Source organism: Bufo bufo, chromosome 2 (genome assembly GCF_905171765.1).
Source record: "Bufo bufo chromosome 2, aBufBuf1.1, whole genome shotgun sequence".
NCBI lineage: Eukaryota > Metazoa > Chordata > Amphibia > Anura > Bufonidae > Bufo > Bufo bufo.
Window position 1 is genome coordinate 628,296,852 of NC_053390.1, and position 72,089 is coordinate 628,368,940.

A 72,089-nucleotide genomic window follows, 5' to 3' on the forward strand; every position below is an offset into this window, starting at 1 on the left:
TATGAGTGGTGGGCACTGGCAGTGGGCACACTACAGTCAGTGGAAGTCAGCCTGACACACACTGGCAGGCAACTAACCTTAGATTAAAGTGTAAAAATTAAGTGCCTATTTTTTAAGCAAAGTCCTGTGCCACTCGGTATGACAGGGGTGGGCACTGGCAGTGGGCACACTACAGTCAGTTGAAGTCGGCCTGACACACACTAGCAGCAGGCAAGCAGCTGAAATTACATTAAAGTGTAAAAATTAAATGCCTTTTTTAAGCAAAGTCCTGTGCCAGCCGGTATGAGTGGTGGGCACTGGCAGTGGGCACACTACAGTCAGTGGAAGTCAGCCTGACACACACTGGCAGGCAACTAACCTTAGATTAAAGTGTAAAAATTAAGTGCCTATTTTTTAAGCAAAGTCCTGTGCCACTCGGTATGACAGGGGTGGGCACTGGCAGTGGGCACACTACAGTCAGTTGAAGTCGGCCTGACACACACTAGCAGCAGGCAAGCAGCTGAAATTACACTAAAGTGTAAAAATTAAATGCCTTTTTTATGCAAAGTCCTGTGCCAGCCGGTATGAGTGGTGGGCACTGGCAGTGGGCACACTACAGTCAGTGGAAGTCAGCCTGACACACACTGGCAGGCAACTAACCTTAGATTAAAGTGTAAAAATTAAGTGCCTATTTTTTAAGCAAAGTCCTGTGCCACTCGGTATGACAGGGGTGGGCACTGGCAGTGGGCACACTACAGTCAGTTGAAGTCGGCCTGACACACACTAGCAGCAGGCAAGCAGCTGAAATTACATTAAAGTGTAAAAATTAAATGCCTTTTTTAAGCAAAGTCCTGTGCCAGCCGGTATGAGTGGTGGGCACTGGCAGTGGGCACACTACAGTCAGTGGAAGTCAGCCTGACACACACTGGCAGGCAACTAACCTTAGATTAAAGTGTAAAAATTAAGTGCCTATTTTTTAAGCAAAGTCCTGTGCCACTCGGTATGACAGGGGTGGGCACTGGCAGTGGGCACACTACAGTCAGTTGAAGTCGGCCTGACACACACTAGCAGCAGGCAAGCAGCTGAAATTACATTAAAGTGTAAAAATTAAATGCCTTTTTTAAGCAAAGTCCTGTGCCAGCCGGTATGAGTGGTGGGCACTGGCAGTGGGCACACTACAGTCAGTGGAAGTCAGCCTGACACACACTGGCAGGCAACTAACCTTAGATTAAAGTGTAAAAATTAAGTGCCTATTTTTTAAGCAAAGTCCTGTGCCACTCGGGATGACAGGGGTGGGCACTGGCAGTGGGCACACTACAGTCAGTTGAAGTCGGCCTGACACACACTGGCAGGCAACTAACCTTAGATTAAAGTGTAAAAATGAAGTGCCTTTTTTTTAAGCAAAGTCCTGTGCCACACGGGATGACAGGGGTGGGCACTGGCAGTGGGCACACTACAGTCAGTTGAAGTCGGCCTGACACACACTAGCAGCAGGCAAGCAGCTGAAATTACACTAAAGTGTAAAAATTAAATGCCTTTTTTATGCAAAGTCCTGTGCCAGCCGGTATGAGTGGTGGGCACTGGCAGTGGGCACACTACAGTCAGTGGAAGTCAGCCTGACACACACTGGCAGGCAACTAACCTTAGATTAAAGTGTAAAAATTAAGTGCCTTTTTTTAAGCAAAGTCCTGTGCCACACGGAATGACAGGGGTGAGCACTGGCAGTGGGCACACTACAGTCTGTGGGCCTGCAGCTCCTCACACACAGGCAGGCCAGGCAACTGCAATATGTATATAAAGGAAAAAAAAAAAGCAGACTAATGTTGCAGCCCTAAAAAGGGCTTTTTGGGGTGCTGTCAGGACGCTGTCCTTACAGCAGAGATCAGATGAGTCTTTCAGGACTGGAGTGGACACTGAATTCACTAGCCTAGCTATCGATTTCCCAATTAAATCAGCAGCAGTTACAGTCTCCCTCCTCTCACTAAGACTGCAGCTTCAGAATGAATCTAAAATGGATGCTGTGCAGGAGGTGGGAGGGTCTGGGAGGGAGGGTATGCTGCTGATTGGCTGGAATGTGTCTGCTGACTGTGAGGTACAGGGTCAAAGTTTGCTCAATGATGATGTATAGGGGGCGGACCGAACATCGCATGTGTTCGCCCGGCAGAGGCGAACGCGAACAAGCTATGTTCGCCGGGAACTGTTCGCCGTCGGATAGTTCGGGCCATCTCTACCCAGAAATGTAACAATACTAAAAATGATACATTATTCACTTTAAAATGTGTCATTCCAAATGGCAAAATTTTGCTGAAGTTTTTTTGACATTTGGATTCCTAAATTATTAATACAGTTCAAACCATTGATAATATAATAGAGTAAAACTACTAACAATAATATTAATAATTATAGCAATGAGAAACGGCAAATAAAGAATGGGATTTTTATTTTTTATTGTCACAACAGTTAAACAGAATTCCTAATACAGCAAAACCATTTCCATTGATAATACAGTAATTTAAGCAACCTGCCATTTACTGTATGGATTTTCTCTTAAATGTATTTAAGCAGATTTGACAGTTATCAAAGGAATTAACAGCTGGAACTGTTCAATACCTCTTACTGAATAAAGCAAAATTTATTTCCACATTTATAGTTAAAAAGATGAGTACATCAAGCAGCATGTTCTAGCTCCATAAACAGAAATAGCATTCTTATTTCATCCAGTAATAATGCTATTACACATTTGAAGTTTGAAAAAGATATAATAAATAAATGACTGATAAACCAATACTCTACTGGATGCCATTTGAATGTATTAAAGCAGAATTTCCCAAGCTTTGGTGTGCCAGTCACCTTTGGCTTTATGGTGCCATTGTGGCTCAGCAACTGTTGGCAGCTGCATGTAAGATGGTTGACACTGATTCAAATTGTTGAAAATGCCTATACAGTACATTCCCAGTGCCAGATATGTACTTTGCAGGCTACTGAAATATATGTGTAAAGCAATGCATTTTGATACTTATGTATAGTGCAGCTTTAAGAAACTTGGCACAAGGTACTGACAGACTCCTGGTCACAAGAGAATGGCCTCACACCAGCCCTATGGTGATAGGTATGTTTATTTTATAGAGAAATACATATGGTAACTAGTTAGTGCTCAGATGGAGATTGAGTAAGAGATATTTCACTGTAGACTCCAGACTTTACTCTGAAACTACTGTGGGCCACTGTATTGGTTGGCATGGCCCAGATGCCTGCAAATGGTATTCAATTCCAATTTTAGAAGCCAGGTGATCTAATACCCATTGTTTGCTAAATGGATGATCAGGGAATACATCATAGGAGAGTGACCCATGTAATAGCTGACTGCCTGTCAGCCTGTGAACCATCAGCTGCTGTAACAATAGATAACCAGAAATGTGGAAGTAAAGCCTTGGCCTCTGCAACAGATGACAAAAACCTCTGAATTAAGTCTTGCTAAGGAATGAGTTAATAGAAGCTGTTTTCCTGTCAAATATACTGTATAGGATTTGTAACCATCAAGTATAGTGCCTCTGCTAGGAAGTATAACTGCCAACCAAAGTGGCTCTGCCAAGATGTTTAACGAATACAAGTTGTGCCGTCTATAGGAGACTAATAGTCATGTCTACTGCATCAAAACTGAGTCCTGTAACTGCCATGCTTATTTACCATATTTTGAGTAAATACACCAAATAAAATATATAGGGTCAATAAAAAATAATCACAAAAAAAAATTCTCTCCATAATTTAACCTGCAATACGACCAATAACACCATGTACAAGCAATCAAGAATCACAAAAACTGTCAGTCAGCACAGTAGGCAATGAAACATGCACACAGTGAGCTCTGACTGAACTCATCCTGCTTTCCCTGCCTACTTGCAGTGCAAGCCCTGAGCTGCATATCCGCAACTGGTCGATATTCCCTGTAATGCCAAGTGCCAGACAGACACAGAGACACAACTACAAAGAGAAGGGTCAGAGGATGGAGGGTAGTCAAAATAGCCAAGCCAAAGTCAGAACCAGACGGGTAACATCGTACAGTATCACTAGACAGAGGGAGGTCAGACGCAAGCCGAGGTCAAAATAATAAACAATCCAATACGCACAGACATAACCAGGAGCACAGCAAGGGAGTAAACCTATAACTGGCAAGGGTGTATTGCCAGCAGGGGAATTAAATACAGAGATGGGTCCCTGGATCAGTATCCTACAGATAGGCAGGCTTAAGGCTACTTTCACACCTGCGTTCAGGTGTCCGCTCGTGAGCTCCGTTTGAAGGAGCTCACGAGCGGTCCTGAACGCAGCCGTCCGGCCCTGATGCATTCTCAATGGAGGCGGATCCACTGAGAATGCATCCGCCTGCCAGCGCTCAGCCTCCGCTCCGCTCAGTGAGCGGACACCTGAACGCTGCTTGCAGCGTTCGGGTGTCCGCCTGGCCGTGCGGAGGCGAGCGGATCCGTCCAGACTTACAATGTAAGTCAATGGGGATGATTCCGCTTGAAGATGACACCATATGGCTCAATCTTTAAGCGGATCCGTTCCCCATTGACTTTCAATGTAAAGTCTGAACGGATCCGCTCAGGCTACTTTCACACTTAGAAAATTTTCTAAGTTATAATGCAGACGGATCCGTTCTGAACGGATGCGAACGTCTGCATTATAGGAGCGGATCCGTCTGATGAAACATCAGACGGATCAGCTCCGAACGCTAGTGTGAAAGTAGCCTTAGCTGTCACTCAGCCTGCATCCAGAACACACATCTTATTCTTATAAACACTTAAAAAAATAAACAGAAACTTTTCCAGCATGCGTGCGCTGCAGGAAAGAGGTTAGCAAGCGTCACCAAGGGGCTTAGTTAGACTTGAGCTTCAGAATGTGGCGCTGGAGCCCGGACTGGTAAGTTGGTGACAAAATCAGTGTACAATGGTATGGATGGATAGAAGTCATGAGTGGGGGAAAAAAAGTTAATTAGACATTAGCTGACAGCCCCAATCAGACCCCCAATGGTAATAAGACCCCAAAAGGACCTCAGATCCCCAATCAGACCTCAGCTCAGACCCCAAAACAAAATTGTTGGTACTTTTTCATTAAAGAAAGAAAAACCCACAATATTCACTGAAATAACCTGGGCAAAAATAATGGTACCCTTAACTTTTGCTTTTTGAGACAATCACTGCAATCAAGCGATTTCTGTAATCTCAGTGAGACTTCTGCTCCTGTCCGCAAGTATTTTGGTCCACTCCTTGTGAGCAAACTGCTCTCAGGTTTGAAGGGTGTCTTCTCCGGGCTGCATATTTCAGCAACTTCAACAGATGTTCAATAGGATTTGGATCAGGACTCATGGAAGGCCTCTTCAGAATATTCCAATGCTTTGCTGTTAGCCATTCTTGGATCTTTTCAGCTATGTGTTTTGGCCCATTATCCTGTTGGGTAAACCATAACCTGCCACTGAGACCAAGCTTTCTGACACTGGGGAGCACATTTTGCTCCAGAATACCCTGATAGTCTAGAGATTTCATTATACCCTGCAAAGATTTAAGACATGTGCCAGATGCAGCAAAGCCGGCCCAAAACAAAACTGAGCCTCCTCCATGTTTCACAGTAGGTACATATTAATTTCATTTAGACAGGGAAAACTTAGACCAGGCAGCCTTAAAACGTGCCACATGTATCACAGTAGCTTAGGTTTAACAAACTATAAATAATTTTCACTGCTAGTCCAGGTTTACAATATCTATTGGTTGGCCTAGTTCAATTTTTTTCTTGTCAGAGGGTACCCTCTTTTGGTATAAAAATAAATAAATCAACAAACCTAGGTTGTACAAAACCATGCCACTTTTTTGACATATTTGAGGCATCCATACATGAATAAACTTGGTCCACTGATTTAGTAAATTAATAAGGGAAAGTGTAAAGGAAGTAAAACAGTGTTAGGGCTCATTACCAAAAAACATTTTTTCCGTGTCTGTTTCGGACCACAAAACAGGCAAGAGCCCTTAATTTGATTCACTGAAATGATTTTCCTGCACTTGTTGAGTTTGTTTTCCCTCCTACTGTATGAAGCACAATGCTTGAGTGGTTTTATTTTTTCTTATTGCAAATTAAACAGAACTAGATATTTGGATAAATGTTGAAATTTAGGAAATTAGTCTTTTTCCAACCTTAAAATGCAAGGAGCTATACTGCAGGGCCAGTATGTAGATTTATTACTCTTCTGGACATTGACAGTGTAAAATACATGCAATATAGTACTCATCTTACACGGTTCAGAATGTTGAGTCAATATATACAGTAAAGTAAATTATGCAATAAAAAAAAACAAGGTACAGCAAAATAATGTGAATAATACATGAAATTTGACTACCTTATGAAGACTTTCTTGCTTGTCTTAGACTCTTCTCCAACAACAGCCCTGCCAATCCTGTCCTAAAAATGGCCTCTGGTAGAGGAACATGTGACGCTATCCTGTACAACAGCTTTTTATATTGCAATGCACTGCACCTGCACTAGTTTCCTGGTGCATAAACACAGATGAAGATATTGTACCAAGCAGTGGCATGCCAATGGGTGTTTGGCACCCTGGGCGGGTCCTTTCTCTGGAACCCCCCCTAATACTTTAAAAAAATTGTAACCCCTCACAGTAGTATTGCCCTCATTGTACAACCGTCATAGTAGTTTTGTACAGATGTGTGCCCCCTCACAGTAGTTGTGCGCACATTGTGCCCCCTCACAGTAGTTATTCCCTCTCTGTGCCCCTTTCACAGTTGTAATGTCCTCTTTGTGCCCCCTTCACAGTAATAATCTCCATTATACCCCCTTCACAGTAATAATCCCCATTGTGCCCCCTTCATAGTAATAACCCCATTGTGTCCCCTTCATAGTAATAATCCCCATTGTGCCCCCTTTATAGTAATATGCCACTGTGTCCCCTTCACAATAATAATCCCCATTGTTCCCCCTTAATAGTAATAATGTCCACTGTGCTAGTAATGCCCTCTGTGCCCTCTCCATAGTAGAAATCCCCATTGTGCCCCCTTCACAGTAATAATGCCCACTGTGCCCCTTCATAGTAATAATGCCCATTGTGCCCCCTTCACAGTAATAATATCCATTGTTCCCCCTTGAAAGTAGTAATGCCCACTGTGCTAGTAATGACCTCTGCGCCCCCTCCATAGTAGAAATCCCCATTGTGCCCCCTTTACAGTAATAATGCCCACTGTGCCCCCTTCACAATAATAATGCCCTCTGTGCCCCCTTCATTGTAGTAATGCCCTCTGGCTCTGTGCCACCTCCATAGTAGAAATGCCCATTGTGCCCCCTTCACATTAGTAATGCCCTCTGTGACCCCTCCATAGTAGTAAGGCCCTCTGTGCCCCCTCCATAGTAATAAAGTCCACTGTGCCCCCTCCATAGTAATAAAGCCCTTTGTGCCCCGTCCATAGTAATACAGTCCTCTGTCTGTGCTCCTTCCATAATAATAAAGTCCTCTGTGCCCCCTCCATAGTAATAAAGCCCTCTGTGCCCCCTCTGTATTAAAAAAACAAACAAAAAAAACACTGTAAATACTCACCTTGTCCCGTTCCTGAAGCTCACATACCTCTCTTCCCTGCAGGCACAGATTGTTCTGCAGCACTGTGTGGGTGGAGCTTATGCAGATTTTTTGGCTGCAGGCTCCACCCACACATGTCGGCAGTGCGATCTGTGCCTGCAGGCTGAATGGTGTTGCGGGGAGAAGTTTTCCTGCTTCACTATTCTGTGTGCTGCTGGCCTGAAGGAGGGGAGAAGCGATGGGAGCTGAACGGTGAGTGACAGAACTGCAGCTCCCAGCTCTCCAGCAATGAGCGATTCCATCTGTATTGATGGAAGTGCTCATTGCTTCTGGCACACCCCTGAGAGCAGGCACCCGGGGTGGACCACCCCCCACGCCCCCCCCCCCTTAATACATCACTGGTACCAAGCTTTCATCTCTGTTTTTGTACTATGAAACTATTGCAAGCACATTGTGTTAAAATGGAAGACACTAATAGATACATACATGCTCCTCTGTTAGTAGCCATTTTTAGGACAGGAGAAGTGGGGTTGTCCTTGGAGAAGACTTAAATGACAAGTGAATGGTAGTGCTAGCGAACATCACTAAATACTATATGCTAGCAAACTAGCAAGTTACATACATCTCCTTTACTAGCTCATTTGGTCACATTAATCTAATATATAAACTGACCAATCCTTTTAATCTGTACCACCTGTTATACTCATTAACTGGATGATGAACTTGTCCCTGTGCCTGCAGTCTGTTACTATACATGATCAGGTTGGTAACTCCTGCACACAGAAAGCCTGATCCTGTACTCTTAAATGAAAGTCTACTGTGATTCATTTATTGACATTCTGTCCATTTCACTGTCATTGGTGAGTTTATTTGTTGTCTGCATTTGTTGTATGATATGTGCATCTTTCCATGTGACCATCGGACTGTTACATAATTCTGCTCTACTCAAGACCTAGGGGTGTCTGAGTACCATGTGTCATGAATTAGTGCTTGGGAAAAGCAACTTCTTTAGGTGATAGTTAGTGTTGAGTGAATCGAAGTATCCAAAGTGGATTTCGATCCGAATTTCAGGGAAAATTCGATTCGCCACAAAGCCAAATTTCCTTTTGCTTCATGGTTACGAATCAAAATTTTCCCTGAAATGGCGGTGAAAATTAAAAAAAATCATACTCCCCTCATTCATTTGAGCGCAAAGAAGCTACAGTGGCCATCTTTCTTGAAGATCTAACGTAAAATCTCACGTTCAATGACATATGACATCCCTGCACAAGATTTCTCACTGGATCTTCAAGCAAGATGGCTGCTGCGGCCTCTTCAAACACAAATGGATAAGGTAAGCACAATTTTTATTATTTTTATTTTTTTATTTTTATGATTAACCTCTGAAAGGCCTTAATATTCTCATATTCCATGATCAGCGATGAGCTCAGAACCTGAGGGGTTAAATGCCATAGGGCGGGGCAATCAACGTTCCCCATCATTGCTCACGCTACTTACAAAGAAATGCACTGCATTTTAGTCAAATTTGACGCAGCTGAATTTTTAAGAAATTTGCTCATCTCAATCTATAGTTGTTACAAAAAAAACGCCATTTATACACAAAGAGGGACATTTATCAAATCAAATGTTTTGTGGCTTGAAAAAAGTCACAATTCATGGTGATTGCGCCATTTTCTGCGACTTTTGGTCAATTTTTGCAACATTTGATGTTCCTTGCCACTTTTCAAAGTGGTCTACAGTTGTGGCCAAAAGTTTTGAGAATTACATAAATATTGGAAATTGGAAAAGTTGCTGCTTAAGTTTTTATAATAGCAATTTGCATATACTCCAGAATATTATGAAGAGTAATCAGATGAATTGCATAGTCCTTCTTTGCCATGAAAATTAACTTAATCCCAAAAAAAACTTTCCACTGCATTTCATTGCTGTCATTAAAGGACCTGCTGAGATCATTTCAGTAATCGTCTTGTTAACTCAGGTGAGAATGTTGACGAGCACAAGGCTGGAAATCATTATGTCAGGCTGATTGGGTTAAAATGGCAGACTTGATATGTTAAAAGGAGGGTGATGCTTGAAATCATTGTTCTTCCATTGTTAACCATGGTGACCTGCAAAGAAACGCGTGCAGCCATCATTGCGTTGCATAAAAATGGCTTCACAGGCAAGGATATTGTGGCTACTAAGATTGCACCTCAATCAACAATTTATAGGATCATCAAGAACTTCAAGGAAAGAGGTTCAATTCTTGTTAAGAAGGCTTCAGGGCGTCCAAGAAAGTCCAGCAAGCGCCAGGATCGTCTCCTAAAGAGGATTCAGCTGCGGGATCGGAGTGCCACCAGTGCAGAGCTTGCTCAGGAATGGCAGCAGGCAGGTGTGAGCGCATCTGCACGCACAGTGAGGCAAAGCCTTTTGGAAGATGGCCTGGTGTCAAGAAGGCCAGCAAAGAAGCCACTTCTCTCCCAAAAAAACATCAGGGACAGATTGATCTTCTGCAGAAAGTATGGTGAATGGACTGCTGAGGACTGGGGCAAAGTCATATTCTCCAATGAAGCCTCTTTCCAATTGTTTGGGGCATCTGGAAAAAGGCTTGTCCGGAGAAGAAAAGGTGAGCACTACCATCAGTCCTGTGTCATGCCAACAGTAAAGCATCCTGAGACCATTCATGTGTGGGGTTGCTTCTCATCCAAGGGAGTGGGCTCACTCACAATTTTGCCCAAAAACACAGCCATGAATAAAGAATGGTACCAAAACACCCTCCAACAGCAACTTCTTTGAACAATCCAACAACAGTTTCGTGAAAAACAATGCATTTTCCAGCACGATGGAGCAAAAGTGATAACTAAGTGGCTCGGGGACCAAAACGTTGACATTTTGGGTCCATGGCCTGGAAACTTCCCAGATCTTAATCCCATTGAGAACTTGTGGTCAATCCTCAAGAGGCGGGTGGACAAACAAAAACCCACTAATTCTGACAAACTCCAAGAAGTGATTATCAAAGAATGGGTTGCTATCAGTCAGGAATTGGCCCAGAAGTTGATTGAGAGCATGCCCAGTCGAATTGCAGAGGTCCTGAAAAAGAAGGGCCAACACTGCAAATACTGACTCTTTGCATAAATGTCATGTAATTGTCGATAAAAGCCTTTGAAACGTATGAAGTGCGTGTAATTATATTTTACTACATCACAGAAACAACTGAAACAAAGATCTAGAAGCAGTTTAGCAGCAAACTTTGTGAAAACTAATATTTGTGTCATTCTCAAAACTTTTGGCCACGACTGTATGTTTAAGCGCTAAAAATGAGATTAGACCTGGATCATGGCACATTTACTAGTTGTGACTTTTTCAAAAGTAGCAAAAATGTCAAAACCTACACTCAGCAACCCCCTAGTATACTTTTACACCTAAAGGTGTAAACCACATTGCAGTTATGCCAAATATATTATTCTGGAGCACCATTTCATACAGTTGGCGCATGCACGGCAAGCAAAGACAGGCTTAAAACTGAAACAAAAAAAACATCAAATGAAAAATGTCCACCAAAATGTATAAATGACTTTCAGTATTGTGAGGCAGTGACAGGCCTAATGGCTGCCAGGGGAGAGATATGGCAGGAGTTTCCATTTATTCGCTGTCAATCAGCCGGTCAGAGGCCGCACCAGGTGGAACAATCAGTCTGGGATAAGAGCCCAGTCCAGACTGTTAGGAGGAGGAAGAGTCTGTGTGCAACAGAGGCTCTGTACAAGTGGGCTCAGCTAACACAAAGTTCAGGCTAACACGGGGCTAGGTGTTAGCCTGAACTTTGGGGGACTCCACGAGGTCTTGTAATCGACGGTCGCTAGGCCAGAGTCAGGAGGACTTCTGGGCCACAATCCCCCAAAAGGTACTGGACTTTGTTACAGCCTGGAAGTGCTGGATTGTTAGGCTGGGAAAATCCACATGTTCTTCCCGTGTGTGAACAGGGCTTTCAGTGAGGTAGGGAGTCCTCATGTTTAGTTAGAGCCCAGTCGGGCAGGTGTTTTATTTGTATTGTTTGTTTTGGTTTTTGCTGAGGTGCCAAATAAAAGCAATGTTTGGCCCCTAACCCTGTGGTCGATGAAGATCATTGTGAGAATGACCCCCGAATAAGAGGCGATCCCTTACATATGATGGAGGATGCGGGCAATAACAACAGCAGGTTGCTGGGGGCAACGACCTGACGGAAAAGAGCAGGTGCTGCTGAATGTTGCCAAGGAATTGCTGTGTTGCTGTGCAGTGATTTAAAGGGCCGGAACCTGCTTGTTCGCTGGAGCAGGTGCTGCTGGAAAACTGCTGGTTAATCTGGACTTTTTTTTCTGAGGTGCAAGCTGTGCAGGGATTTAAAGGGCACAGTAAAAGAAACTGACCTGTCAAAATGGCTGCCAAATGGTGGAGCGCTGTCCTGTGAGATGAGGATCGGGGGGGATCCCGCTGGGGGTTATACTAGACTCCCGCCAACAAGTGTCTCAGGTCCTGCCCGAAATTCTGGACTTTGTGACAAGAGGGCCAGAGACAACAACTAAGGCTACTTTCACACTTGCGTTCGGTGCAGATCCGTCTGGTATCTGCACAGACGAATCCGCACCTATAATGCAAACGCTTGCATCCGTTCAGAACGGATCCGTCCGCATAACAGCTTTTTCAGATCTGAGTTTTCACATCGTGAAAACTCAGATCCGACAGTATATTCGAACACAGAGGCATTCCCATGGTGATGGAGACGCTTCAAGTTAGAATATACTAAGAACTGTGTACATAACTGCCCTCTGCTGCCTGGCAGCACCCGATCTCTTACAGGGGGCTGTAATCCGCACAATTAACCCCTCAGGTGCCGCACCTGAGGGGTTAATTGTGCATATCATAGCCCCCCTCTAAGAGATCAGGTGCTGCCAGGCAGCAGGGGGCCAGACCCCCCTCCCTCCCCAGTTTTAAATTCATTGGTGGCCAGTGCGGCCCCCCCTCCCTCCCCAGTATTAAATTCATTGGTGGCCAGTGCGGCCCCCCCTCCCTCCCCAGTATTAAATTCATTGGTGGCCAGTGCGGCCTCCCCTCTAGCCCCCCCTAATTAAAATCACTGCGACCCCCTCATTGGTGGCAGCAGAGAGTTCCGATCGGAGTCCTAGTTTAATCGCTGGGGCTCCAATCGGTTACCATGGCAGCCAAGACGCTATTGCAGTCCTGGCTGCCATGGTTACTTAGCAATTTTAGAAGCATTATACTTACCTGCGCTGTCTGTGGCCGGCCGGTCGCTCCTCTTACTGGTAAGTGAAAGGTCTGTGCGGCGCATTGCTTATAGCACAGACCTGTCACTTACCAGTAGGAGGAGCGCCAGGCCAGCCACAGACAGCGCAGGTAAGTATAATGCTTCTAAAATTGCTAAGTAACCATGTCAGCCAGGACTGCAGTAGTGTCCTGGCTGCCATGGTAACCGATCGGAGCCCCAGCGATTAAACTGGGACTCCGATCGGAACTCTCCGCTGCCACCAATGATGAGGGGGGGTGATTTAAATTAGGGGGGGGGAGAGGGGAGGCCGCACTGGCCACCAATGAATTTAATACTGGGGAGGGAGGGGGGCCGCACTGGCGACCAATGAATTTAAAACTGGGGAGAGAGGGGGGTCTGGCCCCCTGCTGCCTGGCAGCACCTGATCTCTTAGAGGGGGGCTATGATACGCACAATTAACCCCTCAGGTGCGGCACCTGAGGGGTTAATTGTGCAGATCACAGCCCCCTGTAAGAGATCGGGTGCTGCCAGGCAGCAGAGGGCAGTTATGTACACAGTTCTTAGTATATTCTAACTTGAAGCGTCTCCATCACCATGGGAATGCCTCTGTGTTCGAATATACTGTCGGATCTGAGTTTTCACGATGTGAAAACTCAGATCTAAAAAAGCTGTTATGCGGACGCATCCGTTCTGAACGGATGCAAGCATTTGCATTATAGGTGCGGATTCGTCTGTGCAGATACCAGACGGATCTCTTACACCTGATCTCTTACAGGGGGCTATGATACGCACAATTAACCCCTCAGGTGCGGCACCTGAGGGGTTAATTGTGCGGATCACAGCCCCCTGTAAGAGATAGGGTGCTGCCAGGCAGCAGGGGGCAGTTATGTACACAGTTCTCAGTATATTCTAACTTGAAGCGTCCCCATCACTATGGGAACGCCTCTGTGTTTGAATATACTGTCGGATCTGAGTTTTCACGATCTAACTCAAATCTGGTGGTATATTCTAACATAGAGGCGTTCCCATGGTGATGGGGACGCTTCAAGTTAAAATATACCATCGGATTGGAGAAAACTCCGATCCGATGGTATATTAATAGGGACTCCTGACTTTACATTGAAAGTCAATGGGGGACGGATCCATTTGCAATTGCACCATATTGTGTCAACGTCAAGTCAGGACGGATCCGTTTGGCTCTGCACGGCCAGGCGGACACCAAAACGCTGCAAGCTGCGTTTTGGTGTCCGCCTCCAGAGCGGAATGGAGGCGGAACAGAGCCAAACTGATGCATTCTGAACGGATCCTTATCCATTCAGAATGCATTGGGGATGAACGGATCAGTTCGGGGCTGCTTGTGAGAGCCCTCAAACGGATCTCACAAGCGGAACCCCAAACGCAAGTGTGAAAGTAGCCTTAGGTGTCACTTACCTTTATAACAGACTATGGCCCTGTGCAATGGGAGCTCTTAAAATGGAAGTGGAGTTTGTGCTTGGCAAAGACTTTTGCTTATTTTGGCAGCTGTGGAGCGGAGAAAATGCTACAAATTGTGTACCTGGAGAATCCGATGAACAGCAGATATGTGCCGTTGCCAAGGGCAACCGTCGGGAAGACAAAGAGATGGTGAGCAGTGCAGTTCTCAGGAGTGCATATCTTCCCTGCGACTGTGTCCGGTGTCCTAGAGAGGAAGTGCGGAGGTGCAGTAAAGCTGTTGCTAGGAGCAACCACAACCTTGATGAGTCCGTGGGAGAGAATGTCACTGCTTTACCGGAATGGTTGATTACAAGGGGTAAGATCGTTCCAGCAATTACTTGTATAGCTGATAAAGTGACAGTGAGCTCAGCTCTAGAGGGTGGGCATGTTAATGACCCGTGCCCTGGTACCTCAGAAGCCGTGAACTAGGGTGTGAGCCGGCGGCAGTTGCTACCTGCCGAGCCGGGAGGTGTTGAGACACCGGGAATAGAGACTGCTAAACAAATGTGTGACATTATGGTAAAGGGAAGTCCAGTGCAAGTGTTGGTGGACACCGAAAGCCAGGTGAGCCTGGTACATGCTAGCTTGGTAGCTGGGGACTATGCGAAGAAGCTGCACAATGGTTTAAGTGATATGACCATTGAAAACAATGGTGCCAAGGTTGCGAATAGGCATAATGGTAATGTGGATACTAGTGAAAAATATCATGATAGTGGTGATGATGATGATGATCCTTTTCCTTTGCAGGCTGTGATTGGGGAAGGAGCTCCCCCTCTTGGTAAAAATGTATGCGGTATAAAAATGCTGATTGATGTTGAGAGCTCACAGCTGAGTAAACCCACTGTAGTGAATGTGCAGGAAACTGTGGCAATGCTGAGGGGTGTACCACACGTACCAGAGGTGAATGTGCAGTCTTCACAGGTTTCTATGATTAATAAAATGTCCCAGGTGGGGATTGACTCATGGGTGCCCCTAGAGGTCAGGGTTAATAATGACACGAGCAGTATAAGTGGCGTTTGTGCCATGACAGTTAGCAACTCTGAGAGTGAGGCTACCATGTCAAGACCCAGCAAAACTAAAGTGGTTACTAGTAGCGACCAGATGACAGTTATATCTGATGAGACGAGAGTTCAGTCGGGTGACAGCCTAGTGTCTGAAGCTCATATCCAGACAGTTGTAGATGACCTGACAGGACAGTACAGCTACAAACTTGAAGATGTTTTCGCTCACTCTGCACAGTCCCTAGATACACTAGAGATGGGGCTAGCGGTTCTCGCAGAGCAACTTCAGGAATCTCCAGAGGAGTCACAAAGAGATGAATGAACTGAAGTAACTAGAGTCACTAATAGAAGCGGAAATTCTCCAACTTCAAGAGGAACTTGCAGCTTCTGAGCGATCCAGACTTCATGCAGAGCAGGAAAGAGATGTGCTGGCTGATGAGGTTCTAAACAGACCCTCAGAAAAATCTGCTCTCTTGGAGGAGAAAAGACATTTGGAAGCCAGGATGGCTCAACTTGATCAAGAGTTGCATGATCGGATGGTAGACCTGGACCACCAGAAACACATTGTGTATAAATTGGAGAAGAAACAGAAGATGTTGGACAAGCTCCTGGCTGAAGAGAAAACCACCTCGGCCAGATATGCCGAAAAACGTGACCAAGCGGAGACTGATGCTCGAGAGAAGGCGACCAAGGCCCTCTCCTTGGCCAGAGCTCTTGAAGAAGTACTTGAGGAGCGAGATGAATTTGAGAGGCTGAACAGGCAACTCAGAGCAGAGATGGAGGATCTCATGAGCTCAAAAGATGATGTCGGGAAGAACGTCTATGAGTTGGAGAAGTCTAAGCATGCTCTCGAGCAGCAGGTGGAAAATGAGAAACCTGAAGAGGAGAATCCTCTGAAGAATGTCAAGAGGTCTAAGCCAGAGCCTGTTAGGAGGCGGTCTGGAGATGGTGGCGCTGTAGTACCGCCCGAGGCAGAGAAGATGGAAGGTCTTTCTGCTGAACCCGTTGATGGGGCTGTTGTGGATGCAGAGGCCAAGAGTCTCATGACAGTGTGTAACCAGGACCAGGTCGCAAATGACGTCCCCTCCGCCTACAAGGCCTTCCAAGTAGCCAACAGCCTGCTGGGGAAGAAATATGATGAGATGGACGACCAGTATGCAGATCCTGTCTACTACTGTGGGCTGGCTCTCCCGACTTCCTCCCAAAAGGAGAACAGTGTCCTGGGTGAGCCTCTGGAGAAAGAGGAGAAGGACTTAAAAGGGCAAGTATATGATGCCGGGTCCAAGGAAACAAAGGCTGAAGAAGTTAAGGCCGAGGTGTTGGGGGACGTGAAGTCCTCAGGTGCTGCAGAGACCGAAGGAGTGGCTACTGATGTGGAAAAAGCCACTAAAGAAGCAGAGGTCTCTGAAACTGCTGCCAAAGTGGGGGAAACCACAGCTGGGAAGATGGAAGATGTGCACCGGAGGCACTTTAAAAAAGCATGCGGGGACAAGCCTGCTCTGCTGAAGGAGAAAGGGTCGAGACACAACTATTAACTGGAACCATTCAGTCAAGAGTTGCAGCAGTCCAAGAAAGGACATGAGGAGTATGTACAGAAGTCCGAGAATCAAAAAAGAGAGCTTGCCGATCATATAAAAACATCTTCTGAGAGAAGTTCCAGAGGCCGAAGGCCAAATATGGAGAGAAAAAAGAAAAGAGAGGCCACGGGTGCGAAGGCATAACATCCTCGCTCGTGAAAGAGAGTACCTGCTCATGAGATGGGGAAGAAAGTCCCATAGATATGATCTACTCCATAATAAACTCGTGTTCATGACAAACCAAGCGCTGTTGTCCTGGGTCAACAAGTGGGCTCAGCCGTGCTGGCTGAGGGGCCACGGGGCTAGGTGTTAGCCTGAACTTTGGGGGACTCCGCGAGGTCTTGTAATCGACGGTCGCTAGGCCAGAGTCAGGAGGACTTCTGGGCCACAATCCCCCAAAAGGTACTGGACTTTATTACAGCCTGGAAGTGCTGGATTGTTAGGCTGGGAAAAGCTGCATGTTCTTCCCGTGTGTGAACGGGGCTTGCAGTGAGGTAGTGAGTCCTCATGTTTAGTTATAGCCCAGCCGGGAAGGTGTTTTATTTGTATTGTTTGTTTTGGTTTTTGCTGAGGTGCCAAATAAAAGCAATGTTTGGCCCCTAACCCTGTGGTCGATGAAGATCATTGTGAGAATGACCCCTGAATAAGAGGCGATTCCTTACAGTATAAAAGTATAAAAGTTATGGTTATCAGGATCCATGATTCAAAGCAATTTTATAAAGGTTTTTAAAAAAACATTTAAGTACAAAAACTATATAAATTTGATATTTCCATAAGCATACTGGCCTACAGAATAATGTTAAAGAGGTTCTCCAGGCTTTTAAAATTGATGACCTATCCTAAGGATAGGCCATCAATATCAAATCAGCTGTATGCAGGGAATGCGCGAGCAGTATCCTGTCTTTTCCTGCTCATTGCTGCTTTGCCATAGCAGCAGTGAGCAGGAAGAGAGATGGCAGATGGCACGTTCACACTGCGTGTGCCTTCCCTGCATACAGCTGGTCAGCAGTGGTGCTGGGTGTCGGACCCCTGCTGATCTGATATTGATGACCTATCCTGAGGATAGGTCATCAATATTAAAGCCCAAGAACCCCTTTAATATGTCAACTCCATACCATGAGCTTCATAAAATATATATGATCTCTATCACTCTCTCTAATATATATATATTTATATATTGGCAGTGGAGCTGCCAGAGGGCCATATGAAGGCCATTGAAATGGTGTATCTCACCCAGAGGAGCCTGGGTGAGAACAGGAAAGTCTGGGAAAATAGGTTTTCCCACTGTCTGCAGCAGCTACGCTGGTAATTAAGATAATTAGCAGCCAGCTGAGGAGCTCCTCAATCAGGGCTCCCTGTCTGGGGAAGGAGCAGGCTGTGCCAAGGCCTGTGGGAGCCAGAACCCTCTGACTCTGTGTGGGGTAAGCACGGTGCTGTGTTTTGGGGAGCTGGGTGGTAGACCCTGATCCTGATAGAGAGGGAGAACTACTGTATAGTCAGTGGCCAGACGGCCGAGGAATTGTGTTTCTGATTTATGTTTGGTCTGCTGTTAAAGTGACAATAAAGCTGGTCGTGGCCAGTTTGCACCCAAATCTGCAGTGTTGGAGTGGCTTTTTGAGATGTGCCGACCATCTAAGCGGAGAAGACGGTGATCCTGGAGAGCTAGGTGACCCAGAGATGTCACAATATATATATATATATATATATAGATGAAGAAAGACACCGCGGCACATCCGTTTAGTGAAAAAAGTGAGACCCTTTATTCACCCATGCGACGTTTCGGTCCGCTTGCTGGGACCATTTTCAAGCAATACAATACTGTGAGAATTCTGGGTATTTATGCAGTCATAATCAGTGCACATTCATAATTGACAATCAGCACAACTTTACAAAAAACAGAGTATCAATACATATCATAAATATAGAAATGTGTTCAGCCCGGAGGGAAGCAAGAATCAAAACCATGATCGATATATGCAAGACTTCCAGGTACGTATAAATATTAATATTACAGTGAAATACATAAGTGGCAATCAATAGTGAATCAATGTCACCTGTACATATGTGAGGATAACAGGACCGAGCATGGAATCAGGCGTGCTCAATGGAGGGAGGAAACAGTGTAGCGAGTTGCTCCACATGGAAACGGCGTCCCGGAACTGCTGGTGCGCATGTCCGTGACGTCACTGGAACGTCTCACGTGACTTCTCAGAGAGACGTCACATGACAAGCGGCAGGACGTAACACTATCATACAGAAAAGTAAAAGGACAAGCGTCCTAACAGTAAATTCAACAAGTAATACAGCGATTCAAGGATAAAACACCCAGGGTATGATGTCAGGTGACGTGCTATCATGCGATGCACCGTCACTGGATATCTACGGGCAAAAAGGGGGAGGGGACAGCAGCAGCCATCACCCTCCCACAATGCTCGTCACAATTTAACCCCTTAACAGGTGAAAAAAATCCTCCACAGTAGCAGATGCGCTTGTTGCAGTAATAAATGTGTGTGATAATAGGCAGTAATCGGGGAATAAGCCGCACCAATCCAGACAGTGAGCATCTCGCCTCCCGTTGAGCTAAGCCCATCCAGCAAAGGGTCCTGAAAGTGAAATAATAAAAGAAATATATTATCCAAATATATTCATTAAAAACAGAACAATTTTTTTCAACACGTACACCGACAGGAACAGAACCGGGGGAAGTCATATGAAGAGCCATGGCCTATATTCTACATTCATGCCCATCGGTCGAATGGTTTGTAGCTTAAAAATCCATTCAGACTCGCGTTTTTTAAGCATTTTGATGCGGTCACCCCCAGTTTGCGGTAACGGAACATGATCAAGGATCATAAACTTGAGATCACCCTCTACATGGTCCTTGTCCGCGAAGTGGTGTGAGACAGGCAGGTCCTTACGCTTTTTGCGTATGGAGAACCTGTGTTGATTGAACCGTGACTTAAAGTCACAGGTGGTTTCACCAACGTATAAAAGTTTACAGGGGCACCATAAAACATAAATCACAAAACACGAGTCACAGGTCAAATAAAATTTCAGTGGGTAATCGATCCCAGTTTGAGGGTGGATAAATTCACGTCCCTTCACCATGTATTTACAGTTCACACAGTGAAGGCACGGATAACTGCCACAATTTTTGGGGGCCAAAAGTAATTGACGGGTGCTTTTTTGTGAGCCTATATCGTTTTTGACTAATTTGTCTTTTATGTTACGAGCTCTCTTGTAGGAAATGAGCGGCCTACTGCAGAATTCAGAGATATTTTTGTGTTCCGTTTTGAGAACTGGCCAGTGTTTATTGAGAATCTTATTGACAAATGGACTCGCTTCACAAAAAGTAGACACAAAGGGTATTCTCTGGAATTGCTTCCGTTGAGTACCCTGAAATAATTCGCTTCTTTCTTTTTGTTTAATGCGTTCTAGTTGTTGCTGCAATACAGCGGCTGGATACTGTTTTTGTCTAAAGCTTTGTGTCATAGTTTCCAATGTAGTATTAAGCAATGTAGTATCACTGACTATACGTTTAGCTCTGATGAACTGGCTATAAGGTAATGACCGCACCATCGTCCGGGGATGAGCACTGTCAAACCTCAGGACGGTGTTGCGGTCAGTAGGCTTAGTATAAACCTCAGTGCTGAGTGCACTGCCAGTGCATCGTACATTGACATCTAGAAAGTGTAATGTGTGGGTAGAGAATTCCAAGGTAAATTGTATGTCAGGAATCAGGCTATTTAAATAGTCGTGAAACAGGTGTAGCTCAGGGGCGGTACCCGTCCAGATAACAAAAATATCATCTATGTATCTCCACCACCTCAGCACATGGCTGAAGTGGTGGGACACATAGATGTGCTGTTCCTCCAAATGGGAGACGACCATGTTGGCGTAAGTGGGGGCCACGTTCGTCCCCATGGCCGTCCCTCTGATTTGCATATAATAATCATCTCCGAAGAGAAAATAATTATTATATAAAATCATACGTAATAAAGCCAAGAAAAAAGTTTGCGCCTCAATGGTGTAATTATAGTTAGCTAGAGCGGATTCCACAACAGACATCCCTATATTATGTTGTATAGAAGTATACAGACTGACGATGTCGAAGGAGGCCAAAATGGCGTCCTCCGGCATCGTCACGTCTGATAACTTAGACAAAAAAATCAGTGGTGTCACTTAAATATGATCTGGAGTTGATCACATGTGTCTGCAAAATCTTGTCTAAAATAATGGAAGCATTGCTGAGTAAGGAGCCACGGCCAGAAACAATAGGTCGGCCGGGCGGGCATTGCAGGTTTTTGTGGATTTTAGGCAATAAATAAAATAAAGGGGTGACTGGATGTTCTATCTGAAGGAACTCGCTCAATTGCTCGTCAATGAGGCCGGTTTGTGTATAGGTGTTAACTAATGACTTAAATTCACGTTGTATATCAAATCTGGGATCCCTTTGGAGTTTAACATAAACTGCAGAGTCAGAATCGCTGTATTACTTGTTGAATTTACTGTTAGGACGCTTGTCCTTTTACTTTTCTGTATGATAGTGTTACGTCCTGCCGCTTGTCATGTGACGTCTCTCTGAGAAGTCACGTGAGACGTTCCAGTGACGTCACGGACATGCGCACCAGCAGTTCCGGGACGCCGTTTCCATGTGGAGCAACTCGCTACACTGTTTCCTCCCTCCATTGAGCACGCCTGATTCCATGCTCGGTCCTGTTATCCTCACATATGTACAGGTGACATTGATTCACTATTGATTGCCACTTATGTATTTCACTGTAATATTAATATTTATACGTACCTGGAAGTCTTGCATATATCGATCATGGTTTTGATTCTTGCTTCCCTCCGGGCTGAACACATTTCTATATTTATGATATGTATTGATACTCTGTTTTTTGTAAAGTTGTGCTGATTGTCAATTATGAATGTGCACTGATTATGACTGCATAAATACCCAGAATTCTCACAGTATTGTATTGCTTGAAAATGGTCCCAGCAAGCGGACCGAAACGTCGCATGGGTGAATAAAGGGTCTCACTTTTTTCACTAAACGGATGTGCCGCGGTGTCTTTCTTCATCTACATTGTACACCTTGGTAAGGTGTTTCCACTGCTGGCACCCTAACATCTAATACTGAGGAGTGCTGCCTTGAACTTCCATTTCTATATATATATATATATATATATATATATAAAAGAAAGGTCAGCAGCACTCCAATGATGTGCCAGGTGCAAATCCCAAAATACTCCTGGACAGGGAGCAATGTAAATATAGGAAGATGAAGAAAATGAGCAGCACTCCGGTCTTGTGGTAGAAAATAGGTGATATTTTATTCACACCCAAACGCAATGCAGCATTTCAGCCCTCTCAATGGAGCCTTTGTCAAGCTTGACAAAGGCTCCATTGAGAGGGCTGAAATGCTGCATTGCGTTTGGGTGTGAATAAAATATCACCTATTTTCTACCACAAGACCGGAGTGCTGCTCATTTTCTTCATCTTCCTATATATATATATAGGTATTCTGTCTGTAATTTACATGATACACTGCAATATTTAAGTCCCCTACTTAAAAACAACAAGTTAAAAGAAAGTTGTTTGTTTTCTTTCTTATTTTTATTTGCTTAAAAGCGCCTTTATTTTTTGTGAAAGAAAATAAAAAAAAACTTAAATATATACCCAATTGATATCCTCAAGGCCCTAATGACCTTTACAATAAAAAAAATAAAATAAAGTAAAAAATCACAGTATTTATCCCATATAGTGAGCATTAGTGTTGAGAAAATTTAATTTAACGAAGTGGAATTAAAATTTCTGGAAAAATTTGATTCGCTATGAATCGGAATTTCCAGGCGCTTCACGGTAACAAATCAATTTTGCCTGAAATGGTGATAAAAAAAAAATACATACTCACCTCCTCTATTTAATCATGGAGAGGCCATCTCGACTGAAGAAAATGCACTAATTCTTGCGCACACTGACATGTGACCACAGCACATCACCACGTCATCACGCTGGGTGGGTGCAGTGACTTCATCAGTGATGACGTCACTGCGCCCACCCAACGTGATGACGTTGGGATGTCACATGTCAGCATGCGTGAGAATTGGCACAATCAAGTGGATGAGGTGAGCATATATACTGTCTTTTTTTAACCCCCTGATAGGCTGAATGTAACTCTTAGATGCCGCGATCAGTGTTGAACACGGCATCCGAAGGGTTAAATGACAGGTGTGACGTGATCACAATTCTTGTTGAAGTTCGGCTAAGCAGCTTAATCAAATTTTTCCAACCTATGCTCACCTCTAGTGCGCATCACAAGAAATGTTTTAACAAATGCCAAAATTTTAATTTTTTTGTTCATTTCACCTACATAAAAACAATAAAGAGTGATCAAAAAGTCATATGTACCCAATAAAGGCACAAATTTTCTGGACCCCTAAAAACACCAGAATCCTATACAATATAAAATGGTGACATTAGAAAACACAACTTGCCCAGGAAAGTCTGTTGCCTCATATGGCAATGTGAACAGAAAACAAAAAGTTATGGCTCTGGGAAGGCAGGGAGTGAAAAGAAAACCCTGCAAATTGAAGTGTCTTTAAAGGGGTTAAAAACAAAAAGGGTCTACAGGAAGTGGCTTTTGATACATGTAAAATCAATCAATATTTTATTGAAAAGAGAATTATCTTTCATTTGGTAAAATCGGTACTGTAGTTTTCCCAGAAATATAAAAGAAAGGAACTCAACACTGTCATCAATTACTGATTAGGATGAAACAGAATTAGCAGAAGGGATAAACAGAAATTCTAAGCAGCTGATGCCAGATTTTGACAATCTGATAATTAGGGTGGTTATCATCAGCATAAACTAGTGCCAGGTCTTTCAAATTTAATTTTCTTTAAAAAAAAGAGGATTAGGAGCCAGATGCTGTTTCACTATCCAAATCCCACTGTACAATTCAGCACATAAGGAGTTTGAAGCAAGCTCAACTATATAATAAACATATGTGGCCTACTTGGCATTAGTGAAAATGTATATAAATAAGCATTGAAAGCATTTATTAGAGAATATGGTATCTAGCAAAGAAAACTAATGTCAGCACACCGAATCTCTACAGGTATGTAATATAGGGTTTAAGGATGCAGTAGTGCTTTGTGTTTAAGTCCAAAACAATGTAAATAATCATGACATAGTGCCTACTAGTGATAGACGAACATCGGCCAGGACGATTCGGGAACGCAAGGTGGTCATTTATTATATATAAATACGTCTATGTTAGGTATATTTCTGACACAGATTGTGGGTCCTTGAATACCACCACCATACATTGGCTGGATAACACCACTGTACAGTGACCAGGTAACACCGCCATACCGTGACCGGATAAAAGGGTATAAGAGGGCACAGTACAGGGAATGACTAGGGGCACTGCACAGGGTATGGTAAGAGGGCACAATACAGGCCATAAGGGGGCACAGTATGGGGTGAGGGACATAGTACGGGGTGGGGGCACAGTCACATAAAAATGTGAGGTAGTCCACTCTGTCGTGAGCTAGGCGACTGCGCTTATCGGTCACGATCCCCCTTGCTGCGCTGAACGTCCTTTCAGACAGGACATTCGATGAGGGGCAAGTCAAGCGTTCCATGGCAAATTGTGCCAGCTCTGGCCACAGGTCAGGCCTGCACACCCTGTAGTCAAGGGGTTCCTCGCTTCTCAGAGCATCCACATGGGCCGTTAACCCGATGTAGTCGGACTCCTGTCAGTCTAGGCGTTCCCTGATGCTGGATCCGGAGGGCGGCTGTCGATGGGTTGGCTGCAAGAATGATCTCATATCCGAAGTGACCAACACATCTTCAAACCGCCCTCTTTTTGCAGGCACGGTAGGATTGGTACCAGCACCTGTTTCGCTGTGGGTTCAAATTCCTCTGCCAGTGCCTGCAACAGCAGAATGCAGCATCTTTCGCAGCAAGGCCTGGAAATGCTGCATTCTGACAGCCCTCTGTGATACTAGTAACATGTCCACCATTTTGTGTTTGTAACGGGGGTCTAAGCACGTTGCCACCCAGTACAGGTCCTTGACCTTTATACTTTTTATACGAGGGTCCCTCTTCAAACACTGGAGCATGAAGGCCCCCATTTGCACTAAATTGGAAATGGTGGAGCGGCCTGGCTCCTGCTCATCGACCAGGAGAATGTCATCCTCGGTCTCCTGCCCCCAGCCACGGACAACACCAGGGATCCCCAAAAAGTTTAAAGCCTGCTCTTCTTGCTCCTCCTCCTCCCCCCAGGCACCATCCTCCTCTGACTCCTCTTCAGACTCCTGCTGACTTGTCTCAGATGGAGTAGCCCCCCCTGGGAATTCATTCAGCATTGCGACTTCCTTACTTCCTTATCTTCCATCTCCTGCTCCTTGATGGCTTGATCAATTACACGATGCAATGCAAGCTCCAGAAAGAAGGCGTAAATTACGATGTCACTGATGACGCCCTGGCTGCGACTGACCAGTTTGATGATCTCATCAAATGGCTGCAGAAGTCTGCATGCATCGCGCATGAGCAGCCACTGGCGCGGTAAAAAAAAAAAAAACAAGCTCCCCAGAACCTATCCTGCTGCAGAGTTCTGGGGAGCGTAATGGCACGTTCTGGGGAGCGTAATGGCACGTTTCTGCTGGAGCAGCCTATCAAGCATATACAAGGTGGAGTTCCAGCATGTCGGACAGTCACAAATCAGACGTCTGACAGGCAAGTAGTCAGACGTCTGAAGGTTCACCCAGTGGGCAGTAAAAGCTATGTACCTTCCCTGCCCATGTTTGCTAAACCACATGTCTGTGGTCATATGTATCTTGGCACCGACACTGTGTGCCAGAGATATATTCACTTGCCGCTGAACTTTTCCATATAGTTCAGGGATGCCCGTCTGGGAGAAATATTTCCTTCCGGGGACCTTCCATTGTGGTGTGCCAATGGACACACCTCTGAGTCCACCAATTTATCTGGCAGTAGTTGGCGGGATAGCATTTCCGACAAGCCAGCGGTCAGCCGTTGGGCAAGAGCATTATCCGGTGTCATCATTTTTTTATGCTCGAACATTTGGGCCACGGAAACCTGCCTTGTGCCAGATGAATGCGATGACGGCATGGTGGAAGGTGGAGTGGAGGACAAATGGGGGGAGAGAGGAGAAAGAGAAGAAGCAGGACATGTAGCGCCCGGTGTGTGGCCTTGTGGGTACTGACGGCGTTGCTTTTACTGGGCTCGGTGATGGGAGGCCAGGTGCCTTCTTAAAGCGGTTGTCCCTAGGCGAGTGTTGGGCTATCTGTTGACAGCACAGGCAACACTTTTATCAGCAGCTGACACGTTAAGACGTGCCGGCGTCCTGGGAGCGCAAGATGTGACCGTACATGGTGGATGGCTCGCTCCAGTTATATTTGCAGTCTGCTTTTTGCCTCCTTTGCACTGCGAGTTCTGCCTGCTTCTCCTCCTTCTCCTCCCTTTCTGATGCTCTGTCTCTCCCTCTGAACTCCCCTCCTCTTACTCTCTTGTGGGCACCCACATGACGTCCATCGACACGTCTTCATTGTCACCTTTACCACTGACATTAGAGATCTCGGAGTAGGCAGCAACAGCGGGGACCACCCTCCTTGGGCTGATCTAGGTACTGTTGTCAGACCGCTGGGTGGCAGCTGTTGCTACCTCTTCTTCCTCATCTGATGCCAAGAATGGCTGCGCATCGGTAAGGTCTGGGAATGGATTGGAAAATAATTCCTGTGACTCGAGTGGAGGGGCTATGGTGGTGGTGGTGTCTTTGGGGGTCCACACAGCAGAGAGTGAGGAGAGTGTAGATACAGAGGATGAGGAGGGTGCAGAAGCGGAAGGCTGAGTGAGCCACTCAACCAACTCTGGTGCGCTCTTTGAAGTTATCGCATGCGCCTTCTACAACTTTGCGCCTGCACGACCCCTACCATCCCTGCAGAACAGTCTGCCTCTTCCTCTGCCTGCCATTTTCGAAATGACCCTCTGCCTAAGTCCGTAGAGAAGAGCAGTATTTGTGGAAGAAGGCATATTGCAGCCCTCAATCAGTATTTGGTGGAAAAAGGTATATATAAATAGCATCCCTCAATGAGTATTTTGTGGAAGAAGGTATATGGCACCCCTCAATCAGAATTTGGCTGAAACAGGTATATAGCACCCCTCAATCAGTATTTGGCGGAAACAGGTATATAGCACCCCTCAATCAGTATTTTGTGGAAGCAGGTGTATTGCCCCTCTTAATCAGTATTTGGTGGAAGAATGTATATAGCAATAGCACTCCTCAACCAATATTTTGTGGAAGAAGGTATATGGCACCGTTCAATCAGCATTTGGCGGAAACACGTATATAGCACCCCTCAATCAGTATTTGGCAGAAACAGGTATATAGCACCCCTCAATCCTTATTTGGCAGAAACAGGTATATAGAACCCCTCAATCAGGATTTTGTGGAAGAAGGTATATTGCAGCCCTCAAGCAGTTTTTTTGGGGGGGCAACAGGCATATCACGCCTATTGCAATTAGTTACTCCAATAGCATTTGTCCCTCTATCTAGCTGCGGTATCGCATCAGAACCACACACAACTGCTGCACAATACAAAAACACTATAATATAATTTCTATTTTAGAAAGTATATTATAAGTATATCACACCCCTCGATATCACACCTATCGATAGTACACCTATACCAGTCCTTAAAAGGACTTTTTTGACCCTATTAGCTAGCGTTTGGTGTCCCTAACTGTCTCTGCTCCAAAATGCAACCTCTCCCTACACTGGCAAAACACATCCAGATCGGGTTCTGTTATAGGGTTGGTTGGTGGTGTGTCCATGTGCTGAAACGTCTCAATTGGCTGTCCTATCCCACCTGACGGATGTATCATGGGTCAAAGTTTGGCGCTATGCAAGAAAATATGGTGCATGGCAATATCACCATATGTTCGCATGTTCGGCGAATCGTGAGCGAGCACAGTTCACTGCGAAAAGACCGCCGGGCGAACTTCAAGGTCATCTCTAGTGCCTACTGTATGTACCCCATGGCCTTCACATTACTGCAGTAGACTATACTTGGCCACTTTAATATAATATCTGTCATCATGTATCTGTATGGGAGGAGAGGAAATTGAAAGGACAGCTGCAGCAGGGGAACAGGAATTATTTTAAAAGATGAGAATATGGCAATTATTTTTTATTTTTTTATAATTTTATCGTTTTAGGCTGTGTTGTAGCCAATTATTTAAGATTGACAATTTATTTGAACATAGTAAGTTACTAATTAGAAAAGCACAGAATTACCTGTTTTTCATATTATGTGACATTTATTATAAATGTTTAGAAAAATGTGTACTACAGACAAACCTTGTCCTACATATTACTTGTATGAGATGATGGCATTTGATGGTGCAGTATATTTATTTTAAATGTTTTATGTGTTACCTTAATATGTATGTAATCAAGTCTTTTTCTCTTGATTGTGATCTTAAAGGGCTTCTGTCACCCTCCTACAGTCATTTTTAATTTTTTGGCTACTTAAAATCCTTATACTATGATTTATCAATATATAGTGCTCTTGCTCTTTTTCGTTCAGTAGTTTCTTCAAAAAACTGACTTTTATAATATGTAAATTACCCCTCTATTAGCAAGTAGAGCGGCTACTTGCTGGTAGCAGCCGCATCCTCCTTTCATAAAGACGCCCCCTCCTCATGTTGATTGACAGGGCAGCGAGCGCTCTCATCCTCTGGCTGGCCCTGTCTGCGTTTTAAATCTCGCACCTTCGCCGTACCAGTCTTCAGTCGGCGCAGGTGCACTGATAGGAGGACGCTCGCTCGGCCACTCCTTCGTCAGTGCGCCTGCACCGGGTGTAGATGTGACGTCATCTAAGGAAGGAGAGGCTGAGCGAGCGTCCTCCTCTCAGTGTGCCTGTGCCGACTGAAGACCGGTACAGCGTAGGCGTGAGATTTAGAACGCAGACAGGGCCAGCCAGAGGACGAGAGCGCTCGCTGGCCCTGTCAATCAACATGAGGAGGGGGCGTTTTTATGAAAGGAGGATGCGGCTGCTACCAGCAAGTAGCCGCCCTACTTGCTGGTAGAGGGGTAATTTACATATTATAAAAGTCTGTTTTTTGAAGAAACTACTGAACGAAAAAGAGTAAGAGCATTATATATTGATAAATTGCAGTATAAGGATTTTAAGTAGCCAAAAAATGAAAAATGACTGTAGGGGGGTGACAGAAGCCCTTTAAAGGGGTTGTTTGGGAGTTTGATATTGATTGTCTATCCTCAGGATAGGTCATCAATATCTGATTAGTGGAGGTCCAACTCCTACCACCCCCCTAGCCGATCAGCTGTTTGATGAGGCCACTTACCAAGCATAGCACTGTTCATTGTATAGAAGATACAGACATGTTCCTTTCAAAAGGACTGAGCTGCACTTAAGCCACGTGAAGGAGGAAAGTTATGTCACTGGCCTAAAAAGAGGCCAAAGCACTCATTGAAGCACATTAGCCCCTTCAAACAGCTGATATGGGGAAGTGCTAGAAGATATCATGAATTGCTCCAAAAATTTGATTTGCGTTAGAATCGATTAATTTTTACGCAAGTCAAAAGTGCTTCAATTGGCCTGAGAATTGGTACACCACATTGTGAAGTCTTCTATGACTCATATTTTTCTATCATTTCTATATATTTATTTTCCCTCCCCCACACATGTTTTTTAAGCTCCTTAATGGAATGATAGCAATGGTAAATAATGTCAGTGTGACACTGACATGTATAGCTATGAGTTAAACTCATGGTTGATGGTGTTAACAAACAGCCTGTTTAAAACTTCAATGTCACATTTGCTATGCTTTTTAAAATTAAATTCCAAAAATGATTCCTATTTGGCTGAAGATGCCTACAGTTGTTTATACACACACTGTAGTATCTGAAAAAGCAGTGGCTTGTTCTGAACAATTCTTTTTTTTTGGGGGGGAGCAGCAACAGCAGCAGTGTATTATGGAATCTCACAGACATGGCAGGAGATGTTCAGCTGTTAAGGGAAAGTAGTAGTGGAGCCAGTGGGAGCAGCTGTTGTGGCGGAAGCTAGAGTACAATATGGAATACACTGAAGAGGCAGACAATGGCAGTTAGATCATTGGGCTGGAAAAAATAGTCATTGTCAGCAATGGCATATTGTCATCAAGCAGAGATGTCTTGAAATACCCATGGATCCACATGCCTGATTTATTTTGACATTGTGTTTGATTGGGTGTGAGAATGTCACCTGTTGAGCTAAAAATTCTTTCTGAGATGACACTGGAGGCTCAACAAAAGAATTTAGTGATAGCAAACTTGGCCAGTTTCAGCCACTGTTCCAATCTGCATACAGAAGTCCATAGGATCAGGGAACAGGTATATGGTGGAGAAAGGCCATAGTCATTTAGAAAATGAGACAATTTTATTATTTATATTTTTTTAAATAAAGGACAGCTGGCCAGAACTATAGATATCATAAAGCAGAATTAAATTTTGGTGAAAGTGCGGAACAGCGCAACAAATTGAAACAATTTGAAACATTTTTTATAGACAGCTGGCCAGAAGTACCAATGCTATACAGCAGAATTAAATTTGAGTGATGACTCCACGTACCACACTGAAAACTCTCTCTCGGAGATACCACTGGAAACTGGACAATACAAACAGTACATCGATAGCAAACTGGGCCAGTTCTAGCCAATGTTCTAATCTTCCCCCTCAAAACTCTATGGGGTCAGGAAACTGGGTATGTGCAGGAGAAAGGGCATAGTCCAGATATAACTGAACCTAGTGGTTCAGGTGATGCTGAAGTTGAAAATACCGTTCTCTCATATAGAAAACTAAACTGGCTGCTTAGACTTCGGGAGAGTGGTGACTTAAATTTTGGTGAAGGTTTGGAACTGCACTGCATTTTTAGAAAACATTACTTGGATAATAGCTAAGCCATCATCTTATCTGCTATCTACAAACAGCTCTTTCTAGGTGATTGCTTTATTGCAAAGCAAAAAAAATAAAAATCTGCTTAGCTAGCTGATCAGCCTTTTTACCCATATCAAAGGTACTATTAAAAGCCCAGAGATATAGAAAAAATACTCTGCTGTAAAAAAGATGTGCAAGTCAGTCATTTTTTTCAAAAGGCATATGTTTTCCCAGAAACAGAGCAATGCTGGCTGGACTACAATACTCCTCATGCATACTAAATGGTCTCCTCAATGAGAAAGAGCATCCCATGACCCTAACAAAGGGCATTCAGCTAACTAGGGCAATTTTCTCTTGAGATACTGCACTCAGTTTACTTGTCCCTTTAGACAGGAGAATTAACTTGCCTGTCTTATTCAGAGTAATGTAACATAGGTGCATTCAGTACTCTTGTTCTTTTGGAAGAAAAACTGATTTGCATATCACTTTACCTGTAGAGTGTTACTTGTGGGTCTCTCTCATTTGCTTGAAATAAATCACAAGAAATTCAGGTTTCTTAGAATCCAGGATTTTTTGGTAATTCAAGATGAATACCGAATCAGTAAAATGGACTTGCTTATCTCTAGTCCCCAGTTACACCGTAAGTGGTGTACCTCAAAATTCAGTGCTAGGTCAATTATTATTTAAATAAACGGTCAGTTGGGGTCTAACACCTGGCATCCCCACTGATCAGCTGTTTCAGGCAGTTACAGCTCCAACTATATGGAAACTAGACACATCCACACACTGTGTGGTGGCAATGCTGTGGTACTGCAGCTCAACCCCCAATGGAAAGTACACAGTGGGATAAGTTTGAGTTTTCATTGGTGTTAATTATTTGGGGATTAATACTACTTTTTGAACTTTTGCCACCATATTTTGAGACCCATAACATTTGTACCTTTCTATAAATGTTGATGTGTGAGGTTTGTTTTTTGTGCTGCAAGATACAGTACCATATTGTGATACATACAACTTCTAAAAGTGTAAGTGAAGTAACAAAAGCAGCACAAGTCCCCGGGTGCCAGCCTCCAATTATCTTGGTGCCAGATCGATGTAATAAATGAGAAAATCTGCAGAAATCATCAGCAATTAAAAGTATCCAAAAAAACTTGTATTCACCTATGTGGAAACCACAATGTTTCAGTACTATCCAGGACCTTTCTCAAGCAATACAATATAGTGTATGCTTCATTGCATAGGGTACTACAGTGAACCGTGATGACAGCATATACAAATACAAAATTATATTAAAGCATTGTGAAATAAAGTGCAATGTGCTTAAAAGTTAATTCATATATTAGTTCATATATCAATTAAACATTTATTAAGGAATGTGCATTATTCTGTCTGACTGCCCGTGTGCCAAACTTCTGCCTGAAAACCTACTCAGTTTTTCATGCCATTTTGCATCTACATGTATGTGTATATCCATCTCTTGGCTGTCTATCCGTTTTAAATGTCTGTTTTGCATTAGTTTATAACGGACTATATACTCCTGTAGACAATCCTGCTTTCCCATAATAAACATGTCAGCTGTCAGACAGGGAGCATGCATAGAATTCATTGGGCCCTCATGCCTTGTCCCCTCCCAGTAATCACCCTCTCCTGCTGCAGAACCTCATAATACACACCTCAGCTGCAGCAGAACCTTATAATAAACATCTCACCTGCTGCAGGACCTCATAATACACACCTCAGCTGCAGCAGAACCTCATAATACACAACTTGGCTGCTACAGAACCATATAATACACACCTCAGCTGCAGCAGAACCTCATAATAAACATCTCACCTGCTGCAGGACCTCATAATACACAACTTGGCTGCTTCAGAACCTAATTATTCACAGCTCAGCTGTTGCACCAAAGAGAACCACACCACAAATTCTTAATAAACATACACAATCTTCATTAATCATTGCAATTATATAAAAATTTGATGAGAATTTCAAGAAGGTTTATTATGATAATATGGACAGCTATTGCAGATCACCAGGCACTGACGGCTGTAATACCAAAAGAGTATCCATCACCCTGGAGGAAGCTTTTTGGGTGAAATGCACATCAGGGTTTGCTGGCAGGTCTGAGCCACTGTGGTCTGTATTTTTCCTTTGTTCTATTGTAGTCTCTTTGCAGCTCATTTAGTGTTGATTTATCATATAGTACTGTCTATTGATTCATGTACATCTTGGCATTCTTGACATGTGTTTCTCATATTACATTTAGTGATCCCATTGGTTTCCAAAAAAACATGTCATCTTTTACCATTGGGCAATTCACATGGATGGATGCTCTTTTGGTATTACAGCCGTCAGTGCCTGGTGATCTGCCAAAGCTGTCCATATTATCATGATAAACCTTGAAATTCTTATCAAATTTTGATATAATTGTAATGATTAATAAAGATTGTATATGTTTATTTAGAATTCGTGGTGCGGTTCCCTTAGGTGCAGTTGGTTTTTCTACCACACACTATATACTGTATTTTTGCGTGTATATCAATTGTTCATTGGTGAACTAACACCTCAGCTGTTGTAGAACCTCATTATACACATCTCAGCTGCTACAGAACCTCATAATACACATCTCAGCTACTGCAGAACCTCGTTATACACATCTCAGCTGCTACAGAACCTCATTGTACACACTTCAGCTACTGCAGAACCAACTAATATACACCTCAGCTGCTGCAGAACATGATAATCTGATGCTGCAGCACAAATAAGGCTCTGATCACATCTGTGTTAGGGGTCTCAGTCACAGATTAGGTCATAAATGCTGGACACAAGTTTGCAGCCCACCAGGGTCTATGATGGAAACCCATTAGATCTCATCATGATCAGGTTCTGTCATCCATGATGTGCCAGAGTGGAAAGGCGAAAGTCACTAGTGCAGATGTGAACGAAGCCTAATACACACCTCAGATGCTGCAGAACATCATAACAGTGAGAAAATAACTACAAATCTCATCATAACCAGGCTGTTATTAGAAATTAGAGGACAATACATGGAGCAGTAAAAGAGGAGAGAACAACAGGCTGCTATGGACACAACCGGACATTGCAGGGAGAGGGTAAAAGAGGAGAGAACTACAGGTCTTAGCATGTGCAGATCATTATTATAGGGCATTGGCTGACATTACTGGGTGAGAACTTTAAGAAGAATAAACAAATGTACAACCCCGGGCATGTCCAGACTGTTATTATTGGGCATCACTATGCATTATAGGGAGAAGGGTATAAGAGGAGAATGCTGCGACTCCCAGCACTACCAGACTGTTGTTGTAGGGCTTCAGTTGAAATTACATGGATACGGATATAAGATGACAGTACTACAACTTCTAGATGTTTTATGATGTTATTATGGGTTGCGCCAGGACACCATTAACCTCTCTCCATTCTCAGCACAGGAGCTCTGCCCCCTTAGGGCAACATCCTTTCACCAGGGCAGGTCTTTCACCATTTCTCTGCACTGGTCACATGATGATGACATCATCACACCCTGCAGACTTCTTTTCTGCATTGCTATGCTTTGGGTACCTGCACTGGTCACATGGTGATGACATAATCAAAGGTACTTCTCTACATCCAGTCTTCTCCTCTTCAATGGTAGCTATACAAGTGCAATTGATAGCTTTCCCTCTGACTGTATATTCTGAGATAGATGTCAATCATTGATAGGACCGCCTACTTGACTTTTCAAAGCCCAAAATTAGCCTAAATATAAATGAGGCAGTTATACTGAATCTTTTCCCACAAAGCTATATATTTACCTGCTTAGCTCCGCCTCCTCTATAACCTACTGTTCACAGATCACTTCACAGTCTCTTGGTGACGGGTTCTCTTTAACTTCATTTTGTTTTTGCTGTATGTTTTGAAGGTGTGGCTGCCTCGATCTTGGCTGTGCACTTCTTCCTAACCACCCATCTTTGCCACAGGCTGTTTTTAATCAGTGCAGTATATAGCTAGAGTCTAGTTTCCCTGAATTCATGAGAGGCATGTTGGAACGAGTAAAAGAGTTATTATAGAGTAGGACTCTTTTAGGGGCCTCTTTAGGGTTGCCACCTTTCCCAACAAAAACTACTGGCCACGTTTACACAGGTTTAGAAGGGGGCGTGGTTTGAGTTGTGGCTTAATATAGGGTGTTATTTGATAACATTTTACATTTTGCACCTTTTTTTAATAAAATCAAACTGTTAACTATTGGGGACACCCAGTGTTTTTAGGTTTTATTTAGCCTCTATTTCTGAAGTGTTTCTACTTGGATTCAAACTCATTGTAATCTACATTAAAGTATAACTGTCATATATTTTTTTGGGGGAGTATTGGATTGTGGTGATTAATATCTCCTTGGTGGCCCTATTTCAACTTGTGTATTCAATTACCCCTTAATTCCACATTTTTGTTCCCTGTACTGCCTACTTTTACCTGTGCTTAAAATAGGGTTGCTAGGCATGGTCCGTCTATCTGTTGAAGGACGGAAGACGCAGAAGCAGGCTGCGTGCAAGGTCAGATTACTGACAGCCAGGGACTGTAAGTAAATGATTAAAGCCAGGTCCTCCCCAGCAGCTGATAACAGTGCCTGGGCTGTGTGCACTTCTCCCTGTCCCTGCGCTTGGCAGACGCTCCCTCACTCAGCAGAGCTGGAGAAGTAGAGTTGAACCAGCGCACAACAGGGAAGGGAGATCTGCCGTCTGCTCAGTGTATAAATGAAAGCAACATGTTTGTGCTGCTGGAGATTAACCCTTTAGGGGGAGGGCTCTGGTTACTGACACTTTTGGGGGGCTATTGTTACTGGCTAGAGAGGGCAGGCGGGATTAGCCTCAGGGTGAGGGCAGTGGCGGCCATCTTAACTGAATAGTGAGATTGCAGTTTTATGCAGACTGGTTGCTAAGGGCTGAATCTTATTAAATATGGGGTAAGTCAGTCTAATAGTAACTGATTCTGGAATATCATGTTATTAGTAACTACATATATGAAAATTGAAATTAGGGTCTAAATGTGACAGTTATCCTTTAAAGGTAGAAACCTTAACCTCTGAGCTATAGAGCTCAATGCTAAAATGCAATAGATATATTATAGCTAAAAACCTCATAAGTATTCATATATAGCAGAATAATCATATTTTCTTTTGTAATTGCATTTTTTTTGTAATTCCAAGTTTATTTTGTGCCATAATTTTTTTTTGTAATTACTAAAAATATATAAAATTATACTTCTGCTATATATGAATATAATACATGTGAAACTACTACTAAGGTTGTTAGCCATAATATACTAGATCTACTGCTGTTTAACATTGAGCTCTATATTGCCTTTGATTGTAATTAGTTCAAATCTCGGCAGAAACACTTTAGAAATAAATAAAACTTCAATACAAAGGGTGTCCCCAAGCATACTGACAATGCTTGGGAATACCCTCTTCATAGCACTGACTCCTTATATGGACACAGCCATATATGGACTACGAGTAGGGACTCCCATAAGCACTGACTCCATATATGGACATAGAGCAGGGACTCCTAAGTCATATATGGAGTCAGAACAGGGACTCCTTAACAGCTGGGATGCTGACACTGCTGCACTCTGTTCCTTCCACTTCCTCAGTCAACCATGGAAGCTGACGAAATTACCGGCAATAATTGCTGGTGAAAAAAAAAACTGGTACTGGCAGGCTTAGCAAAATACTGACCTGGCTGGTGGAATACCGGCCAGTTTGCAACCCTAGGCCTCATTGCAGATTTTGGTAAATAAAAACAGGACAAAATAGTGCAGCATGCAATAATGGCAGGCTTCCTGATGTAAATATGATGGCCCCCATTATATTTAAAGGAATTCTCCAGACAATGTCCGTTTATGTCATACTTTAATTCTGTGCTGCCATTGTTTTTTGAACAATGCACCATAAAAATGGGAAAAAAAACTGTGTAGATGTTAACACAGCCTATCTTGCAAATGTAAAATAACACTGCTACACTTTTATTGCATTTTAATATTATGGGGCAAGTTTATGAAAACTGTCTTTGTTTCCTATTGCAACCAATCAGCACAGCTACATTTGGGAACTTAAAAAAAAAATGCATTTTTTTTTATCAATTACAATGAGAATATATATATATATATATATATATATATATTTTTTTTTTTTCATTGTAAATGCGAATATATATATATATATATATATATATATATATATATATATACACATACATACTGTTAGTGTCAGTGAAAAGCGATAGCTCTGTAGCTAAAAGAACAAAACTAAAAAAAAAACTCAAGCATGATCCTAGCCGCTTCCACCTTGCATGTGATAAGCACTTTATTTCACCATAGTAGCTACAGTCCACAATGTTTCAGGTGGCAAATGCTGACATGCTGCCTTTGTAAACTGACATGAGTGGCATTTACGCCATAGAAATGCATATAGATAAAGATCTTAGATGGTTTGAAATATCCTGTTTTATCTAGCCTGCATTATGACCCACAGCGAAGAAGGAAATTCTGAGGAAATTTTAATAAAATGAGACATAGAGATACATGTACCAGAAAATAGGCTGCAGTTTCCAAAAGAGTGAACCTGGTTTTTGCCTGACTGTTACCAAAGAGCTTTACTGCCACCTACTGGTAGATGAATATATTCTGCCAAGAATATTGCAAGAATGAGAAAAAAATCTATTTATTCTTATGATGTTTAAAAATTTTGTATTAGATAATAGGCATCATGAAAGAATCCATCTGATCAAATTTACACTCTGCAAATTGCTATTCCTTTCAGTTTGCCCGAAGCAAACATGGGTAATACAGTTAGTATGACAAATGTTTCCAGCTAAGTTTTTTGCCTTTTTGCCTAACTTTTAATTTAAAACTTACTTCTAACTTCATTAATTTAAGTGTAGTGAATATCCCCACATAGTAAACACTTACTGTAGAAATTTAAAAGGGGTTCCCCACGCTAGAATCAACAAAGTTTTTAATATGCTGTAAAAGTCTGTTCATTAGGGTTTGGGATTTGTATAACTTTTCAATCACTTTAATAATTTCTTTGGGGAGAAGAAGCAACGAAAGAACGTCAATTCGGCCATTTTGATCTTTTATTCCATTATGGGATAAATATGTTTATATTTTAATAGTTTGGATCTTTTGGGATGTGGCAGTGCTAATAATTAATTTTTAATAATGGGAAAAGAGGGATGAATCTTTATATTTTCTATTTATATATTTTTTTACTTTTTTTGTTGGCACTGGAAAGTACATTATGTATAGAGCCTTCTGCACTCAATACAGTTTCAGACACCCACCAGTATGATAGTGGGAACCTATCCTGAGGATAGGTCATCAATATCCGTAGCTCAAACAACCCAGTTAAGAACTAAGGGGCAGATTTATTAAGTCCAGCATTTCAGACGCCGATCTTAATAAAGCCCTAAGCTGGCGGTGGATCCTCCGAAGTTATGAAGAGGTGCCAGCCTCTCCATAACTTCAATGCTTCCAGCGCCAGTTCTAAATGTAAGGCCGCTTCCTAGCGGTCTTACATTTAGACCATTTTCTACAGCTAAAACAGACATTGAAAATGATTAATGAGATGGACCTGCTGGCCCATCTCCTTCCTTGCCCATTCCGCTCCCCTAATTTTAGTCCTGGCGTGAGTGGGACAAAGTCACAGATAGCGGCGCAATTCAAGGTTCCACCGCCATCTGTGCCTGAAATACGACTGATTTAGGTGTATTTCAGAATAGTAAATGACCCCCTAAGAGCATGGAACAGTTGAACATAACAATTTTATTATTTATTATTTTATTATTTTCTCTATTGCTACAATTCTATAAAAAAAATAATGATTCATAATACCCTCATTAACAAAAATTAATGCCCCAAGGAATTGAATAAAACTTTATATGGGAATGTAATGATAATGATGAGATATATATATATATATATATATATATATATATATATATATATAAATAATTGCAATATTAGAATGAAAGCTATACAATTGAAAGTTGGCTGTAGTACCCTGTAGGGCTGTCTGTAGCTTGGATACAAGATGGAGTACAGATGGGCATGGAGGCATAAAGGTTCTGTATAGTATCCTGTGGCACATTTGCTCAAAAATGTTGCAGCTAGGCCTGTAGACAATATTTGGCAATAAATCTAGTGACCGGGTAAGCTAGGGAAGTGTTGCAATCTGGCAGGGACATTCCTGGGAAAACCTTACTGTATGTGGGTAAGCATTATCCTGCTGAAAAACAGCAGCCATTTCATAAGGACCAACACGTCGCTGCAGGATGTCCTGTACATATCGCTGAGCTGTTAGTGTGGCTTGCATCTCTACTAGGGGTGACTGACTGTTGTATGTGATGGCACCCTATATCATCACCTCAGAGGTTGGAGCAGTGTGTCGCTCCACAACCAAGGCAGAATTAAAGCACTCACTGTAAGGCCTCCATACTAGAACCCAACAGTTGTGGAATCCCAAACAGAATCTGGATTTGTCACTAAAGATGATACAGTTCCAGTCCTTAGCAGTTCAGGTTTTTCATTCATGACACAACTGCAAACAAAGGCAATGGTGGATGGCTATCAATGGCAGGACATGTAATGGGCGCGTGACACCAAATGTCCTTCTTTTCAGTGCCTGGAAATGGCCTGGGCAGAGACTGGATCATGGAGCTGCTCATGTGGTGGTTGATGGTTTGTCTGAAGCCTGTTTGCCATGTATGTATGCCATCATATAACCGCTGTGTCCAACATCTCAGAAGGACCTAGATGGTTGACAATTTGTCTACATTCAATAATGCTCCCCTTCTCAAAGTCTTTCAACTGGGAGAAATGTCTGTGAGTGCGTTAGAGCCATGTCTAGCAGTCTCTTGCCAAGAGATACACTACCCAAAAGTAGCCTCTGACAGCCTTTTTACAAGGTAGCAGGAGAAGCATTTTACACCCTTTCATGGCAAGGCCCAGTGTCTAATCAGGCCACACCTGTAATCATTTACATTTCTTCCTGAGTGCTGGGTTTTGCCACAATTTGACATTTCTATGTGAGTGGATTTATTTTTGGCCATTAGAGTAGTTTGATTTGAAACACATTAAATAATAGATGTATTTTTGCCGCACATTTCTTCTTGCAAATTCTCCTTGGGGTATGTAAACTTACGAGCACAAATATACACAAATGTAGAAATGATGTGGACTAGTGTGTCACTTACTGTAGTTCCCTGATCCTGTAATAGGATAGCGAACCGTGGATTAAGATAATACTGCTTCATCTCTATATACTTCATTTGACTTGAAACATTGAATAAAATATATAATATATGCCTCCCTGGCTGGAATGGCAACTATATTCCCAACAAATCCTTCACTGGGACCAGGATCTGGCAAAACAATGAACCAGCAAAGTTTAACTCCATTTGAATCTAATTTGGCACCCATAACTTGCTGTGACCGGTGTGCATAATGATAACATCATAATTAGAGATGAACACATTTAAAAAAATGCTATTTGGAAGCTTCGGCGAAGTTTGACAATTTTTTTTATTAGTTTCTATTTAACTTGTCAAAAATCATTATGGAACCATTTTTAACGGCTGCTTAAACAGAAGTGCACCTGTCTAACTGTAATATGCTAGTGCAATATGGCCTTTTGGGTTTAAAAAAAAATTGCTCACCTCATCCACTTGCTCGCGCAGAAGCAGTCCGCTCCTCTCTTGAAAAAGACCTGCCGAAGGACCTGCGCTGAGCAAGCTGGGAGCTCGCGGTGATGTCATCACGCTCAGTACAGATCCTTCAGCTAGTCTTTTGCAATCAAAAGAGGAGCATGCTGCCTCTGTGCTAGCATGGAGGACCAGAGAAGCGAGGAACAGGTAAGTATGAATTTCTATTTACGAAGGCAAGCTATGGGCATCAAAAAAAAAAAAAGTCTGTATTTCTGGAGAACCCCTAAGGCCCCTTTCACACGATGTGTGAGGTGAACGCATTGCACCCGCACTGAATACCGACCCATTCATTTCTATGGGGCTGTTCACATGAGCGGTGATTTTCACGCATCACTTATGCGTTGCGTGAAAATCGCAGCATGCTCTATATTCTGCGTTTTTCACGCAACGCAGGCCCCATAGAAGTGAATGGGGTTGCGTGAAAATCGCAAGCATCCGCAAGCAAGTGCGGATGCGGTGCGATTTTCACGCACGGTTGCTAGGAGACGATCGGGATGGAGACCCGATCATTATTATTTTCCCTTATAACATGGTTATAAAGGGAAAATAATAGCATTCTGAATACAGAATGCATAGTAAAACAGCGCTGGAGGGGTTAAAATATATATATATAATTTAACTCACCTTAGTCCACTTGATCGCATAGCCGGCATCTCCTTCTGTCTCCTTTGTTGAATAGGACCTGTGGTGAGCATTAATTACAGTAACAGGACCTTTGATGACGTCACTCCGGTCCTCACATGGTACGTCACATGATCTTTTACCATGGTGATGGATCATGTGATGACCGGAGTGACGTCTTCAAAGGTCCTGTTCCTGTAATTAATGCTCACCACAGGTCCTGTTCAACAAAGGAGACAGAAGGAGATGCCGGCTACGAGATCAAGTGGACTAAGGTGAGTTAAATATTTTTTTATTTATTTTTAACCCCTCCAGCGCTGTTTTACTATGCATTCTGTATTCAGAATGCTATTATTTTCCCTTATAACTATGTTATAAGGGGAAATAATACAATCTACAGAACACCTAACCCAAGCCCGAACTTCTGTGAAGAAGTTCGGGTTTGGGTACCAAACATGCGTGATTTTTCTCACGCGAGTGCAAAACGCATTACAATGTTTTGCACTCGCGCGGAAAAATCGCTGGTGTTCCCGTAACGCACCCGCACATTGTGAAAGAGGCCTAAGGTGTACACATGAGAGGGATACCACATACAATAACACATAGGGGGACATTTATTAAGAACGGTAATTTAGACACCGATCTTAATCCCTCTGCACTGACGGAGGATGTGCCAAAGTTATGTAGAGGCACACATTTTAATCTACACCATCTCCCTTGCTGGTGTAGTTTAAGGGTATTTTCCATGCCAAATTGGCATGGAAAATGATGAATGAGATGGGCCGACTGACCCACCTGCTTCCCTGCTCATGCCACACCCCATTTATCAGACAATTCACAAAAGTGACGTGAGTGGAGGAAAGTCACAGATTTTGTCGCAAAAAACATTTGTGACAAAATCTGCAACCTAAATATGCCAAAAAGTGCCGTATAACACAATAAATGACCGGAATATTATAATAATTTTTTTTTAAAGTTTATCTTTTTTATTTTCTGTTTGTGCTTTAATATGTAAATTTTTACTGAAATGTTATTACATTTCATTTTTTCTCCCTCATGGAGAAATGTATGTTAATTTTATATTCTTCTTATTCTTTCTTATTCTACCAGTGTATTACAATACATTTACTGAGTGTGCAGTAAAATATGTAAAATTAACAGACAGGTCATAGCAGCCAAATGTATTTTTCTATACTTGACATTTGTGATCAAGAGATAAAAGAAGCTTTCCTCCCTTACTGATGCTATGATCAATAGAGCAATTTGTTACATCTAGGGTCGCTACAGTTTTTTTCTGACATTTTCAGGAATCTGTCTCAAAGTAAGCCAACTAATAGTTGTGTAAGAGACAGTGAGTTTGGACCCACTGGGCCAGCTAACCAGTTTGACTTTGGGCTAAAGGGGGCCATTTATTAAGACTGGTGCCAGTTTTCCTAGCTGCCTTACATTTAGACAATTTTCTATCCCCCTTACCTGCCCATGTCACGCTCACTTTTTTAGACCTGGTGTGCAAAGGGAAAAGTCACAGATTGCGGTGCAACTGACCGTTGGGTTGCAATCTGCACCAGAAATATGCCTAACATAGACGTATTTCTGGATAGTAAGTGACCCCAAAGTCCTTTGTCCTGCCAGTTTCCAGGTATTTACCTTTTAACCCCTGTACAGGGATGTGGACTTTGCTGCCGGCAACAAATCAGGCTGTTAATTCACGTTGGTCAGCGATACCAGTGCGAAGCACCACATGATCAGGCAAAAAACGTAGTGTTAATAAAGTCCAAGGTCAGGGCAGACTGAGTATGTGCATAATCTAGATATCAGTTCTAAGGTTGGGGCAGGCAGCAAGGAGCAAAACGAGACATAGGCCAAGGTCAAGACAAGGTCACAGCCTGCACAGATAAATGATGATGCTAGCAGCTATGTGCACCACTGGCAGGAGAGCATGGCAGTGATAGACAGTGGCAAGCAGGGTGAGTAGTAGGAAGGGCAGTGGCAGGAAATGACTACCATTACAATAAGTTGGCATACAGTCAGTGAAACTGTCTATCCCTGCACCACATTTATCATACAGTCTGAGCCACTGTGATAAATCTGGTGCAGGTCTAGACAGCCTATATAAGCATACATCATTTTTAACCGCCTCCGGACCACCTAACGCAGGATCGTGTTCCGGAGGCGGATCACTCATCTACGCGTCATCTCGCGAGACGCGAAATTTCCTGTGAACCCGCGCGAACTGCAGGTAAGCGAGTGGATCTACAGCCTGCCAGCGGCGATCGTTCGCTGGCAGGCTGTAGATGCGATTTTTTTTAACCCCTAACAGGTATATTAGACGCTGTTTTGATAACAGCGTCTAATATACCTGATACCTGGTCCTCTGGTGGTCCCTTTTGCTTGGATCGACCACCAGAGGACACAGGCAGCTCTGTAATAGGTAGCACCAAGCACCACACTACACTACACCCCCCCGTCACTTATTAACCCCTTATTAACCCCTGATCACCCCATATAGACTCCCTGATCACCCCCCTGTCATTGATCACCCCCTTGTCATTGATCACCCCCCTGTAAGGCTCCATTCAGACGTCCGTATGTTTTTTACGGATCCACGGATACATGGATCGGATCCGCAAAACACATACGGACGTCTGAATGGAGCCTTACAGGGGGGTGATCAATGACAGGTGGGTGATCACCCCATATAGACTCCCTGATCACCCCCCTGTCATTGATCACCCCCCTGTAAGGCTCCATTCAGACATCCGTATGTGTTTTACGGATCCACGGATACATGGATCGGATCCGCAAAACACATACGGACGTCTGAATGGAGCCTTACAGGGGGGTGATCAATGACAGGGGGGTGATCACCCCATATAGACCCCCTGATCACCCCCTGTCATTGATCACCCCCCTGTCATTGATCACCCCCCTGTAAGGCTCCATTCAGACGTCCGTATGTGTTTTACGGATCAACGGATCCATGGATAGGATCCGCAAAACACATACGGACGTCTGAATGGAGCCTTACAGGTGGGTGATCAATGACAGGGGGGTGATCACCCCATATAGACTCCCTGATCACCCCCCTGTCATTGATCACCCCCCTGTCATTGATAACCCCCCTGTAAGGCTCCATTCAGACGTCCGTATGTGTTTTACGGATCCACGGATCCATGGATCGGATCCGCAAAACACATACGGACCTCTGATGGAGCCTTACAGGGGGGTGATCAATGACAGGGGGGTGATCAGGGAGTCTATATGGGGTGATCACCCCCCTGTCATTGATCACCCCCCTGTAAGGCTCCATTCAGACGTCCGTATGTGTTTTGCGGATCCGATCCATGGATCCGTGGATCCGCAAAACACATACGGACCTCTGAATGGAGCCTTACAGGGGGGTGATCAATGAAAGGGGGGTGATCAGGGAGTCTATATGGGGTGATCACCCCCCTGTCATTGATCACCCCCCTGTAAGGCTCCATTCAGACGTCCGTAAATGTTTTGCGGATACGCAAAACACGGACACCGCGGATCCGCAAAACACATACGGACGTCTGAATGGAGCCTTACAGGTGGGTGATCAATGACAGGGTGGTGATCACCCCATATAGACTTCCTGATCACCCCCCTTTCATTGATCACCCCCTGTAAGGCTCCATTCAGACATTTTTTTGGCACAAGTTAGCGGAATTTTTTTTTTTTTTTTTTACAAAGTCTCATATTCCACTAACTTGTGACAAAAAATAAAATCTCACATGAACTCACCATACCCCTCACGGAATCCAAATGCTTCACATTTTTTAGACATTTATATTCCAGACTTCTTCTCACGCTTTAGGGCCCCTAAAATGCCAGGGCAGTATAAATACCCCACATGTGACCCCATTTCGGAAAGTAGACACCCCAAGGTATTCGCTGAGGGGCATATTGAGTCCATGAAAGATTGAACTTTTTGTCCCAAGTTAGCGAAAAGGGAGACTTTGTGAGAAAAAACAAAAAAACAATTAATTTCGGCTAACTTGTGCCAAAAAAAAAAAAATGGGGTCACATGTGGGGTATTTATACTGCCCTGGCATTTTAGGAGCCCTAAAGCATGAGAAGAAGTCTGGGATCCAAATGTCTAAAAATGCCCTCCTAAAAGGAATTTGGGCCCCTTTGCGCATCTAGGCTGCAAAAAAGTGTCACACATGTGGTATCGCCGTACTCAGGAGAAGTTGGGCAATGTGTTTTGGGGTGTCATTTTACATATACCCATGCTGGGTGAGATAAATATCTCGGTCAAATGCCAACTTTGTATAAAAAAAAGGGAAAAGTTGTCTTTTAGAGAGATATTTCTCTCACTCAGCATGGATATATGTAAAAAGACACCCCCAAAACACATTGCCCAACTTCTCCTGAGTACGGCGATACCACATGTGTGACACTTTTTTGCAGCCTAGGTGGGCAACGGGCTGCTTCAAAAAGCAGAAATTCAAATTTTTGTACCATAGTTTGTAAACGCTATAACTTTTACCCAAACCAATAAATATGCACTTTTTTAAATTTTTTTATCAAAGACATGTAGAACAATAAATTTAGAGAAAAATTTATATAGAAATGTAGTTTTATTTGAAAAATTTTACAACTGAAAGTGAAAAATTTCATTTTTTTGAAAAAATTTCAGTAAATTTTGATTAATAACAAAAAAAAGGAAAAATGTCAGCAGCAATGAAATAACACCAAATGAAAGCTCTATTAGTGAGAAGAAAAGGAGGTAAAATTAATTTGGGTGGTAAGTTGCATGACCGAGCAATAAACCGTGAAAGTAGTGTAGTGCAGAATTGTAAAAAGTGGTCTGGTCATTAAGGGTGTTTAAGCTAGGGGAGCTGAGGTGGTTAAGATCAATAAATCTGGTTAAGATCAATAAATCACAGCATAGACGATTGCCTTCAGATGATACGAGATGTGCAGCACCTGAAACTACGGATACTGGAAGCCTGTGCTAGCATTTCTCCTGCGGTGTTGCTATCAGTGTGTGAAGAGTGGGAGAAAAGGGTTGCATTGACAATCCAACACAATGGGCAGCACATTGAACACATTTTGTAAGTGGTCAGACACTTGTAAATAACTCATGAAAGAATAAAGTTACGTTAAAACCAAGCACACCATTGTTTTTCTTGTGAAATTCCCAATAAGTTTGATGTGTCAAATGACCCTCTTCCTATTAAAAAAAATAAAGTTGGATTCAAAATGGCCGACTTCAAAATGGCCGCCATGGTCACCACCCATCTTGAAAAGTTTCCCCCCTCACATATACTAATGTGCCACAAACAGGAAGTTAATATCACCAACCATTCCCATTTTATTAAGGTGTATCCATATAAATGGCCCACCCTGTATATTAAAAAGTTGCAAAAAAAATTCTCTTCAAAATACTGATTACACATAAAACTGGAAAACCCATTTGAAGAGAACTTGACTATTAATTCTGCTCTCATTGGCAGTAGCATGAAATTGTGACAGACACACTGGTTTCAGTGGTCTATCACTTGTCTGCTAATGCCTACTGACTGTATTGTCTAATCCGTGCAGTATGTGACAAAGAGGAGTCACACGCTGGTAGATAAGTATGGCTTGTTTACTAGTGCCTGCACCCACTGCCCTACAGTTTTCACTAGGAGAAAAGAATCAATCAGCTCTGGTTGGGTAAGGAATAGATTTTCCTTAATAAAATAGATTTGGCACATAACTCTTCTCCGGCACACACTGCAAGGATTAAATAAGAATGTGCTGTGAAACCATGGAATGTTATCAATAGTGATGAACGAACATCGGCCAAGACGATTCGCGAATGCGATCAAAGGTTCGCATACCGCAAGTTCGCCGTGGGCCCCATTCAATTTAATGGCAGGTGAACCTATAAAACCTTCAGGTCATATTTGCAGTGCACAAAATGTCCCACAACATGGACAGTGATATACCAGAGGTAGATCAATGGCAAAAATCCCCACAAAAAATATGCATTTTAATCAGGGGCCATTTTTATGCGTCTTAAAGGGAAACTCTAAAAATGTGCCCTGCTGGAGACTAGAAAATTTTTATTTTAGGCCATGGGGGTACAGGCCCAAAACATTAGGCCTTTACCAGACAGAAAACACCAAGTAAATATGTGGCTGGAGGTATATTAGACGGTCATTGGATATAAATTTTATTGTAAGGAAGTGGACTACAGGCGCAAAAAATTATTCATTCACTGTACAGAAAAGAACAATTGATAATGTGGCTGGAGGTACATTGGACGGTCACCATATGACAATTTTACTTTTGGCCAGTTAGATTACAGGCCCCAAAAATTATGCATTTTCCATACAGAAAAGATCAAGTCATTATGTGGCTGGAGGTATATTAAACAGTCATTGGATAACAATTTTACCGCAGGCCAGTGGAGTACAGACCCCAAACATTTAGTCATTCACCGGACAGAAAACATCAAGTGATTATGTGGCTGGTGGTATATTAGACGGTCATTGGATAACAATTTTATGCAGGCAAGTATAAATACATGTCAAATACAGATGTTTAAAAAAACTAAAAATATAAAATTGTATTAAAAACATGGCTAATGAAATCCCCCCTCTTGAATAAATCTCAAATGATAATAGGTGAAATTCGATAACGTGGTCGAAACAGGTGTTGAATTCTTCCGAGGCCCTAACTATTAGGCATTCACCAAATAGAAAAGATCAAGTAATTATGTGGTTGGAGGTATATTAGGCGGTCAATGGATATTCATGTTACTATAGGCCAGTGGACTACAGGCCCCAAAAATTATTCATTCACTGTACAGAAAAGAACAAATGATTATGTGGCTGGAGGTATATTAGACGGTCAATGGACATCAATTTTACTGCAGGCCAGTGGACTACAGGTACCAAAAATTATTCATTCACTGGACAGAAAGGAAAAATTTATGATGTGGCTGAAGGTACATTAGGCGGTCACCGTATAACTATTTTACTGTTGGCCAGTTAGATTACAGGCCTCAAAAATTATGCATTCACCGTACAGAAAGATCAAGTGATTATGTGGCTGGAGGTATATTAGACAGTCATTGGATATTAATTTTATTACATGCCAGTGGCGTACAGGCTACAAACATTAGACATTCACTGGACAGAAAACATCAAGTGATTATTTGGCTGTAGGTATATTAAGCAGTCACCGTATAACAATTTCACTGTTGGCCAGTTAGATTATGGGCCCCAAAAATTATGCATTCACTGTACAGAAAAGATCAAGTCATTATGTGACTGGAGGTACATTAGGCGGTCACCGTATAACAATTTTACTGTTGGCCAGTTAGATTACAGGCCCTGAAAATTATGCATTCACAGTACACAAAAGATCAAGCCATTATGTGGCTGGAGGTACATTAGGCGGTCACCGTGTAACAATTTTACTGTTGGCCATTTACATTACAGGCCCCAAAAATTATGCATTCACCATTCAGAAAAGATCAAGTCATTATGTGGCTTGAGGTATATTAGACGGTAAATGGATATCAATTTTACTGCGGGCCGGTAGACTGCAGGCTCCAAAAATTATTCATTCACCGTACAGAAAACCCCAATTGAATATGTGGCTGGAGGTATATTAGACGGTCAATGGATATCATTGTTACTGCAGGCCAGTGGACTACAGGACCCAAAAATTATTCATTCACTGTACAGAAAAGAACAAGTGATTATTTTGCAGGAGGTATATTAGACGGTCAATGGATATACTACTGCTCAAAAAAATAAAGGGAACACTTAAACAACACAATGTAACTCCAAGTCAATCACACTTCTGTGAAATCAAACTGTCCACTTAGGAAGCAACACTGAGTGACAATCAATTTCACATGCTGTTGTGCAAATGGGATAGACAACAGGTGGAAATTATAGGCAATTAGCAAGACACCCCCAATAAAGGAGTGGTTCTGGAGTGGTAACCACAGACCACTTCTCAGTTACTATGCTTCCTGGCTGATGTTTTGGTAACTTTTGAATGCTGGCGGGGCTTTCACTCTAGTGGTAGCATGAGACGGAGTCTACAACCCACACAAGTGGCTCAGGTAGTGCAGCTTATCCAGGATGGCACATCAATGCGAGCTGTGGCAAGAAGGTTTGCTGTGTCTGTCAGCGTAGTGTCCAGAGCATGTAGGCGCTACCAGGAGACAGGCCAGTACATCAGGAGACGTGGAGGAGGACGTAGGAGGGCAACAACCCAGCAGCAGGACCGCTACCTCCGCCTTTGTGCAAGGAGGAACAGGAGGAGCACTGCCAGAGCCCTGCAAAATGACCTCCAGCAGGCCACAAATGTGCATGTGTCTGCTCAAACGGTCAGAAACAGACTCCATGAGGGTGATATGAGGGCCCAACGTCCACAGGTGGAGGTTGTGCTTACAGCCCAACACCGTGCAGGACGTTTGGCATTTGCCAGAGAACACCAAGATTGGCAAATTTGCCACTGGCGCCCTGTGCTCTTCACAGATGAAAGCAGGTTCACACTGAGCACATGTGACAGATGTGACAGAGTCTGGAGATGCCGTGGAGAACGTTCTGCTGCCTGCAACATCCTCCAGCATGACCGGTTTGGCATTGGGTCAGTAATGGTGTGGGGTGGCATTTCTTTGGAGGGCCGCACAGCCCTCCATGTGCTCGCCAGAGGCAGCCTGACTGCCATTAGGTACCGAGATGAGATCCTCAGACCCCTTGTGAGACCATATGCTGGTGCGGTTGGCCCTGAGTTCCTCCTAATGCAAGACAATGCTAGACCTCATGTGGCTGGAGTGTGTCAGCAGTTCCTGCAAGACGAAGGCATTGATGCTATGGACTGGCCCGCCCGTTCCCCAGACCTGAATCTAATTGAGCACATCTGGGACATCATGTCTCGCTCTATCCACCAACGTCACGTTGCACCACAGACTGTCCAGGAGTTGGCAGATGCTTTAGTCCAGGTCTGGAAGGAGATCCCTCAGGAGACCGTCCGCCACCTCATCAGGAGCATGCACAGGCGTTGTAGGGAGGTCATACAGGCATGTGGAGGAAACACACACTACTGAGCCTCATTTTGACTTGTTTTAAGGACATTACATCAAAGTTGGATCAGCCTGTAGTGTGTTTTTCCACTTTAATTTTGAGTGTGACTCCAAATCCAGACGTCCATGGGTTAAAAATTTGATTTCCATTTTTTTATTTTTGTGTGATTTTGTTGTCAGCACATTCAACTATTTAAAGAACAAAGTATTTCAGAAGAATTTTTAATTAACTCAGATCTAGGATGTGTTATTTTTGTGTTCCCTTTATTTTTTTGAGCAGTGTACATTTTACTGCAGGCCAGTGGACTAAAGGCCCCAAAAATTATGCATTCACTTTACAGAAAATATCAAATAATTATGTGGCTGGAGGTACATTAGGCGGTCACAGTATAACAATTTTACTGTTGGCCAGTTACATTGCAAGCCCCAAAAATAGTGTTGAGCGAACAGTTCGAGCATAGTTCGGGTCCGTACCGAATTTTGGGGTGTTCGTGACACGGACCCGAACCCGAACTTTTTCGTAAAAGTTCGGGTTCGGGTTCGTCGTTCGGCATGTATTTTGGCGCATTTTGAAAGGCTGCAAAGCAGCCAATCAACATGCATCATACTACTTGCCCTAAGATGCCATCGCAGCCATGCCTACTATTGGCAAGGCTGTGATTGGCCAAGTGCAGCATGTGACTCAGCCTCTTTATAAGCTTGTGCGCACGTCGGGACGTGCTCACTCCCGATGTGAATAGAACAGGGATAGACGCAGCTGATGCTAGGGCGAGAATAGGCAGGGATAATTGAATAACTGGAAGCAAATTTCTCTCCTCCACCTGTGATTCATCTGAACAACTGCAGCTGAGCTGCTTTTTTGATAGGGATTGGCTATTTTTAGAGTGGCCAGAGTGATTTTTCCATCCACATGTACCTGGGCTGACCGCCGGCCGCCATTTTGCGACTTGTAGTGCTGCAGCAGAAGCTGCCACAGTGTGCATTCCAAAGCTCCAAACAAGTCAGACATCTACACCTGGGATTCAGACCAATAGCGATTTAGCAGCACAGTCCAAGGCTATTTTTTTTAAAGGTTGTGCAGACCATTTTGTGGCACATGTTACTGGGCTGATAGGCGGCGGCCATCTTGGGACTAGTGCTGCAGCACAATCTCTCCCAACGTCCATTAATCACTTGTAATAGTGGTCTGTGCCATAGAAATCCTACATCAGGGACTTGGGTGTGCTTGTGTCACCCCTACTAATACCAGTCCACCTGTAATCCATACAGTGAAAAGCCATAAAGTATTCCAGTGAGGGAATTTTTTTTTTATTTAAAAAAGGCCAAGTTAGTTTATCTGGCGTTCAATATACTAGATACAGTTAGGCCTGCGTTTCATACATCTGGAATTAGCAAACTAATGTGCTGGGGTTGGGAAAACATATATGTACCCATACTAGAATCTGTCAAAGAAAGCGGTACTCACATATAACAGTCATTCCATCTGTAATCCATACAGTCAAAAGACTGAAAGTATTCCAGTGAGGGAATTTTTTTTATTTAAAAAAGGCCAAGTTAGTTTATCTGGCATTCAATATACTAGATACAGTTAGGCCTGCATTTCATACATCTGGAATTAGCAAACTAATGTGCTGGGGTTGGGAAAACATATATGTACCCATACTAGAATCTGTCAAAGAAAGCGGTACTCACATATAACAGTCATTCCATCTGTAATCCATACAGTCAAAAGACTGAAAGTATTCCAGTGAGGGAATTTTTTATTTATTTAAAAAAGGCCAAGTTAGTTTATCTGGCGTTCAATATACTAGATACAGTTAGGCCTGCGTTTCATACATCTGGAATTAGCAAACTAATGTGCTGGGGTTGGGAAAACATATATGTACCCATACTAGAATCTGTCAAAGAAAGCGGTACTCACATATAACAGTCATTCCATCTGTAATCCATACAGTCAAAAGACTGAAAGTATTCCAGTGAGGGAATTTTTTTTATTTAAAAAAGGCCAAGTTAGTTTATCTGGCATTCAATATACTAGATACAGTTAGGCCTGCGTTTCATACATCTGGAATTAGCAAACTAATGTGCTGGGGTTGGGAAAACATATATGTACCCATACTAGAATCTGTCAAAGAAAGCGGTACTCACATATAACAGTCATTCCATCTGTAATCCATACAGTCAAAAGACTGAAAGTATTCCAGTGAGGGAATTTTTTATTTATTTAAAAAAGGCCAAGTTAGTTTATCTGGCGTTCAATATACTAGATACAGTTAGGCCTGCGTTTCATACATCTGGAATTAGCAAACTAATGTGCTGGGGTTGGGAAAACATATATGTACCCATACTAGAATCTGTCAAAGAAAGCGGTACTCACATATAACAGTCATTCCATCTGTAATCCATACAGTCAAAAGACTGAAAGTATTCCAGTGAGGGAATTTTTTTTTTATTTAAAAAAGGCCAAGTTAGTTTATCTGGCGTTCAATATACTAGATACAGTTAGGCCTGCGTTTCATACATCTGGAATTAGCAAACTAATGTGCTGGGGTTGGTAAAACATATATGTACCCATACTAGAATCTGTCAAAGAAAGCGGTACTCACATATAACAGTCATTCCATCTGTAATCCATACAGTCAAAAGACTGAAAGTATTCCAGTGAGGGAATTTTTTTTATTTAAAAAAGGCCAAGTTAGTTTATCTGGCGTTCAATATACTAGATACAGTTAGGCCTGCGTTTCATACATCTGGAATTAGCAAACTAATGTGCTGGGGTTGGGAAAACATATATGTACCCATACTAGAATCTGTCAAAGAAAGCGGTACTCACATATAACAGTCATTCCATCTGTAATCCATACAGTCAAAAGACTGAAAGTATTCCAGTGAGGGAATTTTTTTTTTATTTAAAAAAGGCCAAGTTAGTTTATCTGGCGTTCAATATACTAGATACAGTTAGGCCTGCGTTTCATACATCTGGAATTAGCAAACTAATGTGCTGGGGTTGGGAAAACATATATGTACCCATACTAGAATCTGTCAAAGAAAGCGGTACTCACATATAACAGTCATTCCATCTGTAATCCATACAGTCAAAAGACTGAAAGTATTCCAGTGAGGGAATTTTTTTTATTTAAAAAAGGCCAAGTTAGTTTATCTGGCGTTCAATATACTAGATACAGTTAGGCCTGCGTTTCATACATCTGGAATTAGCAAACTAATGTGCTGGGGTTGGGAAAACATATATGTACCCATACTAGAATCTGTCAAAGAAAGCGGTACTCACATATAACAGTCATTCCATCTGTAATCCATACAGTCAAAAGACTGAAAGTATTCCAGTGAGGGAATTTTTTTTATTTAAAAAAGGCCAAGTTAGTTTATCTGGCGTTCAATATACTAGATACAGTTAGGCCTGCGTTTCATACATCTGGAATTAGCAAACTAATGTGCTGGGGTTGGGAAAACATATATGTACCCATACTAGAATCTGTCAAAGAAAGCGGTACTCACATATAACAGTCATTCCATCTGTAATCCATACAGTCAAAAGACTGAAAGTATTCCAGTGAGGGAATTTTTTTTTATTTAAAAAAGGCCAAGTTAGTTTATCTGGCGTTCAATATACTAGATACAGTTAGGCCTGCGTTTCATACATCTGGAATTAGCAAACTAATGTGCTGGGGTTGGTAAAACATATATGTACCCATACTAGAATCTGTCAAAGAAAGCGGTACTCACATATAACAGTCATTCCATCTGTAATCCATACAGTCAAAAGACTGAAAGTATTCCAGTGAGGGAATTTTTTTTTATTTAAAAAAGGCCAAGTTAGTTTATCTGGCGTTCAATATACTAGATACAGTTAGGCCTGCGTTTCATACATCTGGAATTAGCAAACTAATGTGCTGGGGTTGGTAAAACATATATGTACCCATACTAGAATCTGTCAAAGAAAGCGGTACTCACATATAACAGTCATTCCATCTGTAATCCATACAGTCAAAAGACTGAAAGTATTCCAGTGAGGGAATTTTTTTTTATTTAAAAAAGGCCAAGTTAGTTTATCTGGCGTTCAATATACTAGATACAGTTAGGCCTGCGTTTCATACATCTGGAATTAGCAAACTAATGTGCTGGGGTTGGGAAAACATATATGTACCCATACTAGAATCTGTCAAAGAAAGCGGTACTCACATATAACAGTCATTCCATCTGTAATCTATACAGTCAAAAGACTGAAAGTATTCCAGTGAGGGGATTTTGCTTATAAAAAATAATATATTTCATTGTGGTGCGAGTTGAATCGCAACAATGAAGAAAAATACTATTAAGGGACGAGGACGCGGTCGTGGTGGTGTCCGTGGAGCCTCTGTTGCTGGTAGAGGACGTGGCCGTTCGGCCCCAGGCGCACACAGTAGGGAACGAACTCCCTCAACTAGCCGGCAGAATGTACCGCAATATCTCGTGGGGCCCAATGCCGCTCTTAGGATGGTAAGGCCTGAGCAGGTACAGGCATTAATCGATTGGGTAGCCGACAGTGCTTCCAGCACGTTCACCACATGGTCTTCCACCCAGTCTTCTGCGGAAAGCGCACAGGTGGCACCTGAAAACCAAGCCCATCAGTATGTCACATCACCCCCAAGCATATCAGGGAAACGGTCTGAGCCACAAGTTATGCAGCAGTCTCTTCTTCTGTTTGAAGACTCTGCTTCCAGGGTTTCCCAGGGGCGTCCACCTAGCCCTTCCCCAGTGGAGGAAGACATACCATGCACTGACGCACAACCACTTATGTCTCCAGATGAAGAGGACATGGGAATACCACCACAGCAGAGTCACCGACTCTCTGATGATGACGAAACACAGGTGCCCACTGCCGCGTCTTTTTGCAGTGTGCAGACTGAACAGGAGGAGGTCAGGGAGGGAGACTGGGTGGAAGACGATGCAGAGGACGATGAGGTCTTAGACCCCACATGGACTGAAGGTCGTGGCGATGACTTTCACAGTTCAGAGGAAGAGGTAGTGGTGAGACCGAGACAACAGCGAAGCCAAAGAGGGAGCAGGGGGCCAAAGCAGACGAGCCGCCGCCCCCAGAGTTCGCCTGCTACTGGACATCGCCAACAGGGACCCAGCCCCACAAAGGCAGCTTCAAAGAGTTCCCTGGCATGGCACTTCTTTAAACAATGCCCTACCGACAAGACCCGAGTGACTTGCACGCTCTGCCATCAGAGCCTGAGGCGAGGCATTAACGTTCTGAACCTCAGCACAACCTGCATGACCAGGCATCTACATGCAAAGCATGAACTGCAGTGGGGTACACACCTTAAAAACCAGGCACTCGCTGAGGCTCCCCCTGCTCCCTCTACCGCTGCTGCCTCGGCTTCCGCCTCGAGAGGAATGTTGCCACCTGCCGAGCAGCAAACAGAGGATGTGCCACCGACACCACCACCACCGCCACCGTCAACTAGCGTCTCCACTATATCACACAGCAGCGTTCAGCTCTCAATATCTCAAACCTTAGAGAGGAAGCGCAAATTCCCCCTGAGTCACCCTCGAGCCCTTGGCCTGAACGCCAGCATTTCTAAACTGCTGGCCTTTGAAATGCTGTCATTCCGGCTGGTGGACACAGACAGCTTCAAACAGCTGATGGCCATGGCTGTCCCGCAGTATGTGGTTCCCAGCCGCCACTACTTCTCCAAGACAGCCGTGCCTTCCCTGCACATGCAAGTGTCCGATAAAATCAAGTGTGCACTGCGCAACGCCATTTGTGGCAAGGTCCACCTAACCACAGATACGTGGACCAGTAAGCACGGCCAGGGACGCTATATCTCACTAACTGCACACTGGATGAATGTAGTGGCGGCTGGGCCCCCGGCGGACAGTTCCTTGGCGCACGTCCTTCCGCCCCCTAGGATCGCAGGGCATCATTCTCTGCCTCCTGTAGCCTCCTCCTCCTACTCGGCTTCCTCCTCCACTGCTTCCACCAGCTCATCCGGTCAGCCACACACCTTCACCACCAACTTCAGCACAGCCCGGGGTAAACGTCAGCAGGCCATTCTGAAACTCATATGTTTGGGGGACAGGCCCCACACCGCACAGGAGTTGTGGCGGGGTATTGAACAACAGACCGACGAGTGGTTTCTGCCGGTGGGCCTCAAGCCAGGCCTGGTGGTATGCGATAATGGGCGAAATCTCGTGGCAGCTCTGGGACTAGCCGGTTTGACGCACATCCCTTGCCTGGCGCATGTGCTGAACTTGGTGGTGCAGAGGTTCATTCACCACTACCCCAAGATGTCAGAGCTGCTGCATAAAGTGCGGGCCGTCTGTGCGCGCTTCCGCCGTTCACATCCTGCCGCTGCTCGCCTGTCTGCGCTACAGCGGAACTTCGACCTTCCCGCTCACCGCCTCATATGCGACGTGCCCACCCGGTGGAACTCCACCTTGCACATGCTGGAGAGACTGTGCGAGCAGCAGCAGGCCATAGTGTAGTTTCAGCTGCAGCACGCTCGCGTCAGTCGTACTGCCGAACAGCACCACTTCACCACCAATGATTGGGCCTCCATGCGAGACCTGTGTGCCCTGCTGCGCTGTTTCCAGTACTCCACCAACATGGCCAGTGGCGATGACACTGTTATCAGCGTTACAATACCACTTCTATGTCTCCTTGAGAAAACACTTAGGGCAATGATGTTAGAGGAGGTGGCCCAGGTGGAGGAGGAGGAGGAGGATGAGGGCTCGTTTCTAACACTTTCGGGCCAGTCTGTTCGAAGTGGCTCAGAGGGAGGTTTGTTTAAGCAGCAGAGGACAGGTTCACAAGTCGCCAGCCAAGGCACTGTACTGGAGGACGAGGAGGAGGAGGAGGTGGAGGGGGACGAGGATGACGCAAGTTCACAGCGGGGTGGCAGCCCAGGCCCATCACTGGTGCGTGGCTGGGGGGATACGGTGGACGATGACGATACGCCTCCCACAGAGGACAGCTTGTCCTTACCCATGGGTAGCCTGGCCCACATGAGCGAATATATGCTCCAATGCCTGCGCAACGACAGCAGAGTTGCCCACGTTTTAACGTGTGCAGACTACTGGGTGGCCACCCTGCTGGATCCCCGGTATAAAGACAATGTGCCCACTTTAATTCCTGAACTGGAGCGCGACCGTAAGATGCGCGAGTACAAGCGCACGCTGATAGAGGCGCTCTTGAGAGCATTCCCACATGTCACAGGGGAACAGGTGGAAGGTGAAGGCAGAGGAGTGGCAAGAGGTCGCCAACGCAGCTGTGTCACGGCCAGCTCATCTGAGGGCAGGGTTAGCATGGCAGAAATGTGGAAAAGTTTTGTCTCCACGCCACAGCTATCTGCACCGACACCTGATACGGAACGTGTTAGCAGGAGGCAGCATTTCACTAACATGGTTGAACAGTATGTCTGCACACCCCTCCACATCCTGACGGATGGTTCGGCCCCATTCAACTACTGGGTTTCGAAATTGTCCACGTGGCCAGAGTTAGCATGTTATGCCTTGGAGGTGCTTTCCTGCCCGGCGGCCAGCGTTTTATCTGAACGCGTATTCAGCACGGCAGGGGGCGTCATTACTGACAAGCGCTGCCGCCTGTCCACAGCCAACGTGGACAAGCTGACCTTCATAAAGATGAACCAGGCATGGATCCCACAGGACCTGTCCCTCCCTTGTGCAGAGTAGTCCTTATTAACTGCCTAAAACATGTCTTGTTGTGCTACGGGCCACTTCTTTATTTGATACAAATTTTATGAAACCCACAGTTGAATGAAACTCTTCTCTGTCTGGGCGCCGGGGCATAACCAGATGAAAGTGGCCGGTTAAACTAACGGGTGACATGAAGCCATAACCTCTGCCATGCTACCTCTGTCTTCTGTCTGGGTGCTGAGGCCTAAGTCAAATAAAGCGGTCTTCTGCTGTGCTGGGGGATATGAAGCTAATCTCTGACCTCTCTCCTCTGTCTGGGTCCAAAGGCCTAAATCACTGAAAGAGGCCTTCTCCTGTGGTGTGTGATATGATGCCAGAATATGTGCTGTGGGGCCTCTCTCCTCTTCCTGGGTGCAGGGGTCAAATAAACTAAATTGTGGCCTACTCCTGTGGTGGTTGATATGATGCCTGATTCTCTGATGTGGAACCTCTCTCCTCTGTTTGGGTGAAGGGGTCAAAGTAACTAAATGGTGGCTTCTCCTGTGGTGGCTGATATGATGCCAGAATATGTGCTGTGGTGCCTCTCTCCTCTTCCTGGGTGCAGGGGTCAAAGTAACTAAATGGTGGCTTCTCCTGTGGTGGCTGATATGATGCCAGAATATGTGCTGTGGGGCCTCTCTCCTCTGTCTGGGTCCAAAGGCCTAAATCACTGAAAGAGGCCTTCTCCTGTGGTGTGTGATATGATGCCAGAATATGTGCTGTGGGGCCTCTCTCCTCTTCCTGGGTGCGGGGGTCAAAGTAACTCAATGGTGGCTTCTCCTGTGGTGGCTGATATGATGCCAGAATATGTGCTGTGGTGCCTCTCTCCTCTTCCTGGGTGCGGGGGTCAAAGTAACTCAATGGTGGCTTCTCCTGTGGTGGCTGATATGATGCCAGAATATGTGCTGTGGGGCCTCTCTCCTCTTCCTGGGTGCAGGGGTCAAAGTAACTCAATGGTGGCTTCTCCTGTGGTGGTTAGTATGATGCCAGAATATGTGCTGTGGGGCCTCTCTCCTCTTCCTGGGTGCAGGGGTCAAAGTAACTCAATGGTGGCTTCTCCTGTGGTGGCTGATATGATGCCAGAATATGTGCTGTGGTGCCTCTCTCCTCTTCCTGGGTGCGGGGGTCAAAGTAACTCAATGGTGGCTTCTCCTGTGGTGGCTGATATGATGCCAGAATATGTGCTGTGGTGCCTCTCTCCTCTTCCTGGGTGCAGGGGTCAAAGTAACTAAATGGTGGCTTCTCCTGTGGTGGTTGATATGATGCCTGATTCTCTGCTGTGAAACCTCTCTCCTCCATCTGGGTGTAGGGGTCAAAGTCTTTCAAAGTCGCCTTCTCCTGTGCTGATTGATATAAAGCTGATGGTTGTGCCATCTGACATGGTTGCCAGGGTCTGATTCAATGGGGGCCTACTCCTGTGGTGGGTGATCTAAATGCCTGATTCTCTGCTGTGAAACCTCTCTCCTCCGTCTGGGTGTAGGGGTCAAAGTCTTTCAAAGTCGCCTTCTCCTGTGCTGATTGATATGAAGCTGATGGTTGTGCCATCTGACATGGTTGCCGGGGTCCCATTAAATTGTGGCCTACTCCTGTGGTGGTTAATATGATGCCTGATTCTCTGACGTGGAACCTCTCTCCTCTGTTTGGGTGAAGGGGTCAAAGTAACTAAATGGTGGCTTCTCCTGTGGTGGCTGATATGATGCCAGAATATGTGCTGTGGGGCCTCTCTCCTCTTCCTGGGTGCTGGGGTCAAAGTAACTCAATGGTGGCTTCTCCTGTGGTGGCTGATATGATGCCAGAATATGTGCTGTGGTGCCTCTCTCCTCTTCCTGGGTGCAGGGGTCAAAGTAACTAAATGGTGGCTTCTCCTGTGGTGGTTGATATGATGCCTGATTCTCTGCTGTGAAACCTCTCTCCTCCATCTGGGTGTAGGGGTCAAAGTCTTTCAAAGTCGCCTTCTCCTGTGCTGATTGATATAAAGCTGATGGTTGTGCCATCTGACATGGTTGCCAGGGTCTGATTCAATGGGGGCCTACTCCTGTGGTGGGTGATCTAAATGCCTGATTCTCTGCTGTGAAACCTCTCTCCTCCGTCTGGGTGTAGGGGTCAAAGTCTTTCAAAGTCGCCTTCTCCTGTGCTGATTGATATGAAGCTGATGGTTGTGCCATCTGACATGGTTGCCGGGGTCCCATTAAATTGGGGCCTACTCCTGTGGTGGGTGATCTAAATGCCTGATTCTCTGCTTTGAAACCTCTCTCCTCCGTCCGGGTGTAGGGGTCAAAGTCTGTCAAAGTCGCCTTCTCCTGTGCTGATTGATATAAAGCTTATGCTTGTGCCATCTGACATGGTTGCCGGGGTCTGATTCAATGGTGGCCTACTCCTGTGGTGGGTGATCTAAATGCCTGATTCTCTGCTGTGTAACCTCTCTCCTCCGTCTGGGTGTAGGGGTCAAAGTAACTAAATGGTGGCCTACTCCTGTGGTGGGTGATATGATGCCTGGTTCTCTGCTGTGGGACCTCTCTCCTTTGTCTGGGTGCTGTGGTCAAAATAATAGTAAGTGACCTTCTCCATTGGTGGGTGACTTGAAGCCTGATTCTGTGCTATGGGACCTCACTCCAATTAATATTGTTTAATTTTTATTTATTTTATGTTAACTCATCATTTCCCTATCTACATTTGTTTGCAGGGGATTTAACTACATTTTGCTGCCTTTTGCAGCCCTCTAGCCCTTTCCGGGTGTGTTTTACAGCCTTTTTAGTGCCCAAAAGTTCGGGTCCCCATTGACTTCTATGGGGTTCGGGTTCGGGATGAAGTTCGGGTCGAGTTCGGATCCCGAACCCGAACATTTTTCGAAAGTTCGGCCGAACTCGTCGAACCCGAACATCCAGGTGTTCGCTCAACTCTACCCAAAAATTATGTATTCAACGTACAGAAAAGATCAAGTCATTATATGGCTGAAGGTACATTAGGCAGTCACCGTATAACAATTTTACTATTGGGCAGTTACATTAGAAGCCCCAAAAATTCTGCATTCATCATACAGAAAAGATCAAGTCATTATGTGGCTGGAGGTTTATTAGACGGTCACCGTATAACAATTTTACTGTTGGCCAGTTAGATTACAGGCCCTGAAAATTATGCATTCACCGTACAGAAAAGATCAATCCATTATAAGGCTGGAGGTACATTAGGCGGTCACCGTGTAACAATTTTACTGTTGGCCAGTTACATTACAGGCCCCAAAAATTATGCATTCACCATACAGAAAAGATCAAGTCATTATGTGGCTTGAGGTATATTAGACGGTAAATGGATATCAATTTTACTGCAGGCCGGTAGACTGCAGGCTCCAAAAATTATTCATTCACCGTACAAAAAACCCCAATTGAATATGTGGCTGGAGGTATATTAGACGGTCAATGGATATCATTGTTACTGCAGGCCAGTGGACTACAGGACCCAAAAATTATTTATTCACCGGACAGAGAAGATCAAATGATTATGTGTCTGGAGGTACATTAGGCAGTCACTGTATAACAATTTTACTGTTGGCCAGTTAGATTACTGTCACGACCTTTGCTGTGTGCACCGTGACACTTGTGCCACGCATGCTTTTGCCGGTGGAAACGTGTTGCGTGTTAACTTCCCCTTTAAGTTGTAGCCTTCCTCTGGCTGGTGCTGGAAGGGTTAACTCCCTGACTGGGTGTGGTCACTTGGGTTTTATCTCCTGTGGCTTCGTGGCTGGAGTCAGTTGTACTTCAGCTGTCGTTGGTGCTGGAGCTCTGCTCCAGTCGAGGGTGATCTATCTGCCCAGTCCTTGAGGGCCACCTTGTAGAGCATCGATGTTATCTGCGATGTCATTCCTTTGTCTCCCTTGTATCCTCTATGTACCCAACCTCACTTGTTGTATGTTTGGTGTGGGTTTATGTTCAGGGTTTGTTGTACGTCTTGTTTGTTGTTACATGTCTGGGATGTTGTTGGTCTTTGTCCCTTCATGTGTGCAAGACGTTTCCCTGTGTGTGCTGTACCTCCTTGAGGGGGCTGGTTTCCCGGAGGGCTGAACCATAAGTCTGTATGCAGTGCTGCCTGGGGCTGCTGTGCTCCTTGTGGCATGGGGTCCAGGAAGTATCGATAGTGCTGGATACCTGTGTGTGTGTGTTGTCTGTACGGTGTCCTATTTGGTGTGTGGGCACCTGTACTTCTGCATGGGTTCCAGTCGTGGTGGCTGCAGCAGGTAAGTGTGTTTCTGGTGTTCTTACCTGCCGACTCTGTTGCTGCATATGGTCTTTTACTTTCCTTGCTGCTAGGCCATTTGAGACTCCTGTTTATCCGTGTCTGGGAAGAACAGGTCGTCTCTCCCCTGCTCCTATGTGAGGGATTCTCAGGGCGACTCAGGGCCAAAGGTATCCAGGGTCCTCTCATACGGTTAGGAGTTAGGGCGAGGATTAGGGATGCAATAGGAAGTGACCTGCTCCCTGATTCTGGCGTCCTGGCCTAGCTGCTTTCTCTTTATACTTGACACTACTGTAGAATAATGATGAATATTCGATTTTGATGAATATGAGGCGAATATTCAAGCGAATATTCGCAAATTTCGTCGAAATCGAATATATGGCACCTCCCGCTCATCACTAGTCATTATGTGGCTGGAGTTATATTAGACAGTAAAAGGAAATCAGTGTTACTGCAGGCCAGTTGAGTACAGGCCCCAAAAATTATGCATTCACTGGACAGAAAACATCAAGTGATTATGTGGCTGGAGGTATATTAGTCCATCATTGGATATCAATTTTACTGCAGGCAATTACAAATAAATGTTAAATACTTATGTTTAAAAGAACTTAAAATATAAAATTGGATTAAAAACATGGCTAACGAAATCCCCTCTCTTGAATAAACCCCAAATGATAATAGGTGAAATTTGATAACACGTGGTTGTCACAGGTGTTGAATTCCTTCGAGGCCCCAACAATTAGGCATTTATGCAGTACGCCAGTCCTTCAGAGTGAGCAAATGTTAGGTCACGGGTTAAAAGGCAGAACGAAGGTTGCTCTTAGTACTCACAGTTTGTAGAAGACCCTTGGCAGGCGTACAGCAGTGATGGAGAGGCTGGCACGTAGATCCTCTGGGGCAATCTCTGGATATAGGGACCAGGCAATGTGATAGGTAAGGTGCCCTGGGCGTTGAAAGTTTAGCGTGCCGGTGGCAAGATCCCTTATAGTTTGTGACGCCAGTGCCGGTAACGGTGGCACACCGATTTGTTGTAGGAATAATTGAGGTACACACAGTTGTAGTGAACCAGAACTCCTTTTTACTGAACAGTTCAACTATTTACGGGCTTCAGATAAAGTTCCATATGCAGGATTATGGTATCAGGCAGGCTTGACATAAATGGCAGCTAAAATCCTAGCAAGATAACTCAGAGGGAATAAACTCACAGATCAGGCTGTACTTTCTGCAGAATCCTGTCTGACTTTCTCCAAGGCCCGGATGCCTAATAGCTGGCTTTATCCTTGGGAGGGGAACCTTCCTCTGGTATGAATCCACTTGCGGCAAATAACCTTCTGCCTTTCAGCTTTCTACTTTGCTGGTTAAAATTAGCACTGCTCTGTACTTTGTAAGATGCAGCATAACTTCAGGAGGGAACCTCTTCTCCTGGAGGCAAGCTAGGAGCCTGGGCTATCTAGCTGCATGTTAGAAGCTGCACTTCAGCTAACACTTGGCTAAAGTCAATACTGGCTTCTGACCACAGAAAAGATGAAGTGATTATGTGGCTGGAGGTATATTAGACGGTCAAATGATATAAATTTTACTGCAGGCCAGTGGACTACAGGCCTCAAAAATTATTCATTCACTGTACAGAAAAGAACAAATGATAATGTGGCGGGAGGTACATTAGGCGGTCACCGCATAACAATTTTACTGTTGGCCAGTAAGATTACAGGCCCCAAAAATTATGCATTCACAGGACAGAAAACATCAAGTGATTATGTGGCTGGAGTTATATTAGACGGTCATCGTATAACAATTTTACTGTTGGCCAGTTACATTACAGGCCACAAAAATTATGCATTAAATGTACAGAAAAGATAGTCATTATGTGACTGGAGGTACATTAGACGGTCACCATATAGCAATTTTACTGTTGGCCAGTTAGATTACAGGCCCCAAAAATTATGCATTGACCGTACAGAAAAGATCAAGTAATTATGTGGCTGGAGGTATATTAGACGGTCATTGGATAACAATTTTTACTGCAGGCCAGGGGAGTACAGGCCCCAAACCTTTTGACAATCACTGAACAGAAAACATCAACTGATTTATGTGGCTGAAGGTATATTAGACGGTCATTGGATATCAATTTTACTCCAGGCCAGTGGACTCCGGCCCCCAAAAATAATTAATTCACTGTACAGAAAATAATAATTGATAATGTGGCTGGAGGCACATTAGGTGGTCACAGAGAATTCCTCAGAGATCCATGCCTCATTCATAGATCAAGTGATTATGCGGCTGGAAGTTTATAAGACTGTCATTGGATAACAATTTTATTGCAGGCCAGTGGAGTACAGGACACAAACATTAGGCATTCACCGGACAGAAAAGGCCTTTTATGCCGCTGTATTTACATTCATTTTTAGAAATGTGAGGTAGCCCACACTGTTGTGAGATAGGCGAGTGAGCTTATCGGTCACGATTTCCCCTGCTGCTCTGAACTTCCTTTTGGACAGGACACTCGAAGAGGAGCAAGCCAAAAGTTCCATGGCAAATTGTGCCGGATCTGGCCACAGGTCAAGCCTGCACACCCAGTAGTCAAGGGGTTCCTCGCTTCTCAGAGCGTCCACATCGGCCGTTAACCCGATGTAGTCAGACACCTGTCAGTCTAGGCATTCCCTGAGGCTGGATCCAGAGGGCGGCTGTCGGGTTGGCTGCAAGAATGATCTTATATCCAAAGTGACCAACACATCTTCAAACCGCCCTTTTCTTGCATGCACGGTAGGATTGGTTTCTCTGTTGGTGGAAATTCCTCTGCCAGTGCCCGCAACAGCAGAATGCAGCATCTCTGAAAGCAAGGCCTGGAAATGCTGCATTCTGACAGCCCTCTGTGATGTTGGTAACATGTCCGCCATTTTGTGTTTGTACTAGGGGTCTAAGTATGTTGCCAACCAGTACTGGTCCTTGCCTTTTATACTTTTTATACCAGGGTCCCTCTTCAAACACTGGAGCATGAAGTCCCCCCATTTGCACTAAATTGGAAATGGTGGAGTGGCCTGGCTCCTGCTCATCGCACAGGAGAATGTCATCCTCGGTCTCCTCCCCCCATCTACAGACAACAACAGTGATGCTTGAAAAGTTTAAAACTGCTCTTTTTGCTCCTCCACCATCCTACTCTGACTCCTCTTCAGACTTCTGCTGACTTGTATCAGATGGAGTAGCCCCCCCCTGGGAATTCATTCAGCATTGCAACTTCCTCATCTTCCTGCTCCTTAACGGCTTGATCTATGACACGACACAATGTACGCTTCAGAAAAAAAGGCGTAAGGTACGATGTCACTGATGGTGCCCTGGCTGCCTATCAAGCATATACAAGGTGGAGTTCCAGCGCGTCAGGCAGTTACAGATCAGACGTCTGACAGGCAAGTGGTGTCGCCGCTGAATGTCAGCAAGGTGAGCCATGGCCGTGTAAGATCTTCTAAAATGGCCAGAGATTTTCCTGGCCTGCCGCAAGACGTTCTGGACCCCGGGGTATTATGAATCGCTGCACGACTAAGTTCAGAACGTGTGCCATGCACGACACGTGTGTCATTTTGCCCTGTTTCAGCGTGATCAGCAGATTGGCACCGTTGTCGCACATCGCTTTACCAACTGTCAAATTGAGCGGTGTTAGCCACTGATCGGCCTGTGACCGCAGAGCTGAAAGGAGTGCATAACTGGTGTGGCTCTTGGCTTCCAGGAACAACATCCGCAGCACAGCATGGCAACATCTCACTTGGCACGTCGAATAGGTTCTGGGAGCTTGGGGGCTGCAGAGGAAGAGGCGGAAGCAGTAGAAAAGAAGGAGTCAGCCGAGGAGGAGACGGAAGACGGAGTAGGAGGAGGAGAAGAATAGGCAGGCCTGCATGCAATCCTTGGCAGAAACACCAAATCCACATGGGTTCCACGAGTTACATGCTTGACGGCCATCAGAAGGTTCACTCAGTGGGCAGTAAAATTTATGTACCTTCCCTGCCCATGTTTGCTAGACCACGTCTCTGTGGTCAGATGTATCTTGGCACCAACGCTGTGTGCCAGAGATATATTCACTTGTTGCTGAACTTGTCCATATAGTTCAGGGATGCCCTTCTGGGAGAAATATTTCCTTCTGGGGACCTTCCATTGCTGTGTGCCAACGGCCACAAATTTTCTAAAGGCCTCTGAGTCCACCAATTTATATGGCAGTAGTTGACAGACTAACAGTTCCGACAAGCTAGCTGTCAGCCGTTGGGCAAGAGGATTATCCGGCGTCATAATTTTTTTTTCATTCCAACATTTGGGCCAAGGAAGCCTGCCTTCTGCCAGATGAACGTGACAACGGCACGGTGGAAGGTGGAGTGCAGGACAAATGGGAGGAGAGAGGAGATGAAGAAGAGGCAGAACGTGGAGCGCCGGGAGTGTGGCTTTGTGGGTTCTGACGGCGTTAATCCCACTGGGTTTGGTGATGGGAGGCCAGGTGCCTTCTTAAGGCGGTCATCCCCAGGTGAGTGTTGGGCTTACCGCGACTTATGCTTTGACAGCACAGGCTGCAGATGGCAACACTATTGTCAGCAGCTGACTCGATAAAAAAAGCCCACACTGTGAAGCCATGTGCCGGCGTCCTGCTAGCGCAATATGTGACCGTGCATGGTGGATCGCTCTTTCCAGATACATTTGCAGTCTGCTTTTTGCCTCCTGTGCTCTCCGAGTTCTGCCTGCTTCTCCGTCTTTCCCTCTGAACTCCCCTCCTCTTCCTCTCTTTTGGACACCCACAGGACGTCCATCGACACGTCATCATCGACACCTTCACCACCATTGACATTAGAGATATCGGAGTAGGCATTAACAGAAGGGACCACCCTCCTGGGGCTTATCTGGGTACTGTCGTCAGACCGCTGGGTGGCGGCCGTTGCCACTGTACCTCCTCTTCCTCATCCAATGCCAAGAATGGCTGCGCATCGGTAAGGTCTTGGAATGGATGGGAAAATAATTCCTCTGAGGGAAGGGGCTATGGTGGTGGTGGTGTCTTTGGGGGTGCACACAGCAGATAGTGAGGAGGGTGCAGATACAGAGGATGAGGAGGGTGCTGAAGAAAAAGGCTGAGTGAGACACTCAACCAACTCTGGTGCGTCCTTTGACATAATTGCACGCAACTTCTCCAACTTCCCATTTAGGCTCTGGCCTGGTGCACCTGCCAAACCCCTACCACCCGTGCGGAATGGCCTGCCTCTACCTGTCATTTTCAAAATGACCCTGTGCCAAAGTCTCTAGAGAAGAGCAGTGTTTGTGGAAGCTGATATATAGAAGGCCTCAATCAGTTGTTAGTTAAAGCTGGTATATTACCCTTAAACATTAATTTTGTGGACGCAGGTATGTGGAAAACCTCTATCACTATTTTGTGGAAGCTGATATATGGCAGGCCTCAATCAGTTGTTAGTTGAAGCCAGTTTATCAAAACCCACAATCTGTATTTTGTGGACGCAGGTATATGGAAAACCTCTATCACTATTTTGTGGAAGCTGATATATGGCAGGCCTCAATCAGTTGTTAGTTTAAGCTGGTATATCACCCTCAAGCAGTAATTTTGTGGACGCAGGTATATGGAAAACCTCAATAACTATTTTGTGGAAGCTGATAGATCGCAGCCCTCAATCAGTATTTTCTGGAAGCATACAAATGCACTATAATATACTTTATATGTTAGAAAGTATATTATAAGTATATCACACCCCTCTGTGTATCACACCTATTGATAACACAACGTTACCAGTCCTTAAAAGGATTTTGAGGCCCAAATAGCTAGTGTTCGGTGTCCCTAAGTTCCTAAAAGCCTGTCCCTTCTCCAAATTGCAACCTCTCCCTACACTGGCAAAACACATAATGTAAAATGTCTGCCAGATCAGGTTCTGTTATAGGTTTGGGGGTGTGTCCATGTGCTGAAACGTCTCAATTGGCTGTCCGGTCCCACCTGATGGATGTGTCATGGGTCAAAGTTCGGCACAATGCAAAAGAATATGGCGCACGAGGACATCGCCATATGTTTGCATGTTCGGCGGATCGCAAACGCGCAAAGTTCTCCGCAAACGGACCGCCAGGCGAACCACAAGGCCATCACTATTAGTGACTACCATAAAAAAAGGGTAGTTACTACGGGTTTAAGTCCCTTTGACCCTGCTGCCATCTATTTTTGTTTAGTTAGAACACCAATTTTAAAATGATGACCAGGTTAAATTTACATTGTTATCTTTACTGATCCATTAGAGAATAACAGCAATGAAAGGAGGATGTTTGGCCTTCCCAAATATTTTTAAACTCAAATTCTTCATATTTTGACAATAATATGTCATATTTATAGTGCTCAAATGTAATGCACAGCAATGAAGCAGCACGTCTCAAGTTTCACACCTACTAAGTCTAAGTTACAACACTGCATTTCTTTAGAAAGTGCAGCAGTCCATAGTGACAGGGAAAGTGGAAGAGGCCAGAGATTCATCCATTCTTCAATATTAGACAAAACAGTCTTTGGCAGTATCCAGAAAGCTTGACATTGACAGCTTTCTCATTGTAAAACAGCATAACATGATAGATATGATATAATTTGAGTAAAAATAGGTCAAGCCTGACCTCCTTTTCTGCTTTAGGGAATTACTATGTGGATAACACACTGGCCCACCCTTTTTTATGAATGTAATATTGCAAAGATTATGCAGAGATATTTAAAGGGGTTGTCACCCAAGCCAGTTATTGTGATAAAATAATGTATACTCACATATTCATCTCCCAGCATTGCTGCTCCAGTCCTCCACGTTTTATTTTATTTAATAAATATCGGCCTCAATACAAAAACCAGATACACAGAACCATCTAAATGCTTCATGTAGAGATGTGAGGCTCAAGAAAAAGAAAAATGTAAAGAAGATGAAAAACTGAAAAAAAGAAATAAATAACAGATATGCACCTAGAAATAACTAAATTCCCTTCACTAATAAAAACAATATGTGATGCCACAACTGGGAAGTTCTCCAGCCATACAGTCCACTTACTCATCAGGTTCCTTACTTGAAACATATAATTTTCTATAGAGATGATAGAACCACTAGAGATTTGGTTTGGTTCAGGTTTGCCAAATTTTTCAAAAATTTGGTTCGGACCTGAATCGATTTAGGCTAAACCAAAGTTGCTCCAGTTGCTCTTAAAATTGGTAATATAACTCCTAGGACTCAGCATGTTTAGGAAAGCTTGTTATCTATTTTTGTTTATTTTTTATGATTTTTCCCCCTCTCCCTAAGCTCTCAAACGCAATGACAGCAATAGTAAATCATGTCTAAGTGACACTGACATACATAGCTACGGGTAAACACACATTTGATGATGGTGTTAACAAACAGTATGTTTAAAAAAAGACTATGCCTTTGCATGTGTTATACTTTTTCATATTCCAAAGCTTCCAAAAATTGTCCTTTATCAGGTATAGATGGTGTTTAAGAACACACAGTATTATGGTATTAAAAAATGGATTGTTGACGGTCCAAATATCCAAAAAATGATGCCTTAACAGGGTTAGATTACCTGCCCATACGGCATGCAAACATGCCTAAAAAAAAAATCTGCCTTTTAGTTGGGAGTAGCAGCAGTGCAGTGTGGGTGTGGAAAGGATAGTTTATTAGAGACAGCATAGCATGGAACATACAAGGCAGCAGGTCAGCTGTCTATAGGTAGTATTAGTAGTATTGATAGTAGAGGTAGTAGTGGTGGTAAAGGCAGTAGTGGCAGATGCTTTGCATTAATAATGGTGGCTGTGGTTGATTAGCAGCAAGGGGTAGCAACCATATGATACATGTTGGCAGCCCGCAGCAGCCTTCAAAAGATGGTGGTAGCAGCAGTGGCATGTAGGTAGCAGTGGCATGATGGAGGAAGCAGCAGCTGCGGTACAGAATATGATAGTAGGCAAGTCGAAACAACGTCATGATGGCGGCGGTGGAACAATGGAGGCAGCCGTACAGAATGTTGGGGGAGTCAGGCCTCAGCACTGGCATGATGGTGACAGCAGCATGATTGAGGCAGTAGCGGCAGGCAGGTAGGCAGGCAGCAAGTGGCAAGATGGGGCACGATCAGCAAGGCCAGTCTGAGGAGTGCGAAAATCCTCCTGAATCCAGGCTTGGTTCATTAAAAAAAAAAAATATATGTTTTTACACTTGCAGCAGACAACTTGGTCATCGTACCCCCTGCACTGAAAACCCTCTCCGAGATGACACTGGAGGCTGGGCAAGAAAGAAAAAAGAGTGTGCTGTGCTAATTCTGGCCACTGTTCCAGTTTGCCTGCCCAGAAGTCCATGGGGTCAGGGAACAGGGTATGTAGGTAGGCCTTAACCTGGGCATTGAGGCAGGAGCTTTTAGCTTGCCGACTGGCCTTAGCCTGGCATTGCACGTGGAAAAACGGCTCCATGACTGCTGTTCCTGCTACTGCTGATGCAACTTCTGCTGCTTGTGGCGGGTTACTTTGCGGGGGAAGAGAAGGGCCTCCCTTTCAGTCATGCTGGCTGCAGGCATCTGCAGGCATAAGCTGTGACAAGCTGCGTACACAGCATTTCTTGGTAGTAACATAATTTGTCCTCCCTTTCTGTGGGAGGTAAACATTCCCTCATTTTGCTTTGATATCTAGGGTCTAAAAGCATGGCTATCATCCCGTAATCATCAGACTGATGGCTTTATGTCTTTGCGTGAGCAAGTGAGTTTACAGCCCGCCATTCTGGCCAGCGTGCCCGAGGTGCCAGTTCTTTCCAATTCTTCCCCCCACTAAGAGGATTGGGTGTTGTGTCTTGTGTAACTGTCATCATCATTATCCTCTTGCTCCCCCAAAGCTGACTCCTCTTCCTCCTCCAGTGGCAGCATCTCTTGTTCCTCAACAGCAGCATCTCTTGTTCCTCAACAGCTACAGGGTGGACATCAACATGCGTTAGCTGTTCTTATTCATCCTCCATCACCACCTGTTGCATGAGCAACAGCGTTTCTTCAAAAATACATATGAGGGGGATAGGGGAAAACTGCAGCATGAACAGCATTAGCTGCCCAATCTACTGAGGTGGTCTGGTGCATGACAAAATCATTCACAGCTTTCTTCTGCCCATAAAGATGCTCTAGCATGTGTAATGTTGAATTCCAGTGAGTTGGGACGTTGCGGATTACGCAGTGTAGCTGCAGACCATTCTGGCGCTGGAAGTCGAAGAAAGCATTCCTCACCATGTGAAAATGGTTGAAAAGAGGGACAGTCTCCTGGACATTGCCAGCACTTTGTGCAAGCCAGTGCAGTTTTTTAAAAGGCCCTGCAAGAAGCATGTGTTATTTCCCCCAGATTCACTGCTGCTAATATGTTGCAGCCATTGTCGCCGACTACCTTGCCCATTTGGAGTAGACGGGTTAACAGCAACTGCTCGCTGGTGTGGCTACTCTCGGCCAGGCGATCAGCTCCAACGCCGCATGGCAACGCGTGACTTGACACAGGTGATAGGAAGGAGTGGGAGTGGGAGCGACTCTGTGCTCTGCTGCTGTTGGGGACAGGAACGAGTCCAAAAGAAAGAGGACAGACTTGTTCTGATTGGTAATTCTGGCAAGCTGTATTTTCCGAAGTGATCCTGTGATGCCACCTCATGTGCTGCATTAGACCTCTGGTACCTACAATTGTGTTTGAAAGGCAACGGCTTATTTTAATCCTGCACATCTTGCACACGGCTGTGGTCTTGTGTGCCCGCCTTGTGAAGAAAAAAATGCCAAACAGGATTTGCTCTCACAGAGCGACCGCAGCTGGGCTTAGCTCTGGCACGTTTTGGGCCTAACCGAACTACAGTGTCAGCGACATCACCAGATCCCAAAGCATATGTGGCTTTAACTGTTCTTTGGAAGGTATGTC